Source organism: Oxyura jamaicensis, chromosome 12, assembly GCF_011077185.1.
Source record: "Oxyura jamaicensis isolate SHBP4307 breed ruddy duck chromosome 12, BPBGC_Ojam_1.0, whole genome shotgun sequence".
Lineage (NCBI taxonomy): Eukaryota > Metazoa > Chordata > Aves > Anseriformes > Anatidae > Oxyura > Oxyura jamaicensis.
The window spans coordinates 20,941,279-21,013,367 of NC_048904.1; the positions used below are offsets into that span (position 1 = coordinate 20,941,279).

At 46.2% G+C, this 72,089-nt stretch overlaps 1 long non-coding RNA gene across 1 annotated transcript; it reads right to left on the reverse strand.

Moving 5' to 3' along the window:
- Positions 1-18,795: 18,795 nt before the first annotated feature.
- On the reverse strand, positions 18,796-29,428 carry LOC118173479. Its single transcript, XR_004754225.1, has 2 exons — positions 29,077-29,428; positions 18,796-19,070 (listed from the first exon to the last, which is right to left on the reverse strand). It is a non-coding gene; the product is annotated as an uncharacterized LOC118173479 (long non-coding RNA).
- Positions 29,429-72,089: the final 42,661 nt, after the last annotated feature.

The following is a 72,089-nucleotide window of genomic DNA, read 5'->3' on the forward strand; positions in this document are numbered from 1 at the left end:
TTGGGACTCTCCATTTTTATTCAAAAATCATTCAACATTGGTTTCTACTCACATCTTATAATGAGGAAAGTGAGCGACTTCAGCTGCAGCTCCTGAGCAGCCCCTGGGGAGCGTCTGCCCAGCCACAAGCCATGAGCTGTGTGGCACCTCCACGCAGAAGCCTGGTACTGCAAGCCATGGATTTGCTGCTTATGTAAACCAGTAATTGCTGTCACCTTGGGTGTCTGAACGTCCACACCTGGTGCATACAGAAAGAGGAGACAGACATTTCCTTGCCAGCCTTTGAAGATCAAACTGCATCTATACCAAGCCACTTTCTTAACCTCTCCAGATAAGACAGCATCTGATTCCTCAGTTTGTGGCATTAAAGTTTCATTGCAGTCGCATGTTTATTGCATCCTTAGATCTTTAGCCTCAGCAAACACTCAGACAAGCTTTGCCCACCCCTGGGCACAGATTTCCCTGTTGGGAAAACAGAGCTGATGCAGCGCCACACAGCTGACTGGGTCATCGCTCACATCCATACGGGACGGTTTTTATCTCTGTGCAATTGTTGAGATTTATGGTGTAATTTTATACATAAATTTTCCTTGTTCAACAAGAAGGCGACCATATGTTATCACATGAGGCTGAATTTTTACACAGCTGTATTTTTTTTTAATTTCTGAGAAAGTACAAAACTTCTGCTTTCAATCCAAACAAAGCCTGTCAGGAACATTTTTTTTTAATTATTTTTTTTTTTTTTTTTTTTTTTTTTACACAGAATCTGTATTTCAACAGTTTGTTTAAAATTAAAACCTAAAGTAGAAATCGTAATAGGCCCGATTTATTATTAATCATGGGTGAGGACAAGTACTTTTAATCATATTATGCCTACGAAGAAACCAGTTCCCACTTGCACCTTCAACTGTTCATGCTGCTTCCTGGGCATTTTAAACTTCTATACCCAGGGGCCAAAATAATGGCAATACTGGTAAATAATGAATAGCGATTAGTATTCAGACAACTACTTAATTAATCAGAAAAAAAGGATAACTAAGTACTAAAAGTGTTCGGGATGCTCCAGCTCTGTGCACAGTGATGGCTCCATGGTTATGTGTGTACTTGTGGGACTGTGAACACAAAGTCGCCTTTCTGAGAGCACACATGAAAGCTCCCAATGATTTTTTTCAATGTTTGCAATGTAGTAAAAACCCAGAGGCCATTAAAAATCTGTGAAATAACTGCTTGTAGTTTCACAGGTTTGGGTATAGGGTGGAACAGATAATACACAGTCACTGATAAAGACCCTGATCCTTCATGCATCTAATGCAATTTCACAGTAAAATATTTTGCCATTGGTGAAATCATTCTCTGACACCAGATTATTCTGATCACTCAAAGATTTATTAGGGGGTACCTAAGTTTTAGGTTGATTCACATAAAGTGGTAATTTCACTGGACACGGACTGAATATGGCCCTTGTGGTGATGCCAAAGGACTTTGTCTTGTGGATGAGTTACAGCCCTCAGGCTGCTGCTAAAAGAAAGGATTGAGACGCACACACTTGCTGGCAGCATACGACCCTTATCTGACAGCTTTTGATCTACAGCAATGGACTGGGTAATTACAATTATCCCTGGAGTTACCTACAGCACAGGAGAGCAGTATGACGATTCCCTGCAGGGCTGTGACCTCAGGCAGCGCCCCGACACGCAGCCTGCGTGACGCAGGGGCTGGCTCCTCTCTACCTGCACACGAGTCACCATTGCGTTCTCACCATCTGGGATTTCCACCGGTCTTTATGACCATGCCATTTCTTTTCCACACCCTGTGAAGGGAAGAATTTTCAAACTGAAGTACACACATTCAGGTACATCAATAGATATGTGCATATAAATATGAGGAGTACGATACGGTGAAGTTCAGCCAGTGAGGATGCTGTCTGGAGCGAAACACGATGTAGAGACATGTAATACTTTTCCACTAGGGCTGACCATTGTAAATAGAGTAAATTGCGTCAAGATTAAACTCAGAAGAAAAACAAATGTGTCTGCAGTGTGAAATTCAACTCAGATTTACCTATAGAGTCGCAACTCTCACCTCTATCAAAACAATAAGAATTGTTTTGATACAAACCTCTGAAATTGCATTTTCACTTCATTCCCGCAGCTCACAGCAACAACAATAGGGAAAAAGTTGTTTTCATAGACATTTCAGTTACTTTTGTCTCTCACATATTTGGAAACTGTTAAAATTGAGTAAAATGACAGGAACAGCAACAAGGAACTGGATCAATACTCGCTTTTGAGATTACTGCTGCAATAATCTCCCGGCGGTTTATTCCATCCTGCCAGCCTCTCGCGTAAGCACTGCAGGAGCTGCGGGCAGGGGCTCTGCACGCCGCCTGCAGCTGGGGACCCGATGGGGCTGTGGCAAGGTGGCAGCGGGATGGTGGCAGCGGGAGCAGGGCTGGTGCAGGGGGCTCTGCCCCTGCCACACCGAGCCCCATCCCTGCCCTCAGCAGCTCCTGCAGCGGGTGCTGGCTGCTGCTGCCGTGTCAGGCTTGTAAGGGGAAGAGTAACACTGCCCGGTCTCCGAGCTTTGATGAAGCAGCTCTCTCTGCCTTCCGTAAAGCTTTGACAATGTATTGGCTAAGAGATAAACACAAGCAAGAGAATTTAATACCTGCTGGTAGATGAACATTGCCGGACTAAAAAGCAGTGTAAAATGGCTGGGAACAACTGGGAATCCCTTACTCACCCAACACAGTAACAGTGGTAAAGGTGATGCTTTTTGCGTGACCAAAAAGGAGCTCCCCTTCTTCAGAATGAGTAGCAGCAGCCGTACTGGAGAAGCTTTGGAAATGCTGGCAAAGTCCTCTCTACCAAGGAACAGCCTGTTATTACAGGTGCCTCCTTGCTTTGGTGAGCAACATTTCAAAACATGAATCTCCTGATGAAAGAAAGAAAAGAAAGAAAAAGAAAGGAAGAAAGGAAGAAAGGAAGAAAGGAAGAAAGAAGGGATCAGCAGTTATGAACACACTTGAAACATCATAGCCACTCTCCTTAAGCGTTTGCCAGGTGTAAATATCATAGTTCTCCAAACTGTCAGATTTATACATATTTTGCCTCTCCCACCATCTGCACATCTGCCATTTCCAACACACACAGCATTTAGCTATCCAATTGATTGTTCTCATCTGGTTGGGACTTTTAAGTGTCTCTTTAAGTTTGGGTCAGAAGTTCCCATTTCGGTATGGATGTGATTCATGCAGAGATAACAGATTTAGAAAAGTCAATACGAAACCCAGTGAATATGCCCCATAAACTGTGAGCTAAGTTTCCCTAGGGAGTGTTTCGGTTACTCAGTAGTAACTGGGATATGTATCAGCCCATTCTCCAGCGATGGTTAATGCTGACTCTCAGTGAAGGCAATGAATACTGCTATGGCATGTAACTGACTCAGGGAAAAAAAAAAAAAAATGCTGCTGCTTCTGCTGGGAATACAAAGCAGATCGTAATTACGCCTGTTGCTGCCATGCCGGAGCAAAAATCCCTTTCACTGAACTGGTGCTGTCAGCTACAAAAGATAAATAGCTGTACACATTCTTGAAAGGACAGAGTTAATACCCTTTGGATTTAAATTGGTCTCTTTTTCATGAATATGTGTCCTATTTGCTGCTCAACTCGCAGTATTAATACAGTGAATTATTTTAATTTCTGCAGAGTTGTTTACTTGTCCATTAAGTGAGACATTATGGCTATTACTGGATTGTTGCTGCATTGAAAATTCACTTCCACCAAGTTGCATTAAGCCTTCTCTGCTGTGAACCACATTTTCCCAATACTGAGAGTTTCTTCTATAATACTTAAAAAAGCAGGATTAAGTGCATCCTGCAGCTGCATTTATTTACAAATAAACAATAAATGTACAACTATCGGGAAGCCTCGAGATCCCAAAGCAAGCCTTTCACTGATATGCACAGGAAATACCGTCAGGTCTGGTTTTGTTTTCATCAAATATTCAGCAGCCTATGAAAATTTAAAATGGGAAAATGACTGAGGGAATACTTTTCCTGAGTGCAATATAAAAAGGCAAGCCTTGAATCCTGCGCTGTGCCCGCCATCTGTGCACAAGCCTTGCCAGGGGGGCACCGTCCACCCAGGAGCAGCACCAAGGTTCCCGCAGACAGGGGAAGCTGCTTGTGGCCACCTCTTGCCAGTCACCAACTGCCACCGAAAAGAAGTTCAGGTTGTGTTTATCACTCTCCTGCTACTATTTCACAGCATAAAACCGTGTCTCAGTTGCTTCAAAAATGTTAGCCACAATATATTTACAAAGACATATCTTCTGTTACCAGTGGGAGATGACGCGGAAGAAAAATGTTTTACTGATATAAGGTCTGATATAAAGCAAAACCTGGCTGTTTCTTAACTTGGAGAGCAGATATATAAAATTAGCGTGCAACCAAGTTGCTTTCTGTACCTGATTCTGAGCTCTGCAGGTCCCTTGCTCACTGAGCATCACCACCCAAGACCACGAGCATCACCAGCCATCTTCCTACTGCACCTGCTCCCAGGGCTTCCTCTGCACAGGGAAACAAAACAAACAGCATCAGGTGAGAACCCCTCCAGGTGCACAGTGAAGTTCTTATCGCTGGTCATCCCTCCTCACAGTGTTCCAGCGACACTGCTCCTGTCCTGGTGCAGGCAGCGCGCCCTCCCCGTCCCCGTCCCGTCCCTGTCCCCACAGCGGGGTGCTTGGTGGCACTGCAGCACCCGGGGATGGACATGGGTGCAGCCGCCCTCACAGCAGATGCCACAGCAAAATGGCAGCAAATTGCAGCGATCTGCTTTGGCAAAACAATTTTGAACGTTTATCCCAGAATTGCTCTTAGCTGTCAGCTACCACGTTGACAAACTAACTGCAGAATACATGTGAAATCCACGGATGTTTAAGACAGCGTATGTTTTTACTACACACATAGATTGTCCATGTCTCAAAATATCTGTCTACATGGCCACAATTATTTGCGTAAGGACAGTGAACAAATGTCAATACAGCCATCAAGTGCAGAACCAGTAAACTGAGCAAAATGGACCATTCTTTCCTGATTTGCTGCTTCCCACCGTGCTCTGTAGGTGGTTTTGCTGTCTGCAGTGCAAAGCATGGGCTGTGCTTCAGCACGAGAGGGCTCCCACCATTATTTTCCTCAGCAATATGAATGTTATTAAGCTCGCATTTTCTTTTCTGTCTAAATGTTGTCTGTTTAAAACATGAAAATAATCAAGAGAAAATTTCTAGCGTTAATGCCTGACTTTATTCTACTTGCTGGTGGGCCAAGCAGAAGCTTTAAGCTGCCTGGTGTGGGTTCTCAGCTCACTGCTGCCGTGCAGTGCGGCTCCGCACACAAGCAGCAATGCCACATGGAATAATGTCCCCCTGTGTCCAACACAGGCTGAAACGCAACCCACTCTTATCAAGGCAGGGGGTAACACCTGGCTTTTGGTCTGGAAATCCTCGTACCCAGTTGTAGTTCAAGGTTAGGGGTATAAATCTGGAGCAGCTCTGTAAGGATTAGGGATTAATTCTGAGTTGACGACAGTGCAAGTAGAAGTTCTGGCAGAAAGCAGCATCACTTGGTAAGAACACAGTCCGCTAAGTCTGTATTTGTGAGCTTGGCTATCACAGACGCAAGTAACATCTAAAAGAAACAGAAAAAGAGTAAGGAGGAAGGGAAAAACTCCCTCTGGATATTCTCCTAATTTACCTTGTGCGTTTGCCTGGGTGGCAGACTGACAGCTTTGCCTTCACTTATTTGGTGCCTGCAGTACTGCGATCTGTCACCCTGCTAGGGCACGGTCGGGGATTTCCGAGCAGAAAGTGGGGCTGCACCAGCACGGCACCCCACTCCTGAAGGGCCTGCAGACCGGGGTGCAGCTGCCTTGTATAAGGGCAGGTGAAAGGCCCACTGCTAATAAATGCATCTTTAGAATACTTATAGGGGATACCTGCCTTTCACATAGCACAAGAAGGGGAAAAAAAAAAGAAAAAAGAAAAAAGAAAAAAAACTTCATGAGAAGAAATCATGGCCTGGGAATTTGGAACAGGCACTGACGGAGAACAGTGATATGTGATGGCTGTAAGACGCCCTAACGGCATTTACAGCAAGCCTTGCTGTTAGCAGCCATGGAAGAGGAGCTAACTACCAACAACGGATGCTCCCCAAGTATGATGGCACAAACGAGTTCGAATGAGGAACAAACATACATGCAAGATAAATAATTTTAAATGCTGTGTCGATCTCTGAAGCTGTAAACAGATGACACCAGTTCTCCAGGGGGTTGCTGAATCTTTCCTTACAGATACAAAATAGAAACTACATCTCTAAGATTACGCTCCGCCTGAGAGCAGGCAATTAAAACCAGGCCACAGTGTTTGATTTTCAATATCTCATTTAAATCTTGTAACAAAGTTCAATTAATGGTCTTGGAAAAGTTTTATAAAATTTAATGTTGCTTCTCTGCAATACTTTTTATGACTTTTTTCGGCTGCAGAGCTTTTCTTCTTCCTTTTGAGATCAGGCAATATTATGGAAATATTATCTTTGTAAATGCGGGTGAAGTTGATGATGTTATTGATTTCAGATAGCCTTCAAGTTTGAGACAAATTTCCACATCAGGCTAGAGGTACTGAGCAAAGATTTCCAATGTCCTACATTATTTAGAATAGCCATTCCTAAATTGAAGGGTGAGAAATGTCTCGGGGAGGAACATGGTGGTGGTGCCTCAGAGCTGAGCGATGAGGGGGAGAGAAGAGCAGGGGCTGAGCAGCCCCGAGGAAGTCCGGGACGAATGAGCTGTGGTTGTGCTCCAGCCCCAGCCGCTCACAGCAAACATCCCTGCCCCTTCCTCAAGATGCCCCTGGAACAAACTGCTTTGGCCTCAAGACCTGATTTTGTTTAGCTGTTCCTGAAGTGTGGCAGCCTGCACACACCAGCAAGGCATCTCTAAAGTCAAGAACAAATGAGAAAAGTGCTTTTTCAGCTTTTACCACTTAACACTGTTACAGCTCATTGTCAAGGCCAACCTCCCCCAACAAGACAGGGCCCAGAAACTTCAGCGGGTGGAATCAACAACAAGGCAACCTAAGCAAATCTAAGCTGTACTGCACCTACACGGACAGAAATTAAACTTTTATTCTTGCCAAAATTCACTTAAAAAAAAAAAAAAAAAAAAAAAAAAAAACTAGCTTTTTATTTTGGGCTCGACTTTCAGAATTACCCAGCACCGGGTTTTTTATGCTGCAGCTCCATTATGTGGAAATCAGGAATAACATTTTGCTCTCCAGGACTCCACATTTACTCTGTGAATGTTTCACCGAGAATATGACATGATATGACACCAGTGCTTTTAAAGCAGGAAAAAATCCACCTGTGAAAGTGGCCGTGGGGAGCCAGCACCATGATGCGGCCGTGAACCAACCAGCAGCCGAAGCCCTAAAGCTTGCTGCAACTTCTTCCGCAGGTCCTGGACCCTGCCAAGCAAAGCGGTGCCTGGGCCGTGGGGCTGGGGATGAGCTTGTCGGGAGGCTCACGGGGCTCTGCAGCCTCCCTGCCAGCTGGGGACAGCCCTGGACAAGGAGAGCCCTCCTCTCTCTGTGCATGCCTGCGGGCACCGTAAAGTTGATCTTGTAAAATTATTCTTGTAATATGACGCAGCCTAAGGAAAATATAACCCAAGTAAGCGTTAACAAATTCCATCACCAATTATTACACAGATTAGTGTTGCAGGCCAGTTTAGAAAAGTTATTTCACATCTGATCTGTTGTCCACACATACCCAGTCTGAAGCCCAAGTCCCCAGAGTGTCATGACACGCTCTCTTCATTGTGTGCCCTTTATTTTTCAGCAGGTGCCTGCTCCTGACAGAAGCACCTAAGTGCAGCGTGGTTTTACCTTTTTTTTTTTTTTTTTCTTCTTCTTTGGTTACTAAGTGAGAAGGCAAGCCTCATACACTAGGAATAGCTTTTGCCAAGTTTTAAAGGAAACACAGGGCCTCCAAGCTCAAATTGCTCTAATAATTTATTCTGGTCTTGAAATCCCTAAGGTTATTTCAGAGAAAATGTATTTTAAGATGTTTGGCTCAAAAATGACAAGATAACAGATGATACATATTCATTTTCTCCCCCAAGATGGTGATGAGATGTAAGAAAATAAAGCAGTAGTCTTGGTAGCTACTCCCTCCCCCAAATGTAAGAGTCTTGTAGTTTTATCTCACTGATACCACCAGAATCCTGCTGCCATTTATCTTGAGCGTGTATTTATGAAAGGGATTGTTTGCAACTGAAGCTACAAGGCATGAAACAAACTGATAATGGAACTTTCTTTTGGAGCTTACTCTTTTTTGGTGGCATTTTTCTTTCTTTCCTTTATGAGCTTCATGACAGCCAAGCAGTCATTTCCTTTCTGTATTTTAGCACAAACAGCAGATTAGTGTCACATTGTTTGCTGTGAGGTTTTGCTTTCTGCTTGCCGGGGTACTGGTTGGCATTTGGCATATTCCAAACAAATAATGTGGTCATTCATAAAGATAAAAGACTGAAGCATCTTCTTGGCATACAAGATGCATTACTAGCACATATCCTGAACGTGGTGTGGAACAACAGAGGCAGAGGTGAATAATGTAATTTGAAACTTGAATCACAAAACACAGAGGCCAGGATTTTGTCTTCTGCAAGAGACATAACACAGCCTTTGGCACTGCAAACATGATAATCTACTGCAGCCGCACACTCAAGAAAAATGAAATTTAAATTATCAGCATAAATCACAAATAATAAATTATTTATTTTTAGAGTGAGGAGAATTTAGTATAAAACCTCATAGAAAAAATGCCTTAAAAAATGTTCCTTCTTAACACCATAATTTCTACAGTTTTTTAATATTCTTAGAAATATTCACCATACTATGAACCATGAAGGAAACATATTGTATGGTGTTCTCCCCTTTTGTCTCTTACATGTCTTTAAGGTAAAACTTTCAGTCCTTGCCGCCCTCCTCCATCACCTAAAAGCCATCTTAACAAGCATTTATTTTATTTCCCCCCATGCCTTCAAAGCCAACGTATCTCAGCCGATTTTTGTTTTCCGCAGCTTGCTCAGCCTGCTGTGCTAGGCTTTGCATTCTGCTTGCATCCTCACCACGAACCAGCAGTTCTCTTACAAACACCTTCCTTAATTCCTGTTGCTGAGGCTTCCCCAGAGCAGATGCAGCTCCACCAGGGCTCCCAGCCTCTGGTGCCTGGCTGGCCCTGTCCCACAAGGACAGAGGACGCTGTAAATGCTGCCTAAACCAAGCACAGACCGCCAAGCACACAAGGAAGCTGCTGTTGTAAAGGGTAAGTGTTGGCTGAAAACCTCATATTTTAAACCAAACCCTGAGAATATAACATTTTAGCAATAACTTAAATTGATGACACGTTATTTTGTAGTTTTGTGAGCACACTGCCAATGGAATCGCTTTGTGGAGTCAGTGAAGTGAGCCCACAACTGTTTGAGTGGTTAAATGCTATTTATTGCTAGCTAAGAGGCTTTGGCTTTGGTAACGCAGAAGGCAGCAAGCAGAGAGGAAACTAGAGAAAAGACAATTAATGACAGCATCAGGGAAAGGGCAAGGATATGCAGCCCAGGGCTGGACAAATTCAGGTGACGGGCTGGAAAGGAGTCCTTTCATCAGCAGCATGAACTAAAGTGCAGTTTCCTTGTTTAGAGCTCTTTCTTCTCTGAGGAAGAAGTGGGGCAGGGGAGCACGGACTGGGCAGCGCTGTCACAGGCCCGACCCCACGAGCAGGGCATGGGCTGCCCAGCTCCCTTCTGTGTGCTGCCTTCAGCGTGCGCTTGGAACGAGCAAGGCATACCCACACAGAGGGAAGTGCAGAGCTTCCAATGGTAACAGCAAAGCATATTAGAAGAAAAACTTTTTGGCCAGTGCATACTTTGATTTGGCAAAAAACGCTCAAGTTTTTAGGGGCTCAGAGTCTTTCCTTGGTGCATTTGTGCTCAGTGGCTGTTAGCACTCGAAAGCAATATTTCCAATGCTACATCAAGTCATTCAAGTGGCAGGAAATTTGAGCAGTTGATTTGGGAAATGGATATTTCATTAGCAGCACAGCTCATGATAAATGAAAGTTTTCCCAGCACCTTCGGTGGGAATACCAATGAGCTCTCAAACCGCCTGAGGAGCGGGGTAAAGCGATGGCCCTGCGATGCTGCAGGCTGTTAATGGGGAAAGGAGCGGAGGGCACAAGGAGGCAGTTAGACTGTATTCGGCTTTTATAGCTCTCTCCTTATTGAGGCCTTTAGGTCAATCTCAGCTGCACTCGAGCTCTTGACACGAGCCAAAGCTCAGAGGCCGCTCAGCCCTCAGGCCCTGGCAGAGAGCAGGTGCTGCTATGTTTTGTGGGCAATTGAAAAAATTCCAGTGAAAAATCTACCAGTGCCATTCTCACATCCCCATGTGGCACTCACCAGACTGCAGACCTGGTTGGCTTCACAGATCTGCCCACAGCTTCCTAGCCAGCAGAAGGAAATACCACCACTGCCACTGGTACCTTTAACCACTTTTCAGGCAAACAAACGTTTTCCAACACAATCAGGAATAAATCCGTGCATGCACGGTGCTGCAGTGCTCCTTGCTTGCCACTCTGCTACACACCTCCCTCTGCAGCTTCGCAGACTGAAGCGCATTCCTGCAGCTCCCCATACAAAGGAACCCAGCAGCCCAACAATAAAAACAGGGCACACACTTTGTAAGATGCTTATTAGAAGTAATTTAACGATTTGTTAAGCGCTCTGGGTACGTGTGGACATCCACAGTGAACGGCTGGGGAAGGGCCGATGGGCCACCCCGGCAGGACCCTGCAGGCACCAGCCCCTAAGGATCTTCCCCAGGAAGCATCCAGGGGCTGGAAGGCCCTGCCCTGTCTGCAGGGAAAGCACAGGAGAAAGCTGTCTGCAGCAGGAGCACCCGCTCTCACCAGAGGTACCAAAACCTGTGCTGCGATGCGAGCTGCATACGGCCCAGGGCCTGCAGGAGCCCTGCCAGGTTTGGGCTCGCACCCAGAGCTGCTTGAAGTGGAAGACGCCACCACACTGAGCCGCCAAGCTTCAGAAAATGGATCGAGCTCCAGACTGAAATCTTAGTATCTTCTGAGATACAGATTTTTCAGAGTCTTGATCAATAGCCGTGCTATAATTGCAAATGTGTTCTTACAGTTGAGCATGCTGTGTTCCTAATACCCGAGATACTTTGGTGGGTTTGATTGATATGGAGTAAAAGTAAAGCCAATGAACCACCATCTGTATTTACTTGTTTGATGTATGTGTTTCTATTAAATTCCAAAACAACTCATGAAAAACAGTGTTTTGTTTTTTTTTGCACACCAATATAACATATGTATGTGGTGATTCAAAAAAAAATAAAGGAAAAAAAAAAACTATTTTTAAAGACCACAACAAAAAATTATTCAAAACAAACAGCACATTTTAAAACTAAATTACTAAAAATTTCCCTTTAAAGTACAAACACAAATTCAAAGATTCATCAATTTTCTTTGCATTAGAAGAAATAGCTGAATTGGACTCTGCATTCTGAAAATTGAAATAAAACCCCAAAGTGGGGATCAAAAAGCCTCACTCCATACCTTTGAAGCGAATGGGAACATTGCTAGTCATTTCAGCGGGCAGCAGACCTGGACACTGCATTAGACAGAGCATGTCTTGCACTCAGAGTCTAACATCGAAACAGCTGTGGTTTGGGGGACTTGGTGGGGTTGTTTCTGCAGCTGCTATCAGATGAAGATTCAGACATTGTGGACATGCCCCCCCTTTGTATCTGACTATTTTACAGGGGATAGAGAAGGGATTTAGCAATCCAGCCCTACCCAAGCTCCAGCAACATCAGCCGGGGTCCTTCCTGCAGCCCTGGTGGCTCCCTGCAGGAGACAGAGCCATTCTGAAGCTGTCCCACCGCCATGCATTAGTAATTGGTTTCTTTGCTTTCCTCTGAAGTTCAGGGGATGAGGTCAGCTCTGCCACACTACTCCTCATGACCACGACCAGCAAAGGGACACTTCAGATCTGACAGGCAGGTATTGCAGAAGAAAAAGAAGGTCTCAGCTGGCTGCCCTCAGGCTGCGTGCCAGCAGGACCGGCCGCTGGCCTCCTGCCCTCCGCCCCTCTCAGGAATACCCCTGGAAATGCAATTTCTGAAGATGTCACAGTTTCAATCACAAGTGCTGCAGGCATACCGCTTTTGCTCAGGCCCAGAAACATCGCTCAAAGCAGCTGAGAATTGGCTGTGGAGTGCAGGCATCTGCTGCCACCTCTGCTCCCTGCACTGCAGCAGGAAGTCTACATAAGCCTCTGATTCCCCCAAATGTCCATCAAATGCTATTTCAGCAACCACATTTCCTTTTGCTAGGCGCTCTGACTGTCCTGCTTCATCAGGCTCAGGTGCACAGCACAAAACCCATCCTGCTCCCTCTCCCAGGGCTGCGTGTCCCCACGCAGCGGGGAGCTTCCCCACGGGAGGTGGTGGGCTGCCTGGCATCCCCGCTGGGGGGACAGTCAGAGCTAGCAAAGGGTCTCAATGTGTAAAAAATAAATAAATAACAAAATCCTAGTGTACTTATGTTTCTTCAGGAAGGAGTTTATAACATGCTGTTTGCAATCCAGAAGTTGCTATGGCAACTTGGCAAGAACCTTAAAAAAATTACACAGCAAACAGTCAAAGAAAACCTAAACGTATACAAGAGGAGTCCCTAAGCACATCTAAATTAAGTAGTGGCCACATGAGTTCCTTTTTTCTTCTCTGTCCTCCTAGGAAAGGCTTACCAGCCTTTTCTTTTCTGCTGCTTATTTTTAATTTACTCCCTGTCTGTCTCTTCACCATCGATTTCCTACATGAAGAGGCGAGCATGAGCTCTGTCCACAGATCCCCCTCACCTGTTCCTTGAGGCCGGCTCTTTACCATCCTGGGAAGTAGGCTTATGCACCTTTTTTTTTTTTTTTAAAAAAAAAAAAAAAGGTCTCCTAATTACCCAGAGAGCCAACATCTTATTTTCAAATATGGTAGACACTTATGCCGACATTATTTTTAAAATATGTGGGCTTCCATGGCAGCAGTCAACCTGGGAGGACTTTTTCCTAATGCTGCTGTCGCAGGCTGATGAGCTGACCCCTTGTGCTGAGCTGTTACACCTCCCTGGCCTTACAAAAGAGCCAAGATGAGGTTGCATATGCATCTCTCAGCTGAAGTTAAATTCTGAAACGCGGAGCACATGTAAAATCCAAGGTTAATGAAAGGTTTATCTTGCCCATAGGACTGCTCATCAGAAGGAAAGGTAGCTTGTGCGATTACACTGTGATGAGATATTGATTTTTTTTTTTTTATTATGATTTCCAATGTTATTTCAATACAGGACAAACCAAAAACAGCCCTGAAAAGCAAAGGCAATGCCAAGCATCCTAATAGCTGCGAAGTCCACAGGCTCAGAGTGTATTGTTTAGGATAATTATGTTAATACATGAAGTCAAGATTGTGTTATGGTGAGAGACGCAGTGGGTCACCTCCAGCAGCGTGCTGTGCAGTTAACTTTGACCGTCACTTCTGCTGAACACCCTCGTGTTACTTACTTGTAAACGTACATTAAACACATCGCATCCACCGGAACAGCGCGAGCTTACCGACCAGCGCTGGCTCGGCACCCAGCTGGGATCACCTGGCACAGAGATAAAGAGTCCTCCAGCAGTGACTGCCCCCATCAGCTGCAGGCCACAGCTCCAGACACCCCCGGCAGGCAGGGGGCTGGGGCAGGCATGGGGACAGCCAGCCCTGCAGGGCCACCAGCCACTTGTCACCGCACGCCGCTGGGTCACGCTGGGCTCTATTGCCAGCACAGCTCGGGAGACTGCCTCTTTGATCATAATAGATCTTCTGCACAGAGCTCCTCTTCTGCAATATACAAATATTTTATAGTTACAATTTACAGACAAAAGATAACCACAAAGTGAAAAGTTATTATTGGGGAATTTAAAAAAATATCTAATTGATTGCTGATCACTGTAAACAATGATCAGCATATGAGAATGACATTTTATTGAGCATATTCCTTCTATATTCCCACATTTAAGTTGGATTTAATCTTTTAATTGATCTGCAGTGCATTTACATATAAATCTAGAAATTTGGGGTTGGGAAGACCGCTTTAAACGAGCAGCAGAGAAGATGCACTCAGCAGCAAGTTAGGAAAAGGGGAAGTCTTAAAATTACTTTAAGTACACTTAAAGAAAAAGGAACAGGCCACAGTGCCTACACCGGGTGCTAAACGGCTCCGTTGCCTGCCCGGATGCCATGGAGCCCCAGCAGATGCTGCATGCAGCACTTCACTCAGAGCATCATTATTTATGCCTAAATTAACCAGAACTTTGTCTTAATTTTTGTTACTGCTTTACAACTCCAGGAGGAATCAAATTATTAGTTAAGAAATATTTCCTGTTTAAAGATTATATGACAGCTTTGTGCTGCCTCCTCCTTATACCTGCCCTGTGCATATCGCCGCTGAAATGAAATAAAACAACAGGGGGACACCAAACAGCCACTAAGGCTTATAAAGATACTCCATGGCAAGATACAATATACTTTCTTGGCCTAACATATGATAAAGTTATGACAAACTGCTGCTGAGTTACGTCTGAGCAGGACACAGAGCCCATTTAGAAATGGCACAAGTAGCACCCCGAGTGTAAGGGATCAGGGGACGATAGCGGGGCTGCAGCAGAGCTGCTCCTTCTCGCTGTTGCTGGATGCTGAGCGCTTACATGTCCAGCCAGGTGGGCGCAGAGGGAAAAGGTCAGGCACCCTTAGCAGTGGCTAGCAGTAGCTGTGCCCAGCACCAAGTGCCCAAAGCCCCCACAAAACCCCGGGACCTGTCCCACCATCATGCCCCACTCGGACAGCGCTCGCAGGCTGCCTCACTCCTCACCTGCAGCTGGCGGCACCTCCAGCACTGGAAAACACCCGTGTAGGTAGGGGAGGGGGCAGAGGGGGCCTTCTTTTTGTTTCAAGGGCTGCCTTTGAAACAATCAAACGTGCTTTCAAAAATCCAAGGGCTCTGTGTTCCTGAGGATCAGCCCCGACCCCAGCGCTCGCTCCTTCGGTTAGTAGCAACCATCAAAGGCTGAACCCTGTGCTGCAAAGCCTCTGGGGCTGCTGCTTTACTTCACAGAGGTCATTTGTCTCATTATTCCCCTTCCGAAACTGCTCAACGAACCAACACCCACGCACTCTTTCATTTAGCACATTTAAATATTTATAATAATATTAAAATACTTGAACCGCTTTGAAAGAGGTTGTTGGAAAACCACGGGCTCGTCTCCTGCTCCCGTCCATTTCTCACACCGCAGCCCCCAGGGCTCTGCAGCGCCAATCCAACGCTGCTGGGTGCTGATGTGCTGAGCACATCTGTGAAGGACCAAAATGTTTGTTCGGTCCCGAGCACTTGCTACCTATGCTAACTAAATTACCTGGTACTGTAACAAAAATGTTTTATTCATAACTTGCGCAACGCCTGGCACTTGCTTTTCTTTTGGTACACATTAAGCACGCATTTCATTTAACTTATTTGAAAGCACTGGAATATTTAGTAATTACCTGAAGTACTTAAGTGGTTTCCATGCTGTTAATATTTTATTTTCTTTTGCTGTTGAAATAAAGCGACCTGTCCACAGGGACCAGACACCTCCCAGTGCCCATGGCAAGAGCCAGCAGCACGAGGCAGCCACCAGCAGCACGGGGACGTGGGGCAGGACACGGGGCCTTGTGCCCGCTCCCTTGCTGCCTTCTGTTGCTGTGATTCATTGCTTTTTATTTTATGGAAGGACAGCTAAATCTAATCTATTGCTGCTGCTTTTTTAAATAACTCCACGTCTCTTCTGGCAGTTTCATTACTTGCAGTGTTCGCTGGCATTAATTTTGTTAGAGTTTAAGAATTTAATGAGATATTAAAATGCTAAATGCTTTCCTCCGAGCTGATGACAAAAGAAAACGACCAGGCATGGTTTGGTGGGCTGCACGAGAACCCAAGGTAACTGCACAGGGTCACTGGGGGAGCCCAGCGGGAGCCCCATGCCATGCCCCAGCTGCTGCTTGTGGCTGGGCCAGGACCAGAGGGGAGCAAACCACAAATCCACCTCCTAGCAGCCACTTTCTACAGGGCCAGCAGTATATTTTTCCAAATCCGTTTAATACAATTACACCAAAATAATTACACAAGATGGAAATGGATTCATCCAGCAGTACATCTGAGCTGGCTTTTTGTTTCCTCAGACCTCTCCACGTGCACGTCCAGTTCTGCTCACGGAGTTATTTTCTACCTTTGCTTCAAAGCACTCTTACTGCTATGCTTTGGGAATGAGATATATTCAGTAGATGCATTTTACAAAACCAATTTCTTCCTGAAGCAAAGATACCTGCTAAGAAAATAATCACCCATTATCAAGCCAGATAAAATTTCATGGAAAGATATTCACAGAATTTGGGAAATTTGACTCATGTTCTCAAATATCACCATCTCCCTGCAATCACTGTCAAAACAGTTGTAACACTACTGTTATGGCAATCTTCACCAGGTAGTGGTTTTAGGCTTTTTCCCCTCAGTGAGGGAGTGCTGAGTCTCTCGAAGGCAGGCTACCCAGGCTGGAGCCAAAAATGGAGAGAGACCAGTCTATTTACCCTGAAAAAGTAGTACGTGCCAGACTTCTGAGGGTAGATCATCGCGTGGTCGATACAACTTCCTGGCTGTTTGTGCAGCACCAGCTGCAGGATGCCACTCGTCTCTGTTTAACCCGCTAACCTGAAGCTGGGTCACACGCATGTCTTCCAGAGGCACATACAGCCCTGCTTAGAAAACAGAAATCCATAGCTTGGTATTTCATCCCAAAGATGAATCTCCCGTGCTGCTAAGCCATCTGGCTCAGCCTGCCACGTCTGGTGCCTGCCACGTGAAAAGAGCTCTTCCGCAGGAGCTGTCCTCCCGCGAAACACCTTCCAAGGGCAGAAGCACATCTTCATTGCTCCTGCCTTGACTGCTCTGTAATTAAGGAGAGGATCTTTACAGCTTTGGGATAAACCCATCTAACACCTCTGGTGTACGCTCCAACTTCTGAACGGATTCAGGCTTGCCTGTGCAGGCTCCGCACGCTCCTGTTCAGACAAATTGTGCCGGTGCTGCCCGTAGACTTTTCCATGTGCTGCTCCCTCCACCTGAGGCACAGCTGGAGACGTGCATGTCCCCAGGGGTGGCTCCACACTTGGCTCTGGGCAAGCCTTCCACGTAGATGTCATGGGCAGGAAGGGCAGAGCTGCTAGCCATTCCCGGGCCTCACTCAGAAGTAGTTCACAACAGGGTCATGGCATGAAATTAGCTGGGAACGACTTTTAAAGGCTGATTATAGATGAAGGGATATTGCTTGTTTGGGAGCTGAATGGGGTGACACACAGGTTATTTGTTTGGCTTCACAAGAGAGATGACAATACTCCTTTTTTCTGCTATCGTTCAGTTCTTTGCCATTATTTACTGGTCTGAAATACTGAGCTTTCACTACCACGTACATGCCTTCAAAGGAGAAAATCTCTTGCTTTTCTGTCTGGATCCTGCTAGTTTTATTGTGCCAGTTCTAACAAAGCATAGAGATAGCCATTATAACCATTCTGATCAGATGAATGAATTCTACGTGTTCTCACAAAGCTTAAAGTAAGACTAAAACTCAGGTTAGTGACCAATTGCCTGAAACGTTTGTTTGTATGCTAAAAGATAAAAACAGCTTGTTTCTGCTTCTGCTTCACAGATCAGCGTTCACCTGCTTCCATTTTAATGTGTCACTGTGGTTCTGTTTGTTGTTCCATAAAAGTTACTGCCTCAAAAAACAAAGACAACAATATTGAAATAGGAAGAAAAAACATGAGAAAAATGGGAGGTTTCATTACTGCAAAAGAGACCCAGCTGAGTTACTCAGACTGCTGATCTGGTAATGAAAGGAAGGGGCAAATTTGTTATTTCCCAATAAAATCTGGAAACCGCGCTTCAGAAATGAAATAAAAATTGAAGCTACTTACCGCTCGGCATCTTTGCAAGGGAGGAGCCGATGGGCAGGCACAGTCTGGGACAGCCGGCACAGAGCTGCTCGCCAGCTCCAGGTTCTGCCAAAATTCAGCTACTTGCCGGCTGAAAGTTTCCGCTGGCATTACCAGACGGGACGCAGGACACGGGACACTTTGAGCCAGGCAGCCGACCTCTGCTGGGTGCCACTGGGCACAGAGCAACGCTGGCACGCTAACTGGATGACCTCAAAAGCAAAGGATACTGTGAAATTGAAATCTCATGTTTTCACCTCTCACTTTCAAATGAAGATGAGAAAACCCCAGAAATAACACTTGTTCCACCAGAAGTCACCAGGTGAGCCAACAGATACAGCTCCACAACAATTAAAAAGTTTCGGAAAAGAAGAGCAAGTTGACATGGTCTAAATGTTTGAGCTAAACCACGACTTTTTGCTCACGTTTGGGACTCATTGAGGCTAATGTCCTAGCCAAAGGCCAGCCAGCACACCCCATGGCCTCCCGGCCAGCAGGGTGCTCCCTCTTGGGGGGTTCGTGCACTCCCCATCCCACGAGCACGGAACAGCCCAGATTTCTGCCTGCTCCCGGCTGACATCCAGCAGGCTCTCCCAGGAGCTTCATAAGCATCAAGAGACCTTAAATAATGATGACCTTTGCTTATGAATCGACAAGTGAAGACAAAAAGCACTCCAGGCACTTGCTCTCCAGCAGAAGGGGCTTCACAAATGTGGCCCAGTTCAGTTCAGTCGATTCTCAAAAGCAAGGAAATTCCTCATGTGTAACTGCGGGGCAGGGATCAATACAGCGGTGCCGGACAAATGGCCCTCTTCACGGCCGAGACCTCCTTCATCTGGGAAACATGATCGAAAGCAAAAGGCATCACATGGCTGCAAAGTTTGTTTGTGCACAGCCTAAAATAAAGTCAGAAAAAGGTGATGTAATACCGGTTCCTTGTAAAATTTGGCTGTCGCTTCCAATCTGTTTGAACACTTGGAGGAAAATTAGAAGATATTTGTATGGAGGGAAACACTACAACACCAAAATATGTATTTAAAATATAATAATCAGGCCTAGAAAATTTGTACAGGCTTCAGAGCTTTTGTCATGTAGATGGTAGCTGTAATTAACCTTCAACTGAACATAAAAAATGCAGGCATAAAGCGATACACAAGAAAAATACCAATAAAAGCAAAGGCTTTGCAATTATATTTTGCTTTTATTTTATATATTGCAAGCAGATTTGACCACTGGATCAAGGTGCTACAGGTGCAGTGCACGAGGCTCACCACGGAAGGGGCAAGGGTAGACAGATGGCAAACACAGCAATACCTGGTGTTTTCCTTAATGCTCCACCTTGTAGAGATGTGTCATATTTATTTAACTTCAACATTTCTGACACAAATAAATGTTTGTTCCTTGAGCTTTTAGAGACAAGTTTAGAAAGCTGGCTTGGGTGCAGTCCAAATGTTCAGAAAGAAAGAGGTGGCCGTTAAAGATCTCCACGTAGCAAGTGGAAGGACTGAGTTGTGCCATTCACTCCTTTCAGGAGGCTGACCCGCGAGGTTTCCAGCACAGGACCCCACTCGCCGTGCTGTACCTGCAGACTTACCCATTTCAGGACGATGCCTCGCACATCACCAGGTCCCTTGACCTCAGGATCCCGCGCAGCTGGTACTAACACCAGAGCGAGGTAGGCAGTAGAGGAAAAAACAGCAATGCTTTCCCAGGAAAGCCCGCAGTGTGGGAAGTGCTGTGTGCTTACCCAGCTCTGCGAGGCCGCTGTCGCAGAGGGGGACACGAGCAGCTCCGCTATGTGCCGAAGCCAGCACCTCCAAGCTTCGTGGCACTGTGCAGAGGAGAGGCAGAGCCAGGCACCAGGGGAAGCTCCGGCAGCCAGCACCTCCAGCAGCCAGCTGGACCTCGGCCAGAACACCCCAATTAACATCTCTAACACGGTGTGAGAAGGGCTGTGCGGTTTTTAATTACACGATGCAGGTGAGACCTTGTGTTCACACCGCCCCAGAGGAGGGCACCTCCAGCAGCAGCTCCCGCTCAGCATTGAACAAAAGGGAGCAGAACGAATGTCACTGAGTTATAACATTACCCACGGCACCCAGTGTTAGCACTTACAGCCTGAACGAGGCTGGTTCTGATACCAAGCATCACGGCCATCAACAGTCTGAAGTACGCTAATCAAAACTAATAGAAAAAGGGCATTTAACAGTTCACAGCACAAAGGAAATACTTTAGTCTTGACCCACACTGTGCCTGTCCATACCCAAAGGCTCCAGAGAGCACCTCAGACACGGGAAGGACACAGCGAGCAAACAGCTGGGGAAATGAGACCGCAGAGGTGCCGGTGTTGTCCTGACATCGCTACTGCAGCACACGGGCACCTTCCCATCTTTCCTTCCCGTCTCTATGTTTTATATTCAGCACTATTTACAAAGCCACGAAAAGCTGGAGCAGTGTTGGATTTGGATTGCAAGCTGTTTAAATCTCAGCAGCCTTGTTTAGCAACTTGTCTGTAGGACGCCAACCGCCCCGCCAGAGCCACGCGAGCCGTAACCCAGCTGCTCTCAACACGTGTCTGCTCCGGGTCTATTACTTCCACGGGACATAGTTAGTCTGCCACTAAGCAGACTGAGACCCGCGTACACCTAAGATGTGTCAAGCATTATTGCAATAAGCAAAACCGGTTGTAGCAGGCAGCAAGGACACAGTGTTACTCCTGAGCATAATATTAGAAACCAGCAGAATATGAAAGCACAACCCCAGGAAACAATATGTCAGATTACCAGAATCACTATTTACTGGTATTGGACATCAAACAGTGAGCACCACTGATGGAAAAATTGTTTACTCTTTGCAGAGAGTTTGACTCCCTGAGAAAAAGGCAATAACAATTGCTTTTGTTCATACTACACTGGGGAGAGAGGGGGAGAGAGCAAGCAAGAAAATACAGAAGGGCTGGGACTAATAACACAGAAACTAATGGAAATAGCTGCCGAACCACTGAGAAGTTGTGGATATTTACTGTGCCTTCATCTCTCCCACTCATGATGTTTCCCTACCTATTACTTTGCTTTGCTAGGCTTCTTATGAGGCTACAAATAATCTAGTCTCATTTTCCTGTTCTACTCCATTTGCTATTTTACTTTTTGAGTGTTTCTTGTATAAGTTAGGGAGAGAAAAAAAAAAATAAGTTTCTTTCACTATGAACTTCAGAGAAGAAAGGGAAGTAGAGAAACCTGTGTGGCATACAGGGAGCAAGTAATTTCCGTTCTTTGTCTGTGAGCTCTAATTCAGAGCCATTTCTGCAAACTTGTCTTCACTTTTATTTGGCTGCACCTCCCATCCCTGGGAGAGCCCCAGATCTCCACAGCTCTACAAACACATCCCAGCGAGCAAGACCCACTGCTGCTGCTCACCGCAGGCGCAGCAGCCCCACGGCAGCGCCCCGTCCGCTGGCTTCATCAACCACAAGGCAGCCAGCAGGGCAAGCAAGCACGCTTTGTGCGAGGTGGCAGCAGTACAGCGAACCACGGACACCTCTACCCGTACTCATTCTAGGCAAACACTTGAGGAGCTTAGAAAACGGACTACAGTAGTCGCCGTTCTAATGCCATGACAGCAAAGGCACACACTGCCTTCAGATCTACCCCGAGAACAGATGCAAGCACCGCAGTGCCTCGCTTTACTCAGACAGCAGGCTCACAGAGGGGGCTGGATGCTGAAGGTGTGTGCTGAGCACGAGACAAGCCCTGGGTGTCCCCCCCCAGTGCCACTGCACCCACACACATTCCTGCTCCTGCCAAGCTCACCGAACGCTGCGGGAACCCGGGGCACACCATACCCCTGCCCAGGGACAGCCGGCGAGCCAGGGCACCCCAAACATCACTTTCACAGCAAATCTCTACTTCCACTCCCATTAATCTTTGCTCCACCAAGTAATTATGCTGATTGGGGCGTTATGCAATCAGAAGCTGATCCTAATTCGAGGTAGCAGTTACCCTCCATTAATTAGCGGGGTGACAGTTGCAGTTGGGTAAGACAGAGAAACATAAGGGGGATGAAAACCAAGCACCGCGTATATTTAACTGTTTCAGGTCCCGTGGCAGAGGACTGCTTTACCTTCCCACATTAACACATACGGCAACCAGACCCAGCTCCTGCACCAAAGGCAGCATTTCACCCTGCAGATGCAATTAATCTGCTGGCAAATACAGCCCAATGGTGGCCGAAGGCATCACCTGAAGACAGAGGGACCTACTTGAAACTGGCTCAGCAAATGCTCCCTACAGCAACATCAGCAGCGGATCTGCAGGCCGAGGGCTGGATTTTCCCTCTGCAGTTCTGTGCTTTCCTGATTAGAGTCGCTGGGTTTGGTTCTGGGGGCTGGAAGGACACGTGCCATCGTGGCACAGCTCTCCCACGGACCTGTCCAGCTAGGAGCGAGGGGGTCAGCAGCCCCACACCCACTGGGTTTGGACCTGCAGGTGCATATCTATATTTTAGCTGATTTAAATCATCCTTTGGAGGAGCACATCAGAGCTGAAATGATTAAAGACTGCAGTTAAAGACCACATTTGCTATGCTGAGCATGGCTGTACCAGAGGACATGAAAGTGCACTTCCTTTTCATTAGCGTGATGGCTGGCTTAATGTATAACCCCACATTACCTGTAGTAGCTGCTAAATCCCATTTTTCCATACAGATCAGGTTTGTGCCTTCCCTGCTACTGCCACAACCTCTTTGATTACTTAATCAGAAGTCCAGATCAACTAGAACGTTCCTCATTTCATTCTTGATTCTTTCTTTTTCTGTCTTCCTCACCCAGACAAAGTAGTACTGTTGAAAGCCTTTTTTTTTTTTTCCAAAAATTAAATAGATGGCAAACCATGGTGAAAAATATATATTAAAAAAAAAAAAAAAAAAGAGGGAAAGAGAGAAAAACACCTGACAGCTGCAGTGCAGTGTTTGTCTTGACACCTTAGGGAATGTCTTGGGTATGCTGGACGTGGACTGTTTTACAGCCACCTGTTCTGAAGACAGGGACAAAGAGATACCGAAATACCTGTCAGAGAAATCCCCAGAGGAGGTGAGCACACAGAGGGGATGGGGAGCCACGCGCCCCCCGGGCTGCGGGGGGAGTCCCCGGGGTGCTGAGCAGCAGCGCTGGGTGCGGGTCGCCCACGGGTACCTGCTGACACCTGCCCTGCCCTCGCCAAGCACACGCAGAATTTCAGCCCTGCTAGGGGGCTGGTATTTTTGTCACTGGCCATCTTTTACTTTTCTGCAATATTTATTCTCACTTAAACTTGACAAGCATTGTGCTTGGGCTGAAACGGTTTAGTAATTGGGCTTATAAATGGAAAGAACTAAAGGCACTCTTATTCTCATATCTCTTAGCAGCTTAATAACTGGAGATGACTGATGATCAGATCCACCTAGAGACCACAAGTATCGTTTCTGTCATTACAATCAGCCACGGAGCATTATTTAATAATGGCCCGGTTTCTCCGCTGCACTTGAGAAAGGCTCCGGGGAGAAGAGGCCCGCTGATTGCAGCTCCCTGATGTCCACGGCAGGCCATCAGCTGCCCCAGCGCTGGTCTCTGCACAGCCCCGACCAGAGCCAGGCACTGCACAGCCTGTATCGCATCCGCAGGTAGCAGCGCCCGGCATCGCACACCCCTGCTGGGCGCTCTGTGCCGCCCGAAGCACACACTGCAGCAGGAGGGGAGAGGCTCCTCGTACTTCAGTGTGAGCGGGGATGCAACAGGATCAAGTTCAAGCCGATTCTTGCTTTCTTTTAACCTTTAATATTTAATGAAGGTTGGGAACGATGAAGGTCACTGGAAAGCTTGGCAATGGATAACTGTAATGTCCAAAGACAGCTCCAAAGCATTTAGAGCCCTCCTCACAGACAGGTATTGACATTCCCTAGATTGTATTGATGTTTCATCTCATGCTTTCCTTTTTCAGAAAGATGTAGGGGCTGTGCCTGAAAGTTAACAACAAAACACCCCTCACCCTGCTGGGCAGCTGAACCCGTAAATCTCGGTGTAGGCAGCAAAGCACAAGCAGAGTGACCCCTGAAGTCCGCACAGGTGTAGGGCTCCGGTCGGAGCTCCTTCTGTCATGTTTCTGCCTTGTTCCACTCAGCAGAACAGAGACCGTGTGAAATGCGACTGCCAGTCATTTTTCTTTAGGAGAAAATAAAGAGGTAAAAGTAGTACTTCCTCCTGCCCTCTGAAGAGGTGCCAGATGGCTACACAACCCCCCTGGAGTTCAGCGAGAGCAGTGCCCATCAGCGGGTTTTACAATGAATGGTTAGGATCCCCTGGGCACTGCCCAGGTGGCACGGCAGCGCAGACATCATGAGCTGAAAACACATCCCCGTGACTGTAACACAGTGCTTTGAAGCAGCGCTGGTCGGGCATGGCACAGGGGAAAATGTACTGGCTTTAGAGTTCAAGGCAGTAACAGCTTAATCTGCCTGATGCTCAGATCTTTACTAGGAAAGGGTTAAAATAAAAGAAACAGAATATTCCTTCAGTGTTAGAGAAAATGCAGTTTTCTTACCAGACCGAAGCAAGCATGTAATGCTATAAACACTGGTGCTCCCCCTTCCCCCTTATTTCTCTGTTCTGGTGTTTATTGTATCCAAAATAAGAAATACCAGAAACCTGGCAGTAACACCAAGTAGTACATTTTCAGCACAAAGTTTTAAAGCATTATTAAAAGAAAAGTAAATGTAGGCATACATGGAAAGCTAAGTGAACCGGAGAATGCCCCAACCCCATCCTCCCTTGGCATTTGTACTTCTGTCGTTGCTGAACCCTGAATTACCAAACCTCTGGGGAGTCAGACATCGCTACGGTAAAGCTTTCAAGACGTGTTCCCAGAGAGTCTTGCTCCAGTATCGATCTCCTCCGAGTGCCACTTTTCAGTCTATTTCCAGGGAGGGCTGTATGTCAGCCAAGGCCATGAGAGGTGATGCCCACGGCTGAGGCACCAGGCCCGGCTGCACAGGAAGATATATCCCTAAGCCTACCTCTGCCATTACAGCTTCATTGGTATGTTGGGTGGGTTTCCGCCACCATTTCAAGAAAATTGCTTGAGGACAGAAAGGAAGATTAGTTCTTCTGAAGACTGAAAAAACAACAGCAGTTATAGTTCTACCTATAAATCTGATTCCCTTGATTGCAGATGGCTTTAGAGTATCAGGAGATTCCCAGGAACTTCATAAACAGTGAAAATTGGCTGTAATTAAGCTTGACTTTCACAGCTATATCCAAATGCTTGCTACCATATCTGAAGTTGAGTACCTTTGTAGTAAAACATATCAGAAGTGCCTCCAGAACTGAGGGTCAAATCCTGAGTTCCTGCTCGCAGGAATAAAAGGCTGGGAAGCGTTTTAAAGACAACCTTCAGTTCCTTCGGGTTCCTGCTGCATCTGACCCCTCCCGGTCACTGCTAGATGCTGCTCAGCATTTAAGCAGCACTTAAAACACATTGCCTATGATTTTCCCACATAATCCTCAGCCTTGAGCTAAACCTGCCACAGGACTGGGTTGTGCTTTGAAGGGTGGCAGCAGGGGAGCAGGGAAGAATGAGGACCCCCAGCGCATGGCAGGGATGGACCAAGCAGCTGAGGCGACGCTGCTGTGAGAACGGGGAACCAGGGACTTGAGCAGATCCGTCTCTGTTTAAGACCAGAATGGATACTGACATTTCATGGATATTTTGCATCTCCCTAGACCTGGTCAGCCCCCACAAGACCCCAGACACCACCATGGCTCAGCACCTGAAAGGGATTAGAAGTCTTCTTGTCCATGGGCACCAAGCATCAGCTTTATTTCATGTGGGCATTTGCAGGATTAACTCTGATTTTAAACTGTTTAAAGTCACCCGGTTCCAGCAGTGGCCTTAACCTACTGTTCATGCGCACACCTCCTTGCAATGCCTTGTTGTGCATAACGTCCCCAAGATGCATGTGGATCAGGTCACCACCCCAAGCTCTGTCCCTGGCCTCGTCCTGTGCTGCCCCAGGGCCCTGGGGGGCTTCCCCCGCTCCGCAGCCACGAGGGGTTTCTGGCTGCAGAAGCAGGAGGCCAGCATCGCCACGGTGCCCTGGGGAGCAAGGGGGGGAAAAAGGGGAAAAAAAGGGGTGAGGGAGAGTGAAGATGGAGGGGCGAAGTAGGAACCTAATCCTCCCTTTGAACAGCCTACATACATTAAAATGGAATGCATCTTAAGTGCACCATAACATGTATTCCTCATCCCATTTGCCACTTAACTGGAACTCCTTTTCCTGCCTGCATAAACACAAGCCTTAGGCCCTTTGCTACTGATATCCACAAGCACAACTTAATAGTGGGACCAGTGCTGGAGATGCAGCTTTAATAAGTGTGATTTGGAAGCGGCCTGGAAGAAATGTAATGAACATATTGGTTGTTTAGTCTACTCCGAGTGCTTAGATCAATACAACAGCGTTTCCTTATTGCAACTTATTAGCCAAGTCATTTTTTTGCCATCCCTGACCTTATGTGCAGCAACTAGAGAAGTGGCAGGAGAAAAGGACTCAGGCTGTGCCGATCTGAATGTAGCCCACTCTGCACAAGTGCCCGAATGCTAAGGACACTGTTGTAGAAGCTGACGGCCAGGCCACAGGGACCAAAGCCCAGCAGGGAGCAGGAGCCCAGGGAGTGCCACCCTGCAGGGACCCCCAGCCACCAGCCCCTCCGCAGCCCCCGGCTGGAGCCCCGAGGCTTTGCGACAAGCACCAGGGACAAGAAGCTCCCTGCAAACCAGCAAGGAGATAGGATGGCTTTATCATCTCCAGCATCTAGCCAAATCTTTAGAAAGAATAAATACCAGGAGGAAAACATGGTATTGACCAAAAGCTACCAGAAATTTGTAGAGGCAATTGAAGGTTATAGTCTAACACTGCAGAAGATAAAGCTTTGGGCAGCCTGTATAGATACCGCCCCACTTGCTCTTTGCCAGGAGACTATCTATTTCCAGCACATGTGAGCTTTGCAGTGTTATGCTTTATTCATGCGCTTCAGGATTTAAAAACTGAACACAGTGCCTGTACTGCCAGAGTACGCTACAATAATATCACATTTGAAGACTTCTTTCTTTCCCCCCATCTATCCAATTATTTTTCCTCCTAGGTTCTAGAAGGAAAAATACAGGTGAGGGAAAACACCTACCTAAAGTTCAAGAAATCGAGGGTTTTTTTGTGCCTGTCAAGTTGTCAAAACGCACTGGCTCCCAGCAAACACAGATTACACTGAACATGGATTATTGCCAGGCAAACTCAGCAGCCCTCATATGCTATGCTAGCTCCACATCCAGTTTTTTTCTTTCCTGCTGAACATTAAAGACTCGTAGGCTGTGGTATCCCTAATGGCAGATGATTTTCTGTGCTGTTGTATGTTGAAAAATTCAGTTATGCTCCTTTCTTTTTTTGGCCAACACACATTAGGATCTACTGTTTGCAACAGAAAATGCTTGTCCTGCCTCTGCTTCCCTCTTCCCCACCCCTTCTCCCAGCTCCCCTTTCTGAGGTGGGTGTTAGTCTTGTTTCGGGAGCGTGGAAGATGCCAGGATAAAGCACCTCTATCGGAGCACACCAACAGGACAAACAAGGCATCAGCTTTACCAGACCTGACTGCTGCTAATAAGCACTTCGTAACCAATAAATCTGCACAGAGGTTTCCTAATGTTTCAGTTATGAAATAGCTCTATTCCCCAAAGAGCCGAAAATATTCCGTTAGCAACCAATTCTATCCCGGAGATGATGCGTGGCCCACTGAATATAATTTAATTAAAACTGTAAAGCAGAATAAAACTTTGTCATATAAATGCTTTGTTTTTAATTATAACACTTCATAAATATTTTCTGGTATTACATTATCCCAGGAAAAGTTCTCATTGCTTTGTTTAGCTTATCTGAGACACCCAGCTTCAATAACAGCGCTACAGAGAGGGCAAAATCCGAGCTGACACTCGCACTCACCCATAAATTACATGCATAAATCCGCCAGGTAACGAGAATCTGATTCAAACCCAGGTGACACGTTAGTCCCCTGCAGTGTTTTCACCGCTTACAGAACCACAGTTACAGTGAGTGTCCTGGCAACAAAAGGGGAAAGCCCTGGGTGCGAGCACCTCCCGCCAGCAGCCCCCTCCTGCCGGGCTTGTCTCTGCCGCCCGCCTCCCAAAAAGCGGGGTGATGCCTTGGGCAGGCAGGGGCTGTGTGGGCACGTGGATGAGGATGGACTTCTAGGAGAGCAGCGGACAGGACAGGACACACAGCCCTGGCACAGCCCCAGCACGGTGACCGCACACTGCAGCGGTGCCTGCGGCCGTCATCTCAGCCCCTGGCAAGGTGCGTGCCGCTTATCCGCCAGTGGCAAAACTCCACCGAGCACCAAAGCAACAGCATCCATGAAAGCCTAATTTCTACTTAATAGCCCTAAATGATTGAATTAATCTCCCTGGCACTGCTTCTCCAAAGCAAGCCATGGCCAGGCTTCTGTTGCCCTCTCGCCCGTCTCAGGTACAGATCCCTTCTCTCGCTTACCGAGGTGCAGGCGTGCTCTGGCTCCTCTTACCTCTGGAGATGAAGTGTTCATACAGAGAAAGCCTCAGCTTTTCTACCAGCAGCAATAAATATGATTTTGCATTCTGTTTCCTGAGGGAATCACTCATCAGCTCACGCTGCCTGAGCCATTTTTAATTTTTTGCTCTCCAAGGCAAGAACCTGGAATTCCCCACGTTAGACCCAAATAAGATCTCACTTCAACCTATTTTAGTCTCATGCCTCATTATTTGTGAAGTCACACATACAACGTTTTCCTCACTGCTTCCTAGATATATATATATTGCTGTATACGTTTACTTTTTTAAGAAAAGCAAGCAGTGTCCCAAGGCAGCTTCTGCTGCAGAGACTTCTCAAAGCAAAAACACATTTGTTTTCTCTGACCTTAGACAAGGTTGCCAGTAAATGAGGTCCCCCCCGCTGAAAAAGCCAGTGGTTTTCTTCTCTTCCTCCTCTTGCTCATCTCTGTTGGATGTTCGGTGCAGAAATTCCCATCCTTAACCAGTTTTCCTCCCTCCACGACCTTCGTCCCTTAGCAGATCCCGACTGCTCGGAGCAGAGAAGCAGAAAGCCACGGTTCCGCCCAGCTCAGCCCTTTACACATAGCACAGCCACCGTGGGACCCCCGAACTCAGCACTCCCCTCCACCCCACGGCCACGAGCAGCACGTCACATCGCCGTGCATCACCCCCGCATGCCGCCCTCGCAGGGACCCACGCTGCAGCTCCGCGGGCACTGCGCTCCCCCTCCAGTGCTACGCAAGAGAAGAGGATGTGCGAGTCCCACTTCTCTTGTCTGTGACCGAGGCTGGAGGGCTAGAGGCTAAAATAAAACAGAAAAATAGCTGTTCTCTAAGCTCCTAGGAGCTGGAGGTAGTTTAAATGCTACTCAACGGTATTAAGAAAATAAATCTTCAGGAATCAAAGTCCCCAAACAACATTTATTCATAGCTCTAGACCTGCTTCTATCCCCCTCTCTGAGCTGAAGAAACTTTTCCTGAAAAGCTTTTTATAATCCAATCTGAAATTCGCTGCTCTGCATTTTATGCGATGTAGACAGACCTGGCAGTTTTACAGAACAAAGTGATCACCTTGCACTGCCTGCTACAATGAGAGTCCCATTTGGCAAGCGTACTAACAGCAGCCATGGGCCACGATGAGGCAACAGAAATGCTAACTGACCGGTCCGTCACATACTGACCACTTCACGGAGAGGAGGCTCCCAAAACCAAACCCTATCTGCTAGATCATCTCCAAATATGCAGCCTTCAAGGTCTTCCCCCACAGCTGAGACACATGGCTGCAGACACGCTCACAGAAGAGAGCTGTCCCCCAGCCAAAAGCACGCCTTGGCCGATAAAACACACCAGACACAGCAGAGCCTAGGTGATCAACCCCCCCAAAAGCCCACACTCACCAGGCTGCAGAGCTGGGACCAGCACCCAGCCCAGCAGAGCTTCATGCTCCATCACTGCACTAATGCAAGGCTTGGCCTCATTTATGTCTAGAAAGTTCGAAAGCACTAACACAACTCTTCTGTCTTAGCACTGACACCCTTCCAAAGCCCAACTGAGGCTGCCTCTCAGCATTAAAAGGAGGAAGATCCATATCTTGGCATTATCAGGAACAGCTGTTCCCTATTCATCAAAATGAGTTTAGCTGTGAATGCATAGCATGTGTAATACGGCCTTAATTAGAGATGTGCATTCTCTGTAAAATCCTTGTAATTAGTGATACTAGAGCTGCTCATTTTTCTGGTAGAAATGAATTTACCGCAGCAAGTTTGGCAGCATCTTATTTCTGAGCGGCAGGTATCTGCAGAAGGCAGGAGCTTTGATCATTTTTGTGGCTTGTTATTTTTGTTACTTACTGAAATATGGTATTACCTACAAATAATGCCCAACAGACATAGTGCACAGTGCAGCCACGATTTCCAGACCTGTACTGACAGTACAATACTTCATTATATTGACTATTTGTTCTAGAGCATAGTAACCCACCTTGACCTACGTATGCTGGCGTCAGCAGGAGATATCGGAATAAAGCACAAGCTCTAATAGAGCACACCACACACAGCAGAGCTGGAAGAAAAGAACAATTTTGATGAAAAAATATATATATATAAATACTCCCATCGTCCACCTCTCACATCCTCTGGTATACACACACAACGACCAGAAAACTAAACCAGGAATACGTCACCAATACTGGCCATAGAGGGGAAATAGCAGTCAGTACTAACAGCAGCCTGCTAGGGAGCAGCCCTGGCTAACATTCACACTGGAGTTTTAGAGGACGAGAAGATGAACAAGTCAATTACGGAATGCCCCGCTCCTCATCTTCCCGAAGTAATTGAAGATTCAGTATCATTTTTACTGAGTTATTTTTAATTGGTCTCATTTGCTGAAGTAAATTAGGTGTAGCATTGTCCTCAGTATGATATATGCATCTGTGCAAATAGGAAAGAAAACATTAAAAAATTTCAAAGCACTGCCATGGAAAAACAGACAAAATCAGATAAATGCAATTAATTTCTAAGCCTACCCTTGAAAAATTATGATGCTAATCTATTTATTTGACTGTTAGTGATGGTTTCCATCAAGGTCAGGAGAAATTGCTCAATTAATAAATGTCTGCTTGCACCTGACAACAACAAAAGTTTCCCTGGAGTGCAATAAGCTAAAAGACTGTGACCTCAGACACAGACAGTGAGCTTTGTATTGCCTTTTTTTTTTTTTTTTTCTTTTTTTCAAGATGGAACAATAAACACACTACTTGTGGGATGGCTCTACAGGACGCAGCCCAGCTCTCAGCCGAGGCTCACACACGCGGGTGCTTGGCCGCCTTCAGCGAAGCTGGGGGACAGCGTCCCGGTGGCCAACCCTTTGCAGGCAGCAGGCACCGAGCTGCAGCCTGAATCCAATGGCAGGGTACTGGGCAAAAAACGAGCACTTTCAGTGGCCTGGTCGAACCGCAAACTGCCCTTCCATTTTCTTCTCCATGGGAACCAAACCTTCTGGTTTGTGTTGTTTCCTTATCAACGCTCTCTCTAGTTAATTTACTAAACTCCAGCAAAATGAATTTAATTCCCTAGAGGATGGTGATGAATGTACTGGATAAGGACGGTTCCATTCCTATTTCCCCCTTGGGAGGAGTAAAAGCGGCTTCGCAGAGGTGCCCGACCCATTCCCACCCTCGGCACGAACCCAGATTGGCGCTGGCACAAGTGGAGGCGCCCACAAAGTCCGACTGACACTGCCACAGCCAAGCCTCACGCCTCAGGGACCCTCATGAAACACGTTAGGTGCAGTGGTTTTAATTATCCCTACAACTTGCTTTCCATAAATCTGGATTATTTCGGGCAGGGCGCATCCGTACACGGCTGGTAAGCGAGCAAGGCCCTTGCAGCTCTGCTGTATCTGATGTCTCTTGGGCCTTGTGCTCTTTTTTCCCTAGATTAATTAAGGTCTGAATTCAAGTTTCTGTCAATGTCTTGAACAAGGTTTATGGAGGTCCTTAGGGTTAATTTATAATCCCCTAAAGAATAAGTAAATATTTAAACTGCCCCCACAGTTGTAATTGAATGTTTTAATTCATGTCAGTAGACTGAGCGAAGCAAATTCTTCCATTGCTGTGATTATTTATTAAACAAAATTACAACAGAAAATCATTCTTGTCATTTTGCTAGAGTGCACACGTATACTAAGAAGGAGTTGCCCCTTGAATTTATGAGTCCCAGATGACGACAGCTTTCCAAAGACGCAGGTAAGTGCAAGCCATTTGCTGCCTTGCTGAACACGCAGCTGAAGCTCAGCAGGACGGCGGAGGCTCCGCTGGAGGCCATGGAGCTCACACCGAGAGCCGGGCCCTGCAGCGAGGGGCAGGAGGGAGCCAGCACCCTGCAGGAGCGTGTGGACAGCAGCAGCTGGAGCACGGGCGGCAGAGCTGGGGCCATGCTCGTACCCCCCCGGTGTTCGCTGTAGCCAGGTCACCTCCTCGCCTGCAGCAGCACATCCCAGCTTTGTGCTCCGATGGCCTGCAGCGTCAAAAGGCACCCCGGGGGTATTCCTAACGATGTGGGGGAAATGTAAATAACGGCATCGCTTCAGGTGGAGCACCAGCTGCAGAGATGTGTTACAGCAATAAATCTGCTGTGTACATCTTGAAGGACAGCAGCGTGAGCTCGTGCAAGCCGCTGCTGTGTCCAGGACCGCGTGGCTGGGGATGCTAGGAGGCCCTGAGGGAAGAGGTGGAGAAGCCGCGGGTGAGCAGAAGCAGGGCAGGAGCTGGGGCCTGGGGACGAGAAGTCACGGAGGGGCCGGGCTTCCCGGCTCCCATTCCCACTCTGCTTACGTGGGCTGACAGTAACTGGTGGCTTTTTAAATTTAATAGCTTCTAATGGAGGCCAAGATATTACTGATAACCATAATCATCTCCTGATGTGCCCATTAAGGCAGTGCTGCTCGTTTCTGTCGTGTTTTATAACATCTATTAGTCACCGTTTTTTACACCAGAATCTTACTCGTTTCAGGCAGGAGCAGACATTACCAGGAGGAGCTGGTGGAGTTTTCCACAGCAGATCAGACGTGTTGTGCCCCACGTCCTGCCGCGCCGTGCATCCTCGCTGCAGACGTGTGCGATGGCCCAGCCCTGTGTGCAGCTGCCCCTTAAGGGCTTTGGGGACTGGAATTTCGGAAAGACCTCAGGATATGAGGTTTAGCCATGAAATAACCGACAAGCATGTGTGCCATGTCTAAAAATTCATGGGGGCAGCAAAATCGTTTTGAGCCTCAATGTTTACTTTGCTAGCCCTCTCTAGCCTACCGCGTTTTGTTGGGGTGTTCATAGACTCACCTTGGGCTGGAAGGGACCCCAAAACCCACCCAGCTCCAACCCCGTGCCATGGGCAGGGACACCTGCCAATTCTCCTGGAGAAGGTAAGCACTGCTGCCAGACCCTTCTTGCCCCCATAGCAATGGGGTTGGCGGGGCATCCTTGGAGCCTGCAATTAGCACTGCTGCCCCGGGTGGGGTAACGGCGTGACCAGCGCCACGGCTGAATGAACTATCAGCCAACAGTCGTCCCCGATCTCACGGCCGGCAGCCACACTCCTCGTGAGGACCTCCAGTACCTGCTATCGCCCACCGCAGGCGAGCCCAGCTCGGCTTCGCTCCGGCCCGGCTGCGAGTGGGCTGTCACCCCGCGCGTGGTGCCGGCACGGAACAAAATTAATCTTATCAGCTGGGATGTATGCTACAATTCAACTAACAGAGACAAAAGCAGCTGGTGAGAGTTTTTGTGCATCCAGGAGAACTTATCAATGTTTTATAAATATTCAGTTTACATTCTAGGCATCACAAGTCATTGTAAATCACCTCTCCTTCTCATGACAGTGATTGCGTTTAAATTTTGCTGAGGGTGTCTTACAGTTCTGTCCCTTGAATAGGAGGTTTAGATTTCTGATACTGCAGGCAAAAGACAGAGATGTATTGAAAATTAAGGTATCTAAATAATTAACCCCAATACTAAGTCTTAGAGGCAATTCAATATAGTACTGTCTGGGACCCAGCTGACAGTGAATAATATCCACCCTCCCTGCGTCACACAGGCTGCAGAAACAATTTTACGTTGCCATTACACCATGGCACTTAACCCTTTGTGTTCTTTGGGGAGATGGCATTGCCTTGAAACCGTGTCATCAGAAACAGTTGTGCACCAGGGAAATGGGAGGAATACACCTGAAGGATGAACGGGTGCTACTTCCTCATCCCACGGCGGAGCCACACATCGAGCCGAAGTATATTACCAAACCCATACGACTTGTTGCTCTAAAAATACCCCCCTGTCAGTCGCCACGCTCGGCGATGCCCTGTTAGAGGCATTTTAACAACCTGGCTCTGATCTAAGCCTGCCAGCATTTTGCAGAACTCTTCAGCGTCCTAAGGATTTTTATGTGTGTTTGATTAATTATTTATGGACTTTAGATTGCAAATATGGTGCAGAAAGGAATAGACAAGCTGTATGAGTCCATTTGGCTAAAGTAAGATCCAGCCACAATTCCTGGATTGTAATGCTGGAGAAACAGAAATGTCCTTTTTGTTCTGGAATTATTCTTCACACTGACAGCCTCTGCGGCGTGGGCTGGGTTACAAGCAGAGTTAATACAGGCAGCTGAGACAGCTGAAAGCCAGGAAAACTGAGGGTGTCCAAACAACCAGACACATCTCAGTGAATAATGGTCAAAGTATGAGTCATACACGTGAAACAGAAGAGCAGTTGACCATGCACAGTAGGAGCTGTGGGTTTGGGTCCGTTTCTCCATGATGGAAAGGTTTCTGAGTGGCCTCCGCAGAATTTTTCTATACCTTGGCATTATGGGGAGATATTACTGTTAATGACATGAAGTTGATAATGGGGAGAACTGGCAGAAAATCTTTCCCATGGAAGAGTAATAAATGCTACGGGTGCATAAGGTGACAGCTGCAATTTCAAAAGAATCAATACATGTTACAGTGGTATTTATATGGGGGATGATAGTAAGGAACAGCTCTCTCACCAACCCTCACTAATACAGTCAGTGCTCAGCTGAGCTCTTTTGGCTCAGTGATAATGAACGGGGCCAGTTCGGATGTGGGATGTGCATTAACTTCTCCCCAGGCTGTGCACTTCAGCCCGATCCCTTGCAGTTTCTCCTTGCCACAGAAAACCCCTGCCCTCGGCCTGCCCACGCTGCTCGGGGCTGGGTGAAGCTGTCAGATGTTCCTCTAAGCACTGCTCAGCCCTCACTAGCTAACACGGAGACGGGGAATGTTGCAGCAGGCATTGCCTCCACTCCCAGTGGGCCCTGCACGTGCCCAGCACAAACGAGCGGCTGCTCAGCGCTGCTGGTAGCTGGGCAGCAGCCCTGGGGTGTTCTCACATTGGCCACTACTGAGCTGCTGAAATATTGTTATTTTATTTGCTTCTGCTTATTAAAGAAGTACACAACAGCACAACGTCCTGTAAGACAGAGTATGCTTAGCAGGACTTGAAAGCACTCTGGATTTATACGTTTGGGTCATTGTTAATGATCTGCTTGACTTGCCTTGCGTAATGGGTTTATTCACTCGAGTACAAATTCGCCATCTGGGCACCCACATGCTCCTACACGTCCTGTATGTGCGGGACAGCCGTGTCAGGGGAAGCTGAGGCTGGAGAGAGAACATCACCAACTCCTGTGCATGCCGCGGGCAGGCTGTGTCTCTTGGTTTTCCCAATGGCTGTTTACAGCTTGGTAAAGATGTAGCTCCCAGATTTTGTTGTGGAGGGGTGGCAAGAAAGAATTTCAGGTAAACTGTACTTAGGAAAGTATTCCTAGAGGAAAGGGGGTTACTAAATCCTAGAAGCGCCCAGTCATCCTGAACACCTGAATATCAGCTCTCTGCAGTGAAAGGGCAGAGGGGTCTGGGTTAAGAGACCGGGCTCTGCTGCATGACGGCCTCCAGCTCCCTGCTCTCCTGGAGCCACGCTGTGCCTAACGCTTCCTTCCTTTCTGCCTGTGCACCAGGACGGTGCTACCAAGGCAGCATTCGGGATTACTGCACGACCATCTTCCATCACTTACTATTGACCACCAGCACGCCTGCAGCTGGCTGCTCTTGCAACGCAGGAGAAAAAGCAAATGAGGGATTTGCACAAAAGCAATATTCCAGCGGTATCCCAACCGTACTGCAGGACAAAGCCATCAATACCTTCAGAAATGTCCATTTCTTTTGAAAACAGATTTCTAGCTCTGCAAGCAATCAGTACTACTTGCTGAGACGTCTGCGTTTATGAAAGCACTGCCGAGGGCTGCAGCCAGGGCAGAGGCCAGCTGGTGGGGAGGCACAGCAGAGAGGCTGCGCACCGCTGCCAGCCGGAGTCTGTGAGTGATGTGGGTATGGGGTCCCTGGAGGAACAGGACTGCTCAGGACTCTGCTTGACTGTTAGGTCCTTTCTGGGTTCTTCACATCAGCGTGTCCAGCAATAGGCCAGTCCCAAGTTACACTGCCCTTGTCCCACTTGTGCAAGAGCCCAAGCGCTACGCCTGCAAATTCTCCACGAGGCTGCCTGGTGGCCTGTTCCCTGGCTGCAAGGAGCTCTGCCTCCATGCTTTCAGGAGAGCTATCGGGAAGATCTATCTGTTAGGGATACAACTCCAGCAGATCCCTCATACAAAGAGATTTGTGATGCATAACCATTCTTTCTGCTTTTCCTCAACACTCTTAGAGCAAGGGCCTGGAGGCAGAGAGCACTCCCTTTTCTCCTGTGGTGCAATCAAGGTTCAACTCAGCGACTTGGTACAATGCCAGATCCAGGCCATGCCTGGAAGAATAGCTCCTTGTGAATCCCACTGCTGCAGAATTACTCTCCACCTGCCTCAAGCATCCCTCCATTTCCCCAGGAGCTTGGAGATCGTGGACTGGCAGATGCCAGTAATTAACTAGATGGACCATGGGTTCAAAGGACCCAGCAGCTGCTCGGTACGTAGTTCACGAGGACCTGAAGGAATATACTCTGTGCTATATCAAGTGCCATGGAAACTACTTATTATCTGTCCTGAAGCAGTACTTCTTGCCACAGTCCTTGTCTGTGAGTGATAGAAAGCCAAAGCCTCAGTCAGAAAAGCCAGGACATCTTTTGGAGCCAGTATGGTGGCAGGCTGACCCACGGCTCTCCGGCCATCTCCATGCTGCTCATCTGCAGTCTTTCTCAACTCCTTAAGGTAGAGGTCAGCTCTGAGCAGAGCCTGATACCTCTCTCTTTCCTCCTGCTAATTACTCCATTCAGCTTTATCCTTATCTCCCAGTTCTGCTGTATATCACTTTTCTAATATGCACTCTAATCTAAAGAGCTTCCAGCCATAACGCTCCTGCCTCCCTTCCATCACTCTCCACTGTGAAAGCCTACAAAAAGCAGGAAGAACCTCAGTGCCTTCTGGTGATTATCTTACATCCAAGTGACTGATCCGGACCCAGCAACAACAGCTCTCCACATCATGGGTGGGACTGGGGAAGATGCATACAGACAGATCCTAAGAGACACCAGGCATTTGGTTCACCAAATACCTGGTGGGGGCACCATGGCGGTGGGGAAGAACTGGAGCCCTGCACACGTACGATTTTGCTTGAGGATCCACAAGTGATTTAAAAGCCAGCACAGTCAATTTCTGGGTTACAGAAGAGAGCCAGGAGCAGTAGTGCAGACCTGATCGGGCGCTGGGTGGTACGAGTCAATCAGCACGTTGAAACTCCTGCAGACGGCTTATTCCCAAATCTGTGTTTTGTATGCTGTGGCTACAGGGATTGTCATCCCGTTCTGGGAATCCGGATGTCACACTGGGGCCTCACACAGCTGAGAACTTCCTTATGTCTAAATCAGGACAATTATTTGATTTAGACATGCAGTAGATGCTGGAAGTACAGAAAAGAGGCAAGAAAAGGGAGGGGAAAGAGGAATAAATCACTGAGCACGAGTTTGCCATATAAGCCCTTTATAAACAGCTCATTGAGGAGAGATGACTCCTACTGTTTCATTTTGCTTGAAGAAAATCTGTTCTTTTATCTTCATGCACTGTTCCTCCAGGAGTGCGCAGGACCCAGCTAGACATCTGCTGGCTGTGGCCACTGGCCAAGGCTGCACTAAATGCATAAGTGTTTTGGCTTGCAAATGCAACAAGTTTGGCATCCCCATTTAGTGCATGCCGCATGACATTCCTTTAAGTTATTGCCGTTAAGCATCTGAATCCCAGCCAGGTGCGCATGATCAGTTACTGCCTTGAACTGTTGCTTTATTCACTAGGCTCGATGAAACAAAAGGAGCTGGTGTCCAAGTTACTCCTGCTCCTGGTGAGGGCTCTGAAACACTCTCTCAGACCCTGGAAGATCATCCCTGCAGGCACAGAAGTGAAAGGAGCTGCAGCTTTTGGGAGGAGAACGAGGACACGTGCAGCAATTACACTGTGTTGTGAGGACAGACGTGGCCATCTGCCAGCGCTGTGACAAGCCGCTTGCAAAGTTACAGCCCCTGCAAGCCAGTCCTTACAGAGGCCCTGCGGGAAGATGCGTTCAACCCCTTAGGCTCCCAGTGGCTCCAGGAGGGAAAAGCCTTTGGGGCTCCATGGCTCCAACCTGCACAGGACTACGTGTGCAAAAGGCAAAGCATGCAATTGCAAGGTTTGGACACCCAAGAATTCCTGAGCTGTGTCCTCTGCTTTAGTTACCCACCTGCTCTGACTTATTTTGAGTAGTGATGGAATTTAACTTCCTGTACTTAATGGGGCATAGAGCAAGCTTACTTGTTTTCTCATCTCACCAGTGACAACAAAAGCTTTCTCTATCCTATAATGCATTTCCATTACAGTATTAGAAATCTTTCTGACCCAAATATACATATGGAGAACAAAAATAACTGTAAGGAACACAGTACTTAATCTGCCTAGATTCCACTCTCGAAAGATATAATCTATTACAAATGTTATCCCTCGCCTTGCCTATTAATCCTATAGGAACCAGTGATTAAGTACTTTTGCTAACCCTCCAGTCCCTGGTGTGCCTGTGATCCAGAGGATTATAATCTCCCTGTGTTGCACATCTGGTGACAATGACGGGCAATGCTCTCCTATCACAACGCTCTCCTGCTGCTGCTTGCTGGGTTGCAAAAGCAGGATTGCATTCAGCACATTTCTTCCCTCCCCTCCCTGAATTAACCAAATGGGCAATGCTTCCTGACTTCAGGAAGGCTTATAAGGAAAACACAATTCTAGCCATTTTTGCAAAGGCAACAGGAGGGTATGAGTTGTAGAATTCAGAGAGGACATGGAGTAACAAGCGAACAAGACACACCGCTGGCATGAGAAAGCTGCAGTAAGCGAGATATAAAGAAAATGGCATTTTGGGGCGTCCTCTGCCTGCATTTGGCCCACATCCACCGTGGCTGGACTGGCAGCAGGAGCTCAGCTCCAGGGAGCATTCTGAAGCAGGGCACCACATGCGGCGCTGCCCCTGCGGGTCCGGCTGCCCGACATGGTTGCCCCAGGCAAACGGCCCCGTGCGCGGCAAAGTGGTGCTCCTCCAGCTTAACTGAGCCACTGGAGCCAGTTACGGGTGTGGGCGTTAGGTCTCTCAAATTAGTTTTAATTACAATTCAAAGAAAGAAAAGCCACTTTAACATTTCTAATCAACAGGCATCTAATGAGGCGTGTTAGTTCCTGCAGTCTGAGCACAGTAGGAATTTTTCGGAGATAATTTACTTCATTAATATTCATCTAGAAGTGGATCATCCAATACTTTCTGTGGTGGCATTGAGATGAAATATGTCAAAAGGAAAATTTTATATTTGACATGGACATTAAGCTTCATAAGTTTCACTTTATCTTTGGAAAACACACTTCTAACTGAAATAAAATTGTACAACCCAGATCAGTCGGAATGAGGACAGGCACACCTCAGCAAGAGCAGTGCCCGCGCGCTATGACCAGCAACGCAAAGCAAGCAGGACTGCTCTACCTCCAGCCCCGCCACGCTACCCTGCGGCTGCCCACCAGGCCTGGCTGCCACCCAAAAGCATTGACTTGCCGGGTGAATATGCCCTACTGTTGTTCCACGGATTTTGTTATCTGTTATGAATTCGTGGGACCATCAAATAGTGGTACGATTATTCTTGTAGGTATATACAGACAAACCAGAAATGGGAGAGCCCAGCAGGAAAATGAGGAATCCTGTGTGTGGGACTGACGGATATCATTGCCTTATATTATTTTTGATACAGGAATTGCCAACAGTCTTTACAAAATTTTAAGGCTCTTTAAAGAACACCAGTTTAGTAAAACAGTTTCGTTTTCATACCTTCAATATGAGAATACTTTGGATTGCTAGATTTCAATGGAAATTTTTTTTTAAAAAAAAGGGGGGGGGGGGGTGGAAAGAAAAAAAAAAAAAAAAAAAAAAAGAAGAAGAAGAAGAAAGAAAAAAGGTTTAATGAAAGAGCCACAAAGGGACCAAAGTTTGTTTGGTTTCCTGAATAATAAATGGATGTGTAAGAGAGCGGTGAACAATGATGAGCTCCACCTTTCTAAATCCATTTGAACTCTAGGAGTTTTACAGTGTTTGAACTTAATTTCCATTCATTCCTTGACACACACTGTAAATTGATGCTCTGGACACGAACAGTGCTCTCTGAAGGAAAGAAGGACATAAATTATCTGAATATTCCTTCTTTGTTTCTCTGTCACGACTGCAATTGTATCACCCTAGATTGAGCACGCTCCTGTCCACAGGTCATGACTGGTTTTACCACATTTCCCGAAACTTTAGTCAAAACATCTCCCTGTTCGAGCAAGCTCAAGTGATGCAAGCCTAAGCCATCATCATGGAAGGAGAAAATGTAAAGTTCGGGGGCAGCCCTCTGGTGGACGTACCCCCAGGGCATGGGCCCAGACCAGGCCAGTTCCGCAGGCCGTGCCGCAGCCCCAGGGTACCGCTGCCCCTTCTCTGACCAGGGCCTCTCTCGCTGTGCATTTCTAAGCAGATTCTCTGTGTCTTCCTTTGTGTGTGAGCAACTTCAGTTGCTGAAATAGGAACATTTGTCCTATGAGTAATCCATCACTCATTAGCTCATTGAATTGCTCTTACAGGTGCTCAGCTATGTGGCCCCGATCTCCCCACAGACCTGCTCTGGATGTCTGCTGGTGGAATTTTAATTTGCTGCCCTTTCCAAAACAAAAGACTACAGATGCAAGCATTTAAATGCCAAATAGTTACATGTTGGTCTGCGTCTTGGGTAAATAAACAGGCTTTTTTCATCGCAAGGACATTCAGGCATGCCTTTTTAGAAAACATGTGCGTTACGCTACAGTCCATCTCGATACAAATAAATAAGAGCAAGTGCTAGGTTTTATTCAGAACCTTTGTAAGCATCCTTCTTTTTCTACTGAACTTTAAAAGGTTATCCTTATAGAAGTTGTTACTCTAGATAACGCTGCACCACAAGAAATTAAAGATGAAATCATGAATATTTGAATAGCTATGTTCTGAAGATGTCTGTGTGGTTGGAGAGAGCAGGTTGCAAAAGGTATCAACAGCTACTTGGACTTCTTTCTGTCACACAATGAGTCAAAGCAAACACATGCCCCGGCTCTGGCTGCAGCAGGAAAATCAACACTATTTTCTTCCTGTAAAATAATACAACAGCTTTGAAAGAAGCTCCACATAAATAGGCAGTCATTAGCCAGATGATTAGCATATCATACTTCTCAAGTCATGGTAGATCAAGTGAAGTCTGTAGCATTTATATAAAATAGAAAAGCAAATTTCCCACATTGAAGAAACTCAGGAATGGCACCAAAATCTTGAGAAAACTGCAGGAAAACAATTGCTTGCCATGACACTATCAAACAACCCGCTCTGGGGCCACTTGGGTGTTGGTGACTTCTCCCTGCATAGTTCGTGCCCAGCTGCATCAACCCCTCCACTCCCACCTGCCTGCTGCTGGGGCCTGGGACATGCGGCCTCGCCGAGCCGCAGCTGCCAGAACCCCGCGTTCCCCTTCCCTCTCCTCCAAAGACAGCGGTTGTGTGCTGGAGTGCTGCCAGCATGGGGTTGGGACTTCCCTTCCACTGGTCTTTTAAACCCGACCTTCACAGTTATTTCTCTGCAGTATGAAAACAAATCTTTTTGGTCACCAGGGCTAATATATAAAGCATAGACATATAGAAGCTTTAATTTCAATTTCTCATATTTCCAGCTGTAATCTTAATTTTCCAAGACTGCTTGGCTGAAGTGCTATGAGATTCAATTTTCAGCTCATAAGATGCTTGTTAGTGCCTGCCTCTATGTGACTCAAGGGGATAAAAGTTTGATTTTTAACAGTGCCTTTTTTTTTTTTTTTTTTTTTTTTCCTCCTCAATCAGGAAACCATATATGCTCATAAACATAAACCTCCTTAAACAGACTCAAAATGGACAAACAGACTCAAAAAAGACAAACCCTATTGCTTTCTACCCCTTGCTAAAGACTCAGGTCTTGATCCTAAAAGGGAACATGCCCATGATGGAGATCAGTGCAGAACAGGGTGATAAATAGCCATTCCAAAAAAAAAAAAATAAATAAAAAATAAATAAATAAAAATGCAGTTTTGCAGTACTGATGGACTCTGCTCTTTGCTTCCCGTCCCAGGATAGTGAAAGCCACTGGTGTACAGCCAGGCTAGGCACTGGGATAGGGCTGATGCAGAGGAAAAGGGCTGCAACATTTGCTGTTTCACAAAGTAACATCAATAATGCTGTTGCTACCCTGGAAATACGCAGGGCTGGGCAGAGTAATAGAATTGGCAGAGGCAATCGGATTGCTCCTTGTCGGCAGCTCGGACAGCTCCTCGCACGTGAGACGTGCTCCACAGACCAAGGCCTGACCGAACTGCCGTGCTGCTCTGCCTGGCATCGGCTCTCTGCTTGTGCTGCTTGCAGCAACGTAGTGGTGGATGTGAATTTTTGTTCTGTTAACAAATCCCACACAGGGAGGGGAGGATTTGTTGGAGTAAAGCGGCAGTGGAAGAGGCGCTGCAAGAGGGCGGTGCAGGGACAGGGTTGCAGAGAAGCAATTGGCGGCCGCACACGCACTTGCATGGCCCTGCAGTCACAGCCATGGTGTCATATGGCTGTGGTGTCACATATTGCTGTGGTGTCACAGTTCCTGGTGTCACACAGCCTGGTGTCATATGGCTGTGGTGTCACACGGCCTGGTGTCATATAGCTGTAGTGTCGTATGGCTGTGGTGTCATATGGCTGTGGTGTCATATGGCTGTGGTGTCATATGGCCATGGTGTCATATTGCTGTGGTGTCACAGGTCCTGGTGTCATATGGCTGTGGTGTCACACGGCCTGGTATCATATGGCTGTGGTGTCACACAGCCTGGTATCATATGGCTGTGGTGTCACAGGGCCTGGTGTCACACAGCCTGGTGTCATATGGCTGTGGTGTCACACAGCCTGGTGTCATATGGCTGTGGTGTCGCACAGCCTGGTGTCATATGGCTGTCGTGTCACACGGCCTGGTGTCACATGGCCTGGTGTTATATGGCTGTGGTGTCATATGGCCATGGTGTCATATTGCTGTGGTGTCACACAGCCTAGTGTCACACAGCCTGGTGTAATATGGCTGTGGTGTCACACAGCCTGGTCTAATATGGCTGTCGTGTCACACGGCCTGGTGTCACACGGCCTGGTGTCATATGGCTGTCGTGTCACAGGGCCTGGTATCATATTGCTGTGGTGTCACAGGGCCTGGTGTCACACAGCCTTGTGTCATATGGCTGTGGTGTCACACAGCCTGGTGTCATATGGCTGTCGTGTCACAAGGCCTGGTGTCACATGGCCTGGTGTCATATGGCTGTGGTGTCATATGGCCTTGGTGTCATATTGCTGTGGTGTCACATGTCCTGGTGTCACACAGCCTGGTGTCATATGGCTGTGGTGTCACACGGCCTGGTGTCACACAGCCTGGTGTCATATGGCCATGGTGTCACACAGCCTGGTGTCATATGGCAGTGGTGTCACACAGCCTGGTGTAATATGGCTGTCGTGTCACAGGGCCTGGTGTCACACAGCCTCGTGTCACATGTCCTGGTGTCACACAGCCTGGTGTCATATGGCTGTGGTGTCACACAGCCTGGTATCATATGGCTGTGGTGTCACAGGGCCTGGTGTCACACAGCCTGGTGTCATATGGCCATGGTGTCACACAGCCTGGTGTCATATGGCTGTGGTGTCACAGGGCCTGGTGTCACACAGCCTGGTGTCATATGGCAGTGGTGTCACACAGCCTGGTGTAATATGGCTGTGGTGTCACAGGGCCTGGTGTCACACAGCCTGGTGTCATATGGCTGTCGTGTCACACGGCCTGGTGTCACACGGCCTGGTGTCATATGGCTGTGGTGTCACACGGCCTGGTGTCATATGGCCATGGTGTCATATTGCTGTGGTGTCACAGGTCCTGGTGTCACACAGCCTGGTGTCATATGGCTGTGGTGTCACACGGCCTGGTGTCATATAGCTGTGGTGTCGTATGGCTGTGGTGTCACATGGCCTGGTGTCACACGGCCTCATGTCACATGGCTGTGGTGTCACAGGGCCTGGTGTCACACAGCCCTGGTGTCACACAGCCCTGGTGTCATGCAGCCCCAGTGCCATGCAGCCCTTCCTATTCGCTTCAGCCTCATTATAAACTGCCCGGCGTTTCCTCCCCGTTTCCAACCGCTCCATAAAAAACAGACCGTAACCCCAAATAATGAAATGTTTGGGTGAATATTATTCCACCTTGGAGAAATTAGTCTCTAATAATAACATGCCTACCCACCACCAAACATTTCATTACTTTCACTCCCGAAAATATGACGGGAAGTAGGCTTCAAGTTTCATTTTTTAATGGATTAAATTAATTTACATTTTACATTCTCATGATTCAAAACCACTTAGATTAATTTAAAAATATATATTTTACCAAAAAGTTGTTTAACTGCCATGTAATTTCTTGCTATTTCCTTTTCCATTATTGCTGATTAACAAGATGCTTGGGAATAAATAGAAGCGCTCTCTCTGCTATAATTATCCTGTCTGTCCCTCTGATTAGTTCACTCCTATTTTGTGGCAGGAAACTTGAAAATCCTAAATATTCCAGCCTGACATCATCGTCAGAAAAGGAGCAGAAAGAGCAAAATGGAGGCTTTCTTAAAATGTATTGGATATATTTTAATGAACACCTGGAAAATCACCAAGATCTAGCGTAAGCATCAATGCAACGAATGGATTTTGCTTCACTGAGCTATGAAAAGAGAGCCCAAAAGAAGGAGTCAAGCCAGAATAAATTCTTCAGCCAAATAATCAAGAGAACTGTGATATATTCAGATATATTCAGGCCAAAGCCTTGTTCCAACTGCTCCACCCAGCAGCAGGAGCACTGGGGACTGAACATACCCTAGGAGCAGTGGGCAAATGGGGAGTAATGCCATCAAAGGGTGATCGCTGTCCGACAGCAGGAGGGTGTGCGGCAGAAAACCTTAGGGCTACCAGACAGGTAACTCAAAGGGAAACATGGCAAATGTGAGCAAAACTCTAAAGCTGCATCTCTAAAGCCATTATCTAAAAGGCACCGTAAGTACTTGTACTTCTCCTATGTAAAACTCCAAATGCAATTTACTTTGGAAAACATTAAAAAAAAAAAAAAAAAAAAGACATTCAAAGTTCCTTCCATCTACGTAACAACTGGTGTTGATAAACACAGATGCAGATGCTAAGAAACGTGTGTGCTGATGGCAAGAAGCAGTTTCACTCCTTATTCAAAAGGCAGCAGAGTGAAGAGTGGTATAAGCAGCCACTTTCCAGCCCACGTGCCTGCCAAAAAGAGTCCAACATTCAGTAACAGACAGCTGGATAATGCTCTTTGCAAGAGGCCTGAATCTACAACCAGCCCAGGTGCACAGCTTTGAATGAAAACGTCTCCCAAATTCAGTTCCTCCTCTCTTCTCACAAGGTGCAAACACCAGCGCAGCTTGGGGAGAAAGCCGTGAGGCTGAGCTGCCCCCTGCGCAGAGCACACAGCTCCGTGTAGGTCAGCCTGACCCTGCGGTGACTTCAAACTGCTTCAGGTCTAACACCTTCTTCTTCTTCTTCACCTCTCTGCAGCTAATGAGTGCTTACACTGCGAGAGTCCTTCTCTGGATGCACATTTATGTTGTGCTTAGACTCTGACAGTCAATGAGACTTTTTTTCAATGTGAGATTTAATTTGGAAAATGCTTTCAGTAGATAGGTACCTAGAACTGAAAGGTGACAACAAACTGATGGTTTTTAGCAAGGTAGTAAATAGTGGCCCCAAACCCCGGCTGTGGAAAAACGAAACCTTCTAAAGCATAAAAAATACACACACACTTGGTACCTTTCCTGCCACCTGGCACAGAGCAGATGCAACATAAGAATAAAGGCAAAGCAAACTATTGCAAGAGAAAGCATTTCTGCGTAATGTATTGTAAGTGTGTGAGATAGCTGTGCCTCTAATGGGATGAAAATGTAAAGCCCCATTTCTCTGAAAAGGAAAACAAAGATGTTTTCTCTGTGGAGTAAATAACTGTCACATTGCATACACCCTCTATCCTCTCATCATCACCAATTGCTAGAAGCCATTCATTCTGACAAATTGAAGAGAATTCAGAGACAAGAAACAAAACGATGAAGTGACTGGGACATTGTCTCATGAAGGAAGATTAAAAGGAGTAAATGTTGTATGGCATAGGTGAGCAATGACTTTAAAGAGGCCACCCAAAGGATATGTATGAGAGAGAATCAGAGGAAAGAATAAAGCATTGCTGTGACACAAACGATTCACGGGTCAGGAGGCGAAATTTAAGATGACAATGTTCCAATGCCAAACCAGATTCCTGCTGAGACAGAATGGCCACATCCATTGCGTCATCTGGACACACACAAAATGATTTTCTGAGTATGATAAATTGATTGTTGAAGGTAAACTTGCGCTGGCAGTGAATATGAGACTGAATGACCCACGTGTGCTGCACCTCCCACGTCCACACCAGCAGAGTGCGGGACTCGCTCAGAGCCAGTGCGGGTCTTGTTGCAGGGCTGCAGTGCTGAACCTGGCGTGATCTCTCCAGCTTGCCACGCAAAATGGCATTTTCTTACAGTGGTAAAGCTCAAAAGGGAAAAATGCTGGAAACCAGGTTCTGCCTGTCATTTTCCCTCACAGCTATCAGCTCAAGGCATGTGGGTGCTTGTTCAGCTTGTGTTTGACAGTACAAATAATTAAGAATCCCATCACACCTGTATTGTTCTTCTTACTATGAGAAAAAAAAAAAAAAAAAAAAAAAAAAAAAAAAAAAAAAAAAAAAAAAAAAAAAAAAAAAAAAATAGAAATTGTCGGGCATTCCTGCATGAAACTGTGGCCAGCTTCCAGGCAGCTTCCAGCCCAGCTTCCAGGCATGGGGAAGCCCATGGAAGTCGCACACGAAGCCACCCAGGTTCCAGGTGCAGAGGGTCCCTCATTCCAACCATCCTGCCTCACCCCCACCTGCTGCCACCCCAAATGCTGGTGAAAACATCACCCTTCTCAACATGCCCTGAAGGTCCACAGATTCAAGCATTAGAAAAAGTCACAAATATAGATTAAAATATCCCAGCTGCACTCTGCTGTAAGAGGAACGGGAAGGGCACAAAGCAGCTCTGCCTGCTACAGAAGTGGCTGGAGACCTGATCAGATTGCAAACGAATGCAGATGCATGGAACAAAATAAAACACTGCCTGAGATCTCCGTGTCAACAAATTAGGTACCTGTGTTGGCAACCTGGCAGGCTGCTCTTGTTTGCATTGGTAAATTAAATTCATAGTCTTTGCAATTGCAAGGGGGATTTTATTTTACTTTTTTTTTAAAGGTGTCATTCTTGAAAGCTTATTGTGTGATATTCTGGGGAACTCATCACCGCAAAGAACTTAGAAGAAATTTTGTGTCTGTGGAAATGGCTTTTATGGGGGAAATCTGGAAATGATGGGACCAATTCAAATGATGCATTTTTCTGGGGGGCAGGTGATGCTGCTCTTCTCCATTATCTGCACTCTGACCCAGGGAATGAGATTTAACAAGCTGGCTTTCAGAAAATTCTTTCATTTCTGATCCTTTACACTCTGTGATCTGTTGCACATTTAAACAGACACAGTCGGTTTCCATGGCTTTGCAGCATGAAGGCCCCATTCCTCTCCCAGCTATACCACTAAAGATGCACTGGCTTCAGCTCCTGTGACAAGGATCAGACCAAAAGACCCCCTATAATGGAAGCAATTGTAATTGAGCTTGATTGCATCCTTGCAAGAGAGATGCTGCCTACAGAAAATACTCCCACTTGTTCAGTGTTTCAGATCTTCAATTTTTTATTGAAAGCCTTCGAATTTTGTATTTATTATTGAAGGAGGCACTCCTTCCTCTCTCATCCAAAAGTGGCTGTTCCTACCTTGGAGATATAACTTATGGCTTCCGAAGTCTTTGACTTTCAGCTCTTCCAAGTGCTGCAGGCATACAGTCCCTCAAATCTGCATTTCATGTCCCATCAAGTGACACCACCGGAGGTTTGTCAGAAGGTGCATCCCTACCCTCTGCTGCAAGACTGGAAGAGAAGAGCCATTAGAACAAGGGAAGCCAAATCAATCTCCCGTTGTTGATAATCTCAAGGGCATTAGGAAGCTGCCTGTCATGCATTTTATCGTATGATTGATCGTGATGATGTATGGTTTAAAGAGCAATCCCCACCTTCAAGGCGCAGTGGAGTGCATGGCTTTGTTGAGCAGTAATTCTCAATTACCCCAGCGCGACCTTGCAGGACACTCTGATCGTTCACAGGGAAGCCTGAGCTGACCAGTAAATAGAGTCCTGTGATAAGAAATGTGTTATTGGCCGTGGATGACTGATGGAGAACTGCCCGCTATTTTTTACAACAGCTTTTACAATAGCTCGCAGGGACATTTTGGGGCCTGACTGTGATAATGCCTACATCTTCTGGGCAAGTGATCAGTAGAACTCACAGAGAGATCAATCTTTATAATAATTTACAGCTATTTCACTTTGATGGGGTCAAGTTGTAAGGTGCACATGAATAATGCTCTCACCCAGAACAAGAGGTTGTCAGTCCTGGCGGTATCACCTTGCCTGTCCTCCCTGGAACGACCTCCCTGATATCCTCCTACAAACGGCAAGCAAGCAGCGGGTCCTCTTAGACAACCAGAAGGAAATGAATTGTTCCAAGAGTCAACAGCAGCCTCCTGCAAATAGTTATCCTCTCAAAGACTCTCATCATAAAACTTTATGATACCTTTTTCCATACAATAATCCAGTGTAAACATAATTTAATGGTACTAGGAGGAAAACAACCACAGCAACAAAAGCAACAGGCAATGACTGTAAAGTCTCTAATCTCATCATATTTTTTTTTCTTTTCTCTCATTCGCTCTCCTTTGTTTTAAATGTGTATTATTTTAGTCACTCTGTCACTGGATTATTACACGTTCTCAATTATACTGGTATAAAGCTAGAAGGTCTTTTGTGGTTAGATTTTATGACTTTAAGGTGTGTTTTCTTTTTGCTTGTGAATTTAAATGAACTTTGCTTTAGGTTGCTTTTGTTCCTGCTAAACCACTTACCCAATTTTGAAAAAAAATACCTGTGTCCAAGGGACGTGTGGTTGGAGACAACCCCACAAGCCATTAAGTACACAGGTGGACTTGCTAAGAAAGTGTCCAGCTCCTCGAGCTGTGTTCCTGGGGGAGAACTGTGTGTTTGCTGCCCGCAGCAGATACGGAACACATGAGAGTGAAGTTTTTCTCCTGTGCATAGAGAATTCCAGATTCTGTTCCCTGCTCCAAGGTGGTTCAGATCCTCGCCTTAGCATTTACGTCCTAGTCCAGTGTGATCACCACTCTGGTACACATCATTACAAGGCCAAATGAGAGCAGCCCAGCCCGGAGCCAGTGAGCTCCCAAGGCAAACCCAGCCAGCCAGCCACAGCTGGATTCCTTATCTGTGATGTTGTTTGCAGGGGACACTCCAAGTGCAGGTTTACCCAGGATGCCTGCATAAATCCAACAAATTATTTACCGCTATTACAACCCTCAGAAATGAAGCAGAATCACATCTGATATGCCACAAACAGCCCATTAACTGGGATTAGAGATTATACTTCTCTGTAATGGGTTTCACTGCCACAGCCTATTTATTGCACTGTGTCAGCAAACTGCTGAAAGAAATCATTAAGCAAATGAGTACCAGGACAATATTTACCTGTTTTTCATTTACCAAGGCAGTAAAAGCAGGACACCCTTTGCGGGTGCAGTGCCCAGAACGGCCGTACTTCCCTGGTGGTGGGCACCGTGGGCACACGGCCAGACAGCGCTCACCACGCTCCTCCTGCAGCCTCCCGACATGAGCCTGGGCACCGGCATCCTCCTGGCCGTTTAGGTGGAATAGCCATGTCCGATCACAGCAAAAACAATATTAACTCCTTTAATTAAATTTACCAGCACCACTTATTTGAGTGACAGAAGCGGGTCTGAGCCGCACTATGAATATGTAATATCGGCAGCTGCACAAAGAGGGAACAAAATAAGCAAATAATTCATAACTTAACTAAACAAAGATTTCACAGTACTTGTTTGTTTTAATAAGTGCAAACACATTGAAATATTTTTAAGCAAAGAGATTCTGCCAAGACTTTGTGTGAAAAACTTGGCATGCCTAATGTACAGGCTGCTCCCCTATTTAAAAAAGAGCAGCTCCGGGATTCGGGTGGTGAAAAAGTCCAGCAGAAACCAGATAATCAGATGGATTGCCTGGTCCCAGAATTAGATAAGATGTATTTGAAAAGGAAAATTGATATACTTGAGAGAAGGAGAAGAATCTATTTCAAACGATCACGTACTTTACAGAGGGGCTGTGCAGCACTTCCCTCCCCTAACTCACTGCGAATTGCAGTGAATTACCGAACAAAATCCAGGTAGTGCGCTCCACAGGTTCAGAGAGATGTTCTCATTTTTGCATAATTCATGATAAACATACAAACACACGTAAATTGCTTCATTCCTCCCCTTACTTAAAATGAAGTGGGGTAATCTACATCCTAAACAAGATTAAAGTGCTGCTATACATCCCGCTAACTTGTGGCAGGAGCTCAGCATCTCAGAGCACGCCTTCCTGCCACCTGCACGCATGGAGCAACTGCTGCCCGTGGGGAAGGGCAGCAGAGGAAGGCAGGGATCGGGGACACCATGGGCTGCGAGGGGGGACTGAGCCTGGTCACTCTGCCAGATCTCCCCCCCCGGTGACAAAGGGGGTGGCGAGCCCACAGTAAGAAGGGCAAGGGACCAGGGTGCCACACAGGACCAGGGTGCCACACGGGCATTTCAAAAAGCATTTGCAGCTGCAAGCCCTGCATCAGTGCCACATTGACTCTGCTGCTGGAGAGGAGAGAGACGTGCCAACATCTCAGAGGAGCTGCAGCAGGAGCTGGTGGTGACCACGCATCGGTGGAGCGACGGACAGGGCACAGACAGAGCCGGCAGGGGCAGGACCTCACGGCCCACGTCTGCTCCCCACCAGTCCTCGCTGACAGCCTCCACACATTAACCCTGGCTTTTTGGCCATACAGCAGAAGCCAGGAAGGTATTCAGAAATATTCAGGAACACAGGCAGCATTAAAGATTTTTGCACAAGAAAAAAAAAAAAAAAAAAAAAAAAAAAAAAGGATTTCCCCACCCGGGAAGGACAACAGTGCCTCTCCTTGCATTCAGATTTGCGCAGAGCAGCCCGGTGCTGGCTGCCTGTCCAAGCGGCTGAGCCAAGGGATCGGAGCCCAGCTTGAAGGCAGGGTTGCTGCAAAGATGGGTGTGTAGAGCTGGAGCTCGATGAGAAGGTGGAAGAAGGAGATGGTTTGAAAGACGAATTGTTCCCCCAGGACTATTCACAGGAGCTGGCATGCCCAAGCTGCATCCCCTGCCCTCCTCCCAGCCTGCCAAGGGAAGCTTTGGTGCGGACAGAGCCACGGACGTCCTCGTCTCAGCTACGGCGTGTGGGAGCACCCCGAGCACGCCTGCCCTGCAGGTCAGGGCACCTCTCTCTGCTCCACCTTCTCACTCACAGACTTTGCAATTAGGGAGCCCATTTGGGGCCTGGAAGGAATTCCTGTTATTTCTTTGTTAAGAAGGCTGGAGCACAGACTGAGCGCTCAGGCACCCAGAGCGCTGTCCAGAGACGTGATACACCAGGTGTTCCCCACCGGCTCCTGCCCCACTCTCTCCTGGCTCTGTGGGTGCCCTTGACCCAGACGCAGCAGGGAAGAAGCCTCCTCGTGTGACCACTGCTGGCCGGGGAGGCGCCGTGTTGCAGGAACAGCGTGGAGGAAGACTGACCCCTGAAGAGGGATGTGATAACTGCACAGCAGACACCCCACGGAATGGTTATTCCTCTTTCTTTTTTTCTCTTTTGCTATTTTTTTTTTTTTCCCCTGTGAGCCAGGATTCAGGGCTTACAGTATTTAAAATCAGATTTCCAAATCCAGCACTTTGTACTTGAACAGGGTAAAAGGAGCCCCTGCAACCTCTTCCTCCTCCTCAACCGGGCACGAGGGCAGCTTGGTGCCTCGCGTGCTGAGGACCGCTGACAAAACTCCTACACATCACATCTCTTCCAATTCATTTCACCATGCAGCCACCTAATTAAATCCCGTCCCTGCACAGATGCACTCAGAAATCCAGCCTTCTGGAGCTGCAGTGAACTCCTACTCTTCCATTTCTTTCAGTTACTTCAAATGCATCGCTGCAGGAGAGCTCTCACACTGGGCTAATTTTTGACAATTATCATTATTTCTTTACACATCTTGGTAACGAATTTGCACAATGTAGGCATAAAGCGGGGGAGGGAAATGGCATCTTCTCAGTCTTTCTTCATCGTAACAAGCATCTTCACCATAAGGAAATAATAAGCAGCTTGGTTAGGCATTCACCTTCTCCCGTTGAAACGTGACTGGCCTTCCTGACTCTTCTCTCCACTTCTCTGATGCACGGAGATGCTTGGCTATGTCCGGTCCTTTTTGACTAAAGTAAAAGGAGGAGGACAGGACAGGACAGCTGCCAGGCACTGCCACGTGAAGCAGAGGCACCGTGGTGTCACAGCTAGACAATGTATAATGGTTAGAGTCCCAGCTGGAATTTGCTTTTAAATGAAGATGAAGAGATCCTGCTGCCAACAACAGATCCTGGCAGGAAAGCAGGCTGAGGGATCTGTCTACCCCTGCCCTCTGGGAATTGAGGCTGACATAGTACAGGGCAAAACTGCATCGATTGATAGCCTGGTGGGTTTACAATACTGCCTGATGGTAATGGCTAGTCTTACCCTATTCAGGTTTAACAGGTCCAATGCCATTTTAATTTAAAGGTCGTTCTTCTTAACCTGGCCTTAAAAGGCAGAGAAGTTTAATCAGTAACAGGCTGGCAATCCACAACGAGCCATCTCCACTCAGCTATGTGTGTGAAATCACAGAGACAGTATCAGATCACTTACAGATCCGCTCCTGCTCTAGGATTCCCCGCGGTGTTTATGTACAAGAAGCAAGATAAACAGCAAAGCAACAGGCTTGATTTTGAGTTTCCCTAGCTTCTTTCAGCTGTGCTTATCTCCGCGACTCTGTTTTCAAGTAGATTCTTTCCATGGGCTTACACGACGGTGGCTCTCCCCCGGGTAACACAGCTTTTCTGCAGACTCATCCGAGTGAGAAGCAGAAGAGTTACCAGAGGATAAAGGCTGACATCTATTCCACTGGGGGTGGGTTGGGAACAGGATGAACTAAATAAGAAAATTTCCATCCAAGGAATATAGCAAAGGCATGTTCTTACACCACATATCAAAATGGCAGACACTGTTTTAAACCCAAATGTGTTTGGAGCAAACCTGGCACATGGCTCTTATCTGAAGTAAAAGGTTCGGCTGTGCCCGTGCTTAAGCTAATGTAAAGTGACATTCCTGCTTTCATTTAGGTATTCTTTTAGCCAGAGACAGACCGTGTTTCAGTTCACCACGAAGAGCATTATCACAACTGGTCGGTCCTTCTACCTGCAGCTTTGGCCTAGCCCCAAGGGACTCGGCCCCGTGGGCTGCTGCGGGCCCCAGCCACACGCCTACAAACGTCGCTGTCCGGCCAGGCTGTTCCTGTGCTTAATTACCTCCTTTTTTAATGATCTTAGGCTGGGAGCTAAGCCTGTCACTGTGCAGTTATATAACCAGGTTCTTCTTCTCATGCTTAGCTTACATTATGCTATGCTGACTTCTTACGCTTACGTTGCCATAAAAGCGCCTTTCTTCCAGGAGGCCTAGAAAAGACGTAGTACGAGGCAGGCCACGCACCAAGGAGGGGGCGACTTGATCAGGTGCAAAGAGCAGCAGAAAGGAAGGGAACAAAAGGGAGAGGGAGACGGGAGAGGGAACAAAAGCTGCCCATGCCAATCCTGTACAGGTGCTGTGAAGAGCAGTCAGGAGTCGAGTTAATGCCTTTGATGCATGCAGAGCACTGTTCGGGGACTTCTGCTCTCTGATCTGCCTCCCGTTTCTTGGCCTGTGTCCCAGAAGCACCTCTCCTTGGGAGTAACGATTCTGAAATAAATTCCTTGGGGGAAGACTCAGAAAAGTAACAGATTTGAGGAAAATTAAGAGAACAATTGTTCACCAAAAAACAAAGGCCAGTAGTAAGATGTTAAGCTTTTCCAAATGAAATATATAAGCAGCTTTTACTTTTACTTTTTTTTCTGCACTAATGGCCCAGAAAGCCTCAATTTTAACACAACGTTGGAAGGGCCCAACTTTTCCATTAGGAGCTTGTCTGGCCCCTGGCAGCGCCGAGAGGCCAGGGCAGAGGTCCTGAACAGTGCTCGTCCTCGCCCTGAGCGACGCAGCAGCCAGCAGCTGCAGCCCTCGCCCAGGGAAGGGGACCAGTGTTAATAAGGGAGGTGAAAGATACGTGATCTGCAGCACGAGGCACAAGCAAGAGGGAAAATAATACATTTGCGTTGCATAGGAGAGAAGGCTGGCAGTAATACTGAGGGAAGACATAACCTTTAGCTGTGACGAAGACTGTTTCCAACCTACCATCTTCTTTACTCTGAAGTGCAACTAAAACCAGAAATCACTCTGTTTTAGGATGGCATTATACTAATGACCTGTGTCACACACTGCCAAGATCACTGAGTACGCACTTGAAAGGGACTGTAAGGATGGCAGTGTGTGATTACAAAAGTCAGAGCACTGTACCGGACAAAGGCCTTCATGATGGGGATGCTGTTTCAGCCACACAAAGTCCCCTTGTTAGGTGGATTTTAATTGGATGTTTTATCCTGCCAAATGGACAAACATTACAGAAGTCTCAGGGATAAGCAGAGCCCTGGGAACATATAGATAACAGCAAGCATAACAGTATGTTGGCTCAAGCATTGTTCATGATCAGGTCTGTGTTTTAAAGGAATACAACAAATTGTACTTCTGAAGTGTCACTTTGAATTTATGACCTTGTGTTGCATTTAATCACTTAGAATGCATCATACTGTGTTATGTCGTGTCGCATTAGGCTACAGTTGAACACAGGGAGATGCAATGTTACATGGAACAAGTTGGAATCCGAGGAGATGCAAAAGCTTTTGCTGGTAAAAATGTACGCAACTGAGTTCAGGAAGGCTTTCAGCAGGGGTGACACGCAAATTCTCCCCACTGCTTCACTTCCCAACAACTTGACAGGTTCTTGTCGTTTCATTTAGGCTATAAAGAGTGGAAAAAAAATCTTGTGAAGGGTGTGGAATATAGCTAGTGCTTTTTACTGTCTTTTCCTCTAAAATGTGGATGCACAAAGATTACATGGGAGGACACCACACAGGACCCATTTGCAGATTCCCACTTTTCTCCTGTTCATGGTTTTCAGGAAACAAGGGATGCCCAAGTCATCTTAGCAACCGCTTTTGAATGCATTGAATCAGAACTACAAATTCAGTAAAACTGAGTTAATTTAAGAATTACTAAAGTCCAGAGGAATAGCTGCTAACAGACAGTCTCAGCCTGTTTACAAAAGAGGCCAGGCAATTTCCCCTGTAATTCCTGCTGGCAGCCCTGACACTGGAGGCGACATTGCTCCCGGCTGGTGCCTCGATCTTCTTTTCCCAGGGAAGGGCTGGGCAGGCTCAGCACTGCTGTGCCCCGCGGGATGCACGGCCCCTGAGCCGAGCCGGCTCCATGCCAGGGGACTGCTGACCATCCTGTCCTGGCTGTAGGACAGCGGGCAGCTCAGTGCACGGATGCCCTCCCACGAGCAACGAGGGTCACACTAACCCACCTCTGAAAAGAGGAACCCACGGGGCTGGGAGAAAAGGAACACAAAGCTTGGCAAATTCCTTCTGAGCTATTCTTGGAGTCAACACTGTCCATTAGCAGAGCTGAGCGGCGGCAGTGCGGATGGCGGCACCGCATCGGCTGATTCAGGAAAAAGATGTCCTTGAGTGAGACAAAGGCAGCAAAGAAGCCGACTTCGGGCTGCCTCCGAAGAACTGCTGACGGATGCTCCTGTCACCTCCTCTGCGTCAGCCGGCAGGGCAGAGCCCGCTCCTCCCGGCAGCGAGCTGCCTCTCCGGATGGAGGGGAAGCTGTAACGGCATCCCAGCTCAGCTGGCACTAAAACTCAAGTTCAGATTAATTGAATACAGCTTCTCTTTCTTCATGGACTTCAATTTTCCAGGGCTTTTGAGATGTCTATATAAGTGTCAGGAGATTAATGTACTATCTCTGAAAAGTCCATATTAGTTTTGCCTAAACTGGGCTTACTCCTTTATAGCCCAAATCACAGTGCAACAGGGGGTAGAGAAACAAGGCAAAAACTCTTTGTGCTTCTTCTTAGCTGAGACCTGTAAAATGCTTTTCCAAAGGTTAAATAACATTTATGAGTGATATTTAGCCAGGTAAGCCTTCATTTAATGCCTAAAAAACGACTTGAGTTCCCAACTCACTTCCTGAGGTGCTGTTCATCACCTAAGATGACATAAATTGTACAGAACCTGTTTTACCACTCCAGATTCATGAGCCCATAATGTCCATTTATATAATTAAAAAAAAAAAAAAATGCAGCAAAAGGAAATTTCCTTTAAGACGTGCAGACTTTGGCACTGCAGAGCGGGTGCGCAGGGACAGCAGCCCGGCTGCAGCAGCCTCCAAAGCCCCCGCAAAGCACCCAGTGCGAAGAGCCCTTCCTCATCAACAAACGTGGTTTCTGTGTATTTAGTAATCCTCGGCAGATTTCTCTTCCACGAGCGCAGCCACCCGGGGGAGCCCAGATAACCGTAACACCCACGTGCTCCTGGGGCAGAGTTCAGCAAGCTCAGCGTCTCTTGGTGGCAGACTCCAGAAACCGACATTAACGTACCAGAATTTGCAATTCTGCTGGCTGTGCTTCCCACAGAAAACGGTAATGATAAAAGTTTCTTCATGACAAGGCAAGGTAGCGCACCTCAGGCCCTTCGCTCCTCATACTGTTTCATTGGAGCAGGGCTCTTAACCTCAGGGCCACAGCCAAATGAGTTTTAAACTATCTACTAAAGGTGAAGTCACTCTTCTGCACTAAGTATTAACATATTGGCTGAGAAGTATCTCCAAGCAAGTAAGATTACTTACAGAATTAAGTGGGAATAAAAATATTAATATGGGCATTCATGGCTTGCCTGTGTCTGTTGCCTCCATTACTCTTCAATGTCTCACCCTGGAGTACAATTTGCTGTTACCCTCTGGACTGACACAGTGAAGTTTTGCAAGAACGGTAATTGCTAAAGCATTATACTAGTGTTATACTAGTATTTAGGCATGTCACTTAATCTTCAATGGATCATATAATTTCAGTGAGAAGTATGCATCTGAAACGCTCTGCTAGATCTTAAAGTTGTGTTGGAAAAAAAAAAAAAAAAAGAGATGTCCCCATGCTAAAAGCAGGCGCTAATCTACTGCCAGGGATAAAGACACAGGAAGAAAACAAGAGGCCAGCGCTGAAAGTCAGGACAAGGCCTAATACTTACCAGAAGAATGGTAACGAGGATGATGATAATAACAATAATAACTGTGACCCAATGGCATGTATATTATTTGCTGTTTCTAACATTCTTGGGGATTCCACAATGAGCTCATGTAAACAGGTATACAGTTTTATTATAGTTCTTGCTGTTGTTACAATATACAGTATTTTAGAGGCTGTAGATACCAAAGTGGGTTAAATTCACACTTTCAGTATTTTCCACTATTTTCCTTTTTCTTTTCTTTCTTTTTTATTTATTTTTATTTTTTTTTTGCCAGTTGCCAGTTTCTAGCAGACTTAACCCAAACTTTTGTGATCACGTAATTTTGCCTTTATTACTGTAACCATAAAATCAGCCAACAACCTGTTGGCTGATCTAAAGTATTAAAAAAAAAAAGTGCACTCAGGAGGAAGATAAGAAAACCCACATCTCTTCCAACAAAACAATGCAAATTCTGATTTTCTCATCACAAAACTGTCCCACTGTCTACACGGGAAACCCCAGCAAGCTGACCACACGAGGCACCGGTTGTTGCATGATGCCATGTTCATTATAGCAAGATTTGGTTTAACTGCACCGTGGAAATTGTTGGCCTCAGTACTTGGGAGGGCAAGGAAAAGTTCAGAGGGAAAGCTAACTGGTAGTGTATACATTCAATCATCTGCATTTAACTGATAAAAATGTAATTAATTTGAAGAAAAGATCACCCTTCCTATGCTAATTTTGCACAATATGAGGTTTCTCCTCTGGCTGGTGTAGAAAATTCTAGCTCATTTAATTCCTTCAGGAACATCTGCATCACAGTTTTAAATGTAGTATTTGTAAATGTAAATTTAAGAGAAACCAACTGACAGGTAATTGATTTCAGTAAACTACTAGCAGATTTTTGCCTTCATGGACTTCACTGAATCATTAAGCATTTGCTCAAAGCATTATTTGCTCAGATTTAACAACTGCACGAAGTTATGTTAACATTCACAGACTTTTACTACGAGAACAAGAGGGCAGATTTTGTGACAGTAGCTCAGCTGCTAAGCTTCCAACAACTTCCCTTACCTTCCAGAATTTGTGTCCAGAATTTGACACAAAACGTCCAAAAGGGCTGATACACATTCAGTGTATTTAGTTATTTGTCCATGCGAGTTACTGGCGAGATTCATGCAAGTAGAGGGCAAGTCTTAACAATCCATTTTTTTCATATTTCCTGATGGTATTTCAAGCTTTTCCAATTTTACTCCTGGCCAGTATCTGAGAAAACAGAGGTAAACAAAAATGAAAAATGATGAAAAGGAAATGAGCCACCTGCTTTGAACCTCGGAGGGTTGGTATTTATTCTGAACAGGAGTCTGCGGGGTATCTGGGGTTTCTAATTGCTCCAGTTGGTTCACTTCATATCTATGACCATCTGGATATTTGTGGGTTAGCAATTAAAACCAGTAAATGAAACAGTTGAAAATATTACAGTTCAGCTTACGGAAGTATTTTTTATTAAAGACTAAGAAAAGACATATGACAAAATCTCCGCTGCAAATGGAACAGTGATGTATGTGTGTGTCTCTGCTAGGGCCAGGTTTTCTTGCGGTTCATGGAAGGCCCAATGGAGGCTTTCTTTGAAGGAAGCTCCATAACTTGAAAATGCTTAAGAAGAGACACTCCACTGACAATAAGCAAATTCAAAGTACCCGTGAGAAGAGTACTGTTTGCATGCTTATTTTTCAAGTTTAATTTCAGCAATTGTTGCATTTTTCTGAATGAGTGCCATGGGAGCAAGCGAACTGATTGAAAGCCCTAAGAACCCATTCCCACCTCAGGCAGATGATCTGGATACAGAACAATACTTCCCCTAACACCCACCTTTGGAGAGGAAAACCTTTCACATCGACCTCTCCAGAAAATCCCCAAGCCCTGCTGAGCAAAGTGTGATCCCCTGCTCAGGCTCCTGCCACCTTGTCCAACCCAGCACCGAACCTGCAGACCAGCTCGCAGCCCTTAGGGAAGATTTCCTTCCCCTTCCAGGCAGGACACACTTACAATCAAGCCTTGGATTCAGATCTTTCAGAGCTTTCAGAGCTTTCAAAATCTTTCCATATTTATGACAGATACCAGGGATTAACTTCCATTTATGAATTTAACAATGATTACGCTTTATTATCCTCCACACAAACAAATATTAGGAACAACTGAATTACACATAAAGGCATTCTTTATGCATTTATTTACATATCCCAAGAAAGACAGTATTCATGTCGTATAATTCTGATTGCATGCTTCGTCGAGCATTAAAAAGGTTTACCACTGCCTGCTTTCCAGAGTCTGACAATTTTGACAGCTTAACTCCGAATGTGTGCATGAACAAACAGCGAGTCTGTAGACACGAGGTGTGCTGAGCAGTGTGGAATGCTGTCAAATGACTCTCCTGTCACAATAATCATTTCTAGTAGGTGTTACTCCACGCTGACATCTTTATTTCTGAGGATTTCACATACTAACAAGCTATTCATTCGTACCGTATCTATGTGCAGATGCAGACTCCCATCCCTCTATGTGACATCCCAGGATGGCCTGCAAGACCGAGCTTCGGCTCTGTTCTGCCTCCGAGCCGGCTGGAGCTTGTCTGCATCTGAAAACAGAGCCAAACAAATGAGGAGAGTCCCACACGGAGCGGCACTCATATCCAGCTCGAGCTTGAAGAAAGGGGTCTGCATTTCCATGTCCTTCCGACAAAGAGTGTGTACAAGGCCATTAGAAATAATAAGTGATGGAGAAAAAAATAATGAATCTATCCAGAAAATCATGTTTAACAAGGGAGAAAAATGGAAAAAGGATGAAAGGAACCCACCTGCTTGGCCTAACATCATTTCCTCCTAAGTTAGTTGATGCCATGTTATATATTCAGTTAGCGTTTCTAAAGCTAACATTATTTACCTAGCTGAAACCTCTGGAAGATTTGTTTTTAAGGGCCTTTTCCTCCAAGATGTTATGGTTAAAGTGTTAGATCGTCTTGTGCTTCTGTTTGAACATGAGCAGAAATACACTGCCAGCAACTGAATTTATGCAAAACATACAATGGTCCTCTGACTGGTTTAGTCTACTGAAGAAAGTGTATCCTGACTAAAAATGTCTCCTGGACAGCACAAATACAGTGAAGAGACATGCCACAGCTTCTTCTGAAATGTCTTTTCCCTGGGTACTCCTTAATGCAGTCGGCTTTCCCACAGCTGGGCAAGCACGGAGACACTCCCTGCAAGGCGAAGGCACCCGCAAAATGACCCAGGCAAGAGCGGGGATGGTTTGCAGAAGTGTCAGAGGGACCACTGGCTGTAAGGCTCGCTCTCTTGCTTTCTGAGCACATATCAGCCTGTATCAAACGTCTGACCCTGGGCAAGGTCCAGCCATTAAAGGTGGAACAGTGGCCAGTGCTCCAAGGCAACCAGAACGGTGCAGGAGGTGAGACAGCTCCGCACGCTCACAGGCAGCCAGCAGAACCTGGCACGGGTGGGTCCACAACAGTTAGGCTGCCGACTGACAATATTTACTGCGGATCTATCTCCCTTTTCATTCATTTCTCACGCACAAATGTCTCCCAAAAGCCACCGATGCCCACGTTCCTCCACCAGTTTATGCTGAATGGCCCATGTCCACAGCCCTGTCTACATCCACGTCCGTGCCCACGCTCAGGCAGTGCATGGCTCAGGGGGGCTGTCAGTCCCTCTCCATCTCTGCTTGCTGCTCTGCGCTCGCTGCATTATTGGCTGCATGAGTCTCACGATACAGACTGGAGAACAAAACCTTTCAAACAGGACAGCAGTGAATACCAAAGTACGAGGATTTGGCTGTACAAACATTCAAATTTGAAAGATGTCTCTGATTTGCCAATACTTTTACAAATTCCTAGGACCTGGTGTGAATCCAATCCAGAAATCTGAGCCAGCCATAAACAAAGTGCTGGAACAAATAATGCTGCTGCTGAATTAACTCTATGAAAATCCGTAAGTACCTCAAAATTATTCATATGCTGAGAATTCATGTAAATATTGCTATCATGGTGTCCTTGGTGCCTGATCAGACGAGCAACTGCCATTTGTGTGTTGTTGGATTGTTTGTTTTGAAAATGTTCCTAGCACTTTTACTGGCAGGTAAAAATAGGGTATGTCAGAACAGCGAGCCCAAGGAAAGCCCTTCCGGAGCCCAGTGTACAGCTCGAACTGGGCTCACTATTGTTAGCAATCTTCCCTCTCTTTTGTGAAAATCAAAGTTTTTTTCTGTTTTGTTTTGTTTGTTTGTTTGTTTTTCATTTTCAGGTCTTTAAAGTACGTACGAAGCGCAGCAGGATTTGGTGTTTGTAAGCGTGGCTTTTTTCTTTGGACTGTTACCCAAAGAATCCAACAACATTCATTCCACGTTTTTCCATACAAAGATGACAGAGCACTGCTGATGTCTTAATGTCTGATTTATTCTCTAATATATTATTCATTTACTTCTAGCTCATAATGCCTGATTTATTCCCTAATTTATTCATTTATCCCCTGACTTAGTCCTTTTTCATCCGATCCCAAATTAAAAGAAAATATATATATAGTTCGTGCGGCAGGTAACCAATAAGCCACTGTAATTTTTAACAGCACACAGAAAGATAAAATATAATGGTGGAGGTAGGAATTTATGTAAAAAGCTCATTGCCAGATCAGGCACATATGCCATATCGAAGAGGATGTCAGAAGCACCTTGGCTGTAGTTATAGCAACCATATGTTTAGCTGGAAGAACACATTGCTGGGGATTCAGGGGGCTCAAGTACCGCAGGGAAAACAAGAGTTTCGATGGTTAGGAGAAAGCAAGTACTCTTTCCCAGATTCTGTGCCTTCTGCTAGGAAGGGCCCAGATTTTAGAGCCTTTGGTGAGGGAAGAGCGGAGCTGGTTAAACTACAACCAGCAACTAGGACATTAAAACACACCTGGCTTGTTGGAACCATGAAATCTAGCAAACAGCCTTACTGACCTCTTCTTGCTTTCATGTTCTTGGAGGTCTGAAGGTACTTATGGAAAAATAAATGTTCAGAACAACATATTGATCCTCAGGAATAGCTCGTACAGCAAGTACAGTCTTTTTATGTAAAATCATTTCAAAAAAATATGCAATTAGCATACTCTTTTATTAAAAAAGAAAACAAACGATTGTAGGTTTTGCAGAAATAGTTTCAAGTAGGTGCAACAGAAATAGCAACAGCACACACTGAGTACCATTATTATGACTAAATTTTCAATGATTACTATTGCTGCTGGACTTTAAATTATTTAAACTGTGGCAGAGAAAAGCTCTGAACTGTGCCCCTAACTTTGGAGAGGGCTGGGATGCTCCCAGTCAGCAGCAGCACCCACACGCAGCCCGCAGCCGCTGCGGTGCGAAGCGTGTCCAAACGCAGCAGCCCGGCTCTTCAGCACGAGCTCTGCCGACCAGGCACCGTGCGTCTTTTCAAAACAAAGCTGGTTCCAGCTGATAACTGCACAGGAAATTATCCCAGCCCCACACACTTATTGTACTTTCCTCCTCTCTGAATTAAAGCAGTTCAGCTCCTTGCTCGCTTGTCACCTCCTAAGTATGCAAAGAAATAAGCACCCGTGCACTGGCTGTGCATTGCAGCAGAGGGCAAGCTCCCGTAACCCACAGAGAGCAGTTTACAGAGAATTGCTTGACTATTATTAACAACAGCAGCAAGGCCTCAGAAGCTGTAATGATTTTTATTGTCTTATCAATCACGATGTGCTAGCATGTTGTTCATATTCCTCATTAATAATGTCACGCCTGTAGTGATGGATTGTGCCAGTCTGTGCCCGTACATTCTCAGGGACCATTTGTGCTGAAGGCTCCCCATAACCGCACCTTTTATCTGCTAATTAGGGTCAGCTCTCCGGGGCAAGGGCTCTCAGCCACAGCCCTGGTGGAGAAAGACAGGGGGCAGGGAGCCACCTTGCCTCACCTTCACCCCCAGGACGAGGGACATTTCCAGCGTGGGGCATTTCCACCTGCCCCATCTGTGGGTGCCTCCTGCCCACCAGCTCTCCGAGGTAAGTGGCTGCAGCAGCACTGGGGGACACGCATCACCCCACAGCTGATTACACAGGAATATTTGCATGGGCTGGGTTTTCTTCACGCCTCTGGCAAAAGATCCATGAGACCATGGTAAAGCAATAAATGTTTTCAATTATCTGCTTAAGGCAACAGCAGGAGTACTGTATCAACTAATACTAAACAGAGGCATAAATGCTCTGCTTTGCTGGAACTGAAGCTCTGTACCCAGTTTCCTGCATCCCACCTAGGAAATGAAAGCAATATTATTTGTCTTTCTGCCACCCTTCCTCCACCTCGTCTACTGAACAGGAGTTTTCATGGCAGGGACACGGTGCCAGCTCAGCACAAACACACTGGCAGGTCACGATCTTTGCTGCTGCTGCAGCAATGACCAGCAATAAGCAGCGATGAGCAGCAAGGAGCAGTGATGAGCAGCAGCACAGCCCCTGCTCCGATGCAAACCGCGGCTGTGCAGCATCCGTGTGCCCCCGCTGATGCCACAGAGCAGCTTTGCATCCCCTTTCCTGGTACTTGCTCTGGGGGAACTTCCCCAAAGCAGTTTTTTGGTGTAAAGCATATAGCCAGTCTGATTACATTTAACCGCAAGTAACTGAGCACTTAAAAGGAGTTGTTGGTCACCCTTCTGATAGCATTAAATTTCAAGATAGACAAGCTATATGTTGTAATAGGCAACACAACAAGACTGTCATTTAGTCGAGAAGAGAGGAAGGACGCAGTAGACAAAAAGGGATGTTATTTTTCTGTTTGTTACCCTATTGTCTACAAATCGTTTGTTTCACTTAGATGGGAAGCTGCAGCTGAATTCCTTAAATCGTTAGAGAAAAAAAAAAATATGAAAATAAGTGTCACATCTTCATTACTTCCTAGATGTCTTTTTATGGAAGAATACCAGATTTCCTTCTTTACCTCCTAGGAAATGTAAGTTCTGCCCCAACCAGATCAGCCCAGAGATGACAGCAGGCCCATGCCAATCCACTGCCCTCTGCCAAGACAAGCACTTGGGGGATACTCTCCAAAGTCAATATTTGAAGAATAAATAGGGAGTTTTGTCTTCCGACTCGTTTTTGCCAAACCAGCTGACATTTTTCGAATCAACCACAGCTTACTTGTAAAGGACCGCTCTCATTCGCTTTAGGTTTTCTCCAGACTGTTCGGCTCAGCAAGACTTCCACTCCGATTAGTTTGCTGTCCACCCATAAGCTGAGTTAAAGCTTTAGAAATATTTATTTATTTGAAGAGGATATATTACCTCCACAGGAAAATGAGGGTGGGCGTTATCCTCTGCAGCAATATTTTGAATTAGCTTTTACTGTGTTGCTTCCACTACCTCCCACCTTCAATCAAAACTGATGGGAATAAAAGGTTTTTTTTTATTATTATTATTTTATTTTATTTTATTTTTTTCTATTTCACTGGGAAATTTCTTCATACTCCTCTTTTTGCCTTTTCAATACTATACACTGCATGACAATGAAACCTGGAAAAGTGCCATCTCTACATGAAAACACTGCAACAGAGGCTTCCTAGTTTGTTTTAAATGAAAACAGAGCTTCTAGGTTGGCAAACAACAAAACTGTGTGAATATTCCTGGGTATCTGCACAGACGTAAGGGAATAGGCATGTAAAATAGTTGCTTCCTACTTCTGGGTGACTTCCAGACAAGGCAGGCAGCTTGCTTCACCAGCTGACCCCCCCTGTGGTAACACGCAGCTGCTGAAAGCGGTGGCTGAACGTGACCTTGACTTAGCAGGAGTTTTTATTTTTGCTTGTATTCTTTCAATAAAGAAATGTTACAATGGGAAAGAAAAAGAGCGAATAAATGGATATGAAAAATGAGCTCTGCAGTTATCCCATATTTCTAAATCCAGGCAAGCAAGCTATCAAGGAGACACACGTTGCCAAATGTTGTACTATTTATAATATCTACCACGTAAACAGCCCTTTAATATACTTCAGAATCTCCTTGTTTATCTCTGAGTGAGAAGTGAAGCGCCAAAGTGGCACATCTGCAGAAAACTACACCAAATGCATTCCCCCCCTCGCTGCAGCACGCCGTCCTGCCGGCACCTGCCCTGCGCCTGTTCCCCACGTGGCCGCAGGCCTTCAGGACCCCCTCGCAGCCACGAGCAGGCCTTTCACCATGGTGCAGGAGGAGCGGCACGGCCGCCGCTCCTCAGTGCATACGCGGCATGCGGCGGAGGGAGCCCCGCGTCCTCCTCACGCCCAGCCCTCGCATCCCGGCCTCCGCGCTGCCCAAGCACCAGGCCGCTCTCCGCCATGCCCCGCGCGCCATGGCGGGGGCTGGCCATTACACGTTCTCCAACAGAGGAGGGCTTCACAGAGGCTGGCTGCTAGTCTGAATACAGAAAGGCACTTTTCTTCTTCAGCTTTCAGGTCTTCAGGCGTCCAGCAAATCTCAGCGGAGGCTTCAAATCCCAACACCCTTTCAGGACTGAGCTCTCAATTTGTCAGTAAATTTGCCTGAAAATGCTAGCTGAAAATCAGAATAGGCAAGGCGTTTTTTGACAGGAGACATTACACGTAACAGATTTGTTTATTTAGACATGGAAATCATACTCCTGTTTCTGTTGGCAGTAAAGCAAAATGACCTCTTTTATTTAAAGTACAGACTTCGGAGATTATTCATAGTGACTATAAAAGAAAATCTTTCAGAGAGATGGGCCAAAATTGTAATCATTTCACAATATGCAAAACTGTGTGATTGCTATTGTATCGACATCTCTGTGGAAAGATCTGGAAGGAATTAACTGCTACGTTTGTAGTTACAAAAGCTGAAAGTGATGCTTAGCAAAACTCATTGAGAAGGTTTTACAAGGCAGATGGATTTACATTTGAAGTAATATTTCAATCTGTAAATAGAAGTGCCATTAACTAGCTGTACTTCAGGATGTGAAGACTTGCTAATGGCTGTATTTAGACTATGAAAATAGAACAGTTTGATTTAAAAGAAAAAAAATAACCAATTATAAAATTCATCAGATGAAAATATATCATTAAGTATAAGTAAATTTTAAAACGGAAGCATAATCAGTAATGTAGAAAGGGATAACTAATTTAAATCTTCATTTCACCTAAACTCACTTAAAACCAAGACTGAGGAGCTAGATAATTCCTAAAAACGCATCTTACTGTTGTGTCAGCAAAACAGGATATTTGAATTTAATATGAGTAATGGAAGTCAGTTTTATTGGCCTCACAGACCTATTTTCCGTCCCAATTCTGACCGTCAGTGATGAAGCTTAAGTTTTAAGAGTCTCTTTATTACTTCTGCAGCCCTGTAGGGCGCCCCAGCCCCGTGCTCGCTGTCCTGGTGCTGCTGCCAGAGCCTCCCTGGCACCCACTGCCACTCGTGGCCATGTTCGTGGCTAGAACCCACCCACACCTCATCAGGCCCCTCGCAGAACCCCGGGTGGTGGGAGAACACACACACAAAATGCACCCACTGGTGTTCAACAGTGCCTGAAAGCTCTTGAGCAGCCTGACACTTGCACCATTTCTGTGACCTCTCCATCATCGTCGTGACGTCTGCGCACAGAAAGCAGCTGGTGGAGGCATCTGTTTGCAAATTAAAGAGCTGCTCCTGTCCAAATCCTGATGCCAGACTTTTGGTCGAATCAACAGGCTAGATAAAACACTAATTGCCATCACACAGGTCTCTGCACCAAGCCTGGCCTAACTTATCTGGACTTCAAAAGTGTGGTAACTGAATTAGCAATTTTGCTGGCCAGGACTCCTTGCACATCCCCTGTGACACTTGATCAAACAATAATATGAGATTAAAAGTAAGAGTCACAGAGTGCTGTGAGAGACAGCTCCACAAGTAACATTTAACATCCCTCCATGTTTGTTGATGTGGTAACTTCACACAGCTTGCCAGAGAAGCTGGAAAGGAAGCATCCGCCCCGGGTAATGTCAGGAGCAGAAATGCTGAGAACATATGGTTCTCAAAAACTGCTTGGAAAAATCTCTGCCAGTACAAGTGCTTGTATATCATACCAATGAAAAATGCTTTATTTCTTTTTTTTTTTTTTAATATCACTTACTAAGATCAGCCTCAAGGTAGCAGCAAGCTGTGCAGTCTGGACCCTCTGGCATCACCGCTTTGACATGTTTTGAAAGACCTGTTATTCTTTTGAACATCAGTTAGATAAAGAAACAGGATGTTTGTCAGTTAGGCAACACAAACATTTTAACTTTGCTCACACCACCCTGTGTTCTTTGTTGACAATTTTGACAAGCCAAGCTGACCTGAAGGTACAACGCCTGAAGGAATAGAAGGAACATGGCTTGGGCATCCCGTGAAATGTAACTGATGTGTCATATGCACTCCATGATGGAGGTCTGTGCAGCTTGTCATATGATTTGGAATGACTGGAAATGTCAGCTCAAACCATGGGAGCGCAGATGCAACCTTTGTTTTAGTGTTCTGCACCTTTACATTCAGGTACCTTGGTGGCTCTTCCTTTCTCCACAAACAGCCGTCAAGCTGCTCTCCTTGCCACGCCTGCTATGCAAATAAAAATCAATGATTTTGTGCACAGCACTTACTGAATTCAAACAACTGAAAAACAGGCAGAGAAGCCAATGTCAAATATTTGCATTGGTAAAGTACATATTTTTAAAAAATCCCAATAATGAGATTACTGCTGATGCTATGGTTTATTACGCTGGCCTGCAGTGTCCCCTGGTCCTTGGCTTGCTCTCTGTACCCATTTGTTGCTTCTCGTTAGACAGTGCAGTGCTTTGGGGATTTATTTTGTTTCTTTGCTTCTGCAGCATCTGCACAAGTGGTTTAATGATCTGTCACTAAAGCAACATAACACTGAATCAGACGAAGAGAAAGGGATGGAGATTATTCTTCTCTTCCACACAAATCATGCACCATTCATTAGGTCTGTATCAATAAAATTAAAGAACATTAGAGGCACTTTAAAGAAGGTAAGAACATAAGTCAACTTCTGATGGAAAGTAAAAGAAATGCCCTTTTATTCCTGAAAATACAGCCTAACACATTGCTTGCTAAATTGCTGCATTCAGGCATGCTTCTTGAAGTAAACACGTATATGTGGGCATCCTACAAATGCTAGGGAAGATCTTTAGTGACAAATTCTGCCTGTCACTTCAAGGGATTCAGCTTCACCTCTAACAGTTACCTCAGAAAATTCCTAATTAGAAATCATATTTGATTAGTTATAGGCTATGACAGTGACAATTTATCATAACAAAGCTGGGATTGAACTGTTTTCTGGCCCAGAAGAATTAAAAATCTCATAAAAAGCTTCACTGTGCAAAACTGTCTCTTACTCTTCTGGGTGCAGTAGTCAGGGGTGTGGGGAATTCCGGCCTTTCATGGGGACTTGAAGCTGTATCTCTGTCAGAGCTTCCATACCTTTCCCAGCTCACTGATCCTTGCTCTCCTTCCCCCATCCCCACCTCTGCCTTCAGAGCTCTACTTTCATCGATGTCAGTGCAGGCTACCTGAGAAGGATGCTGCTCCCTTAGGAAAAAGGATTCCTTGACCTTGCTCAGTTGGAGATGGACTAGATGATTCATCGGGGTTATCTGGGATTTAGATTTAGCTGGGCATTCCCTGCTTTGTACTTTGGACCATCTGCTACAGGTATGCCATAAGAAAACTTTGTTTTCTGTGAAACAGAAACACTCAGAGAACTGTACGTGTTTCAGAGAGAATATAATTTCCTAATCGATTTTGTTATTCAGTACTTCAAATCTGTATGTGCAGAGACACAATTACAACACTTCAAATCAGTCCAGCTTGAGTAAAAAGTAGTGGAACAAAAAACAAATGTGGGAAATTAAGTCTATTAAGGAAAGCAATTTTTGCTGTGCTGGGAAGAACTGACCTCCAAACAGAACTCAGTATGAGAAGCTGAAGGAAAACAAAGTTTCAGCCAAATTTCAAGGTTGCTAAAATTCTGCCAGAGAAATTCTCAATGATCTACAACTGAAAGTAAAATAAATCCAGGACTGAAAGGAACAAACAACCCAGAGAATAGTGGGGAAAAAACAAAACAAAACAAAACAAAAATAAAACAGTATGGTGAACACAACAGAGAATGGAAAAACTTGCTACTGGAAACCCACACACTATTCCAAGCCCTGGAGCCTTGCTGTCACCAAAGCAAAGTGCAAAGTATCGATATTTTCCCGATCAGCTCACAGAAGGATAGCTATAGGCTTCGTGTTTTACGTCTGAGATGAGAGAACTGCACAGATTGTGCTGGAAATGTCCTTGCCAAAAAGCACATGGCAACACTTTCAACTAATTGTGAGCATAATTATTCACATCTCTGCAGACCTCTCCTTGGGCATCTCGTGTGCTTTTCATACAAAGATTTTTCTAAGCCACGTACTCAGGCATATTTGAACCTGCGGTGAGAATCCACAGCTGCTGGCTAAGGAATGTGAAATTCTCTTGGAAAAGTCTTTTTTATTTTTATTTTTTAAACTAAAAACACTGAAAATATTTTGACCAGATGTAAAACTGCTTAGCTGTCTTCGTAAAAGATGCTACTGCAGATGTTACCGCATTTCTCTACGGATTCTAAGCTGGTGCACAGGCACCACACGTTAATACACACACAGCACTTGCCCCACCGACCCCAGACACCGGCGTAGTTACAAAAACCATTCCTTCATGAGGCCAGCCAGCCAAGCCCTGCCCTGGGTTTGAGCTGAGACAGAAGCTTATGAATTATTTAAATGACCACAAATATGTTTTCAATTAATGTTTGCATTAGGATTTTCCTGGCACTGCAATAAAGCATGCAGCAAGGGGAGCGGGCGCTCTGCAGAGCAGTGAAGGCCCCGACAGAGGTCGGGCCCTCGGCCGCACGAGGGAAGCCTGCTCACGAACAGTCCAGTGAGAGGTTTGGAGCAGGGCTCGCGGAGTAAAAAGCTCAAATAAACAACGCACAGAGACCCTCTCAGGAAGAAGAGAAGCACCAGACCACCTCCTGAGTCCATGCTGCAGAGCTGAGCGCATTCATTCCAGAGGCATTGGCAGTCTCGTCACATAGGAGGAAGAGCTGCACAATTACACAGAGGCAGCGAGTCCTCCCTCAAAAAGCAGATGGAGAAAGAAAATAATGCTGTCTTAGCCTCATGATTCACTTTCTGCAATCTTACTCCTTTTCCCCCAAATTGTAAAATTTAAAATTAATGCTGGACACCCTTTAACCCATTGAATTTCTGCCACTTCAAAGATTTTTTTTAAAACGCAAAAACGCTTTTGCCTGTATCTCTGTTTTCCTATCTGCTACGGTACATAGTCCATTAAACCTGGGCCTTCCTCTGTGATAAACTGAAAGCAACAACCTGCTTGGAACAAACTCTGTCACATTCACCGCTCGCCATCCTATTCTGAAGGGGTTGCCTCGTGTTTCAGGGCGTCACACCGCCCCGCGACGTGGAGGGCTGACACGGGGTGACAGCCCTCCACCAGTGCACAAGGGGCCAAAAAAAAAAAGAAAAGGGCTTGGCAAATGAGTTACAAAAAAAAAAACTCAAGACTTATGGCTTGAGAAACTCAGT